General features: G+C 35.3%; 2 protein-coding genes across 6 annotated transcripts in view; one reads left to right on the plus strand and one right to left on the minus strand.

The window, feature by feature from the left end:
- The first annotated feature begins 16119 nt into the window (after positions 1-16119).
- Positions 16120-30277, plus strand: LOC120636319 (secernin-3). The gene is made up of 6 exons (XM_039907749.1): positions 16120-16387; positions 21877-22073; positions 24344-24650; positions 25700-25891; positions 27880-28014; positions 29791-30277. Exons 1-6 carry the CDS (start codon positions 16235-16237, stop codon positions 30004-30006), a joined length of 1200 nt encoding a protein of 399 aa, XP_039763683.1. The 5' UTR covers positions 16120-16234; the 3' UTR covers positions 30007-30277.
- A 15364-nt stretch (positions 30278-45641) lies between these two features.
- LOC120636553 overlaps positions 45642-72089 on the minus strand; it is a 39015-nt gene continuing 12567 nt past the window's right edge. For 2 of the 5 annotated variants that reach the window (XM_039908085.1, XM_039908084.1), the window contains exons 8-11: positions 71675-71844; positions 52466-52590; positions 47634-47837; positions 45642-46847 (exon numbers count right to left, since the gene is read on the minus strand). In XM_039908085.1, coding sequence (XP_039764019.1) covers positions 46775-46847; positions 47634-47837; positions 52466-52590; positions 71675-71844 — 572 coding nt within the window. In that variant the 3' untranslated portion in view covers positions 45642-46774. Of the gene's footprint in view, positions 46848-47633; positions 47838-52465; positions 52591-54793; positions 54910-68602; positions 68630-71674; positions 71845-72089 lie in introns of those variants that run through there. The other 3 variants (XM_039908087.1, XM_039908086.1, XM_039908088.1) reach the window with 3 other exon arrangements.

Consider the following 72089-nt stretch of genomic DNA (forward strand, 5'->3'; position numbering starts at 1 on the left):
GATGTTTTTTTAACTAATTCCTCTTATCGTTTCTAAACTAAATCGCATTGCGGTACGGCTTTTGGTAGGTCCCACCGGCAACGTTCTAGATCTAAAAGCGAGAGCCAAATAAACAGCTATTCCTAAATGTGTCGCAGTCATAAGGCACTCCACGACACACTAGATGGTTAATTCAATAAAAATATAAATTAAAACACTATTATTTATTTATTTCAGGTAATAGGTACATTAAATCAATTTCCATCATAAAGTCACTTTAAATTTTAAAAAAAATTGTGTCTCAAATAAAAATGTGTGTTATAACTGAAATGCCATAAAATGACCAATGTCAGAATTCTACAGAATAAAAAATCAGACTCTAAATGAAATATATGAAATGCTAACAGGCTGCCTCATTTTTCATGTATAATACATAACATAGTCCCAATTACGATTAATAAATCTGCAGTTAAAACTTCCCATTCATTTCCCAGTTTAAAATTATTTGGGCATAGAAAAATTAGATTACGTAGTAGTAGTAGTAGGTCGTAGAAAAAATTAAAGTTTAAATTTTTACTGTCACTATTTTTGTACACGAATTTAATTATTTTGACGATCTCCGTGGCGCAAAGGTTAGCGCTGGGGTTTCGATCGATCCTGGGTTCGATCCCCTGCTAGGGCAATTTGAAATTTATTCTCTATTGATATTTAATTTCTATTTTCTCTGCGTTGGTCTGGTGAGAGGCTTCGGAGGAGGATTTAGCGTTCCGTTACGATATCGCGTAGAAACCGATTAATGGTGTCGTTTTATTATATCTGCCATAACTGGTTAACTCGTTACCATCTTAGACCGGAACATCATCAGGTAAATAATATATATCACCATCATCATCGTCAGCCATTGTGCGTCCACTGCTGAACATAGGCCTTTCAAGCAGCGCCAACTTTCCTATTTTCGGCTTTCCTCTTCCAGACGATGCCTGCCACTTTTCGGAGGTCGTCGCTCCATCTAGTTGGGGGCCGTCCGACACTCCGTTTACCGACACGCGGTCTCCACTCGAGGATATTTCGACTCCAACGTCCATCGGTCCTCCGACAAACGTGACCAGCCCACTGCCACTTTAGTATGCTTACACGAAAGGCTATGTCAGTTACATTAGTTCTTTGGCGAATCACTTCGTTACGGATCTTATCCCTCAAAGAAATACCAAGCATAGCTCTTTCCAATACCTATATTATCAGCAACTCTTTCTTGAGAATATTCTAGAAGTTGTTATGCAGTGAGCTGATGACTATTTAGTTTCCCAGTAGCGGATACAAACTTTCTTATATTGATTATATACCTACTCACATCGTTCCAAATAAGAACGCCCTAAATAAGCAACCTATATTTACAGTATCTTTGTTGAGTGAAATTGCTGTTCTACAACTTCTAACTTCAGTTTTTATAGCACTTAAAAACTTTCTGTAACCGACGCTTATACTATTAAACGGTGGTTAGTAGTATAATGTAGGAATAAATTCAAAACATGGTAACTTTTGCCTGCAGCCCACTATACTATTATGGCACAGAACATAAGTATGTACAGATGTAGTAGACTTCTTTACTTTAATCACTTTCAAAATTATTTTTGAATTACTGGTGAAAATACCAAAGACAACGTGACTTTTTTTTTTTTTTATACATGCGTGGGCTTGCCTGCCATCACAGCTGATAACAAAAGTCAAAGTCAAATATTTCTTTAATCAATACTAGATGTGCCCTGCGACTTCGTCTGCGTAATTTTAGGAGGCAGCGTACTGCTACATAGTCTACGCCCTATAGTCATTCATATATGAGATTTTTTGATTTTTTTCAATGAAATATACTATATTATTTCTAATACCTCCAAGAATATGTGTAAAAAGTTTCATGAAGATCGGTTCAGTAGTTTTTGCGTGAAAGCATAACAAACAAACTTACATTCACATTTATAATATTAGTAGGGAAGTAGGGATTAGGAGGGATGTGTATGATGTGTACCTGGAGATGATGGCGGTAGCTACATTCGTAAATATAAAACTAAAGCATCGTTGCTTTGGATTCCGTACGATGGTTTAGTTACCTTAAGATGTCATGATGCAGCTCACGGTGAAGTGCGGTTGCCTGGAAGATGCCTATTCACTCTTGATTTGAAGGTTCTATAATAAGTAAGTACAGATGATGGATGCAAAAAAATGGAAACTGAAAGGGCATTCACCTTGGTGACATGAGTACGTATGACAATATACAAAAGACACAATTTAAAAACCACAAATGAAAATATGAACCAACGGGAAGTGTATATAGGGTTTTTATTCTATATTCGGGATTGCTATTGGAGAACTATTTGGTTAAGCCATGGACAAGGTGAATTAAAAAAAACAGCCTGCTGACTTAAAGCATTTAAAGAAGACGTTTTAGAAATTTCCAGTACCAACCCAATCCTGAGTTGGGCATTATGCTCGCGTTTCGGAGGGCATACTCAGTTAGTCAACAGTACGTGCTAAAATAATAAATAAAGAAATATACTACGACAATATATACAGCGCCATCTAGCCCCAAAGTAAGCGTAGCTTGCGTATTGTGTTATGGGTAAGTACTAAGATGACTGAAGAATATTTTTATGAATATAATACATATAAATACTTATAATATAACGATACAATGAAAAACATTCATGTTCATCACACAAACATTTTTCTAGTTGTGGGAATCCAACCCACCGTCTTGGATGCACAAAGCAGGGTCGCTGCCAACTGCGGCAACCGGCTGTAATAATCGTTAAAGCTTGCAAAACCGTGTCAGAGGAGCGTAAAAGATCTAAGATCTGAATCCTACTCTCCTGTAATTATGAGAGAGTAGGACCAAGTCCCGCACTTTGGCATTAAAAGGTTGAGGAAGAATTAATGAATAAGTAGGTGTATCGTTTTTATCCTAGGGCCAAAAGGGCCAGTGTCCGGGGCGGCAGGCTGCAAGATGCAGCGCAATCACAAGTTAGAGTGAATGTACTATTCATCCAGGAAAAATGCATAGTTCTTATGGGAAAGAGCTTAAGCCTAAGAATCTGTTATGGTATCTCCACGCCTCACTTATAAAAATAGTGCGGAAATAGGGATGATTAGAATAGTACAGCGAGTGAAGCCACCTGCATTTCTAGTATTGAATAAAAGGTCTTTTAGTTTCTCTCCTTGTATGCCTTTGTAGCTTCGTCATTCGTTATCATGATTCAAATCAACAAAATAAAGAATAATTCTTTTACATTTTTCTTTTATTTCTAATCATACCAGTCCATGGAATCTTAAAATACGTCACTATGTTCGTTTGAATTAAAAACATTATACAATAATTTAGGAATTTCTACTAACAGAAATTAAATATAACCTTTTTCTCCTGAAATTTCACGGAAAAATGTTCGTAAAACATCCCCCATTTACTCTTTATTGCCAGTTCAAATTTCACCGGGAAATCCTCTTTAATCCCGTAAGGTGTAAGAATCGTTTAGAATCTTTAGATATGACTGAGGGAAAGGCGGTGTTTATACTAGAAGAGAGTTATTTTCCGAACGGATTATTTTCTTCGTCGTCCTTAAAAAAAGGGAAGACATAAATTCCCTACGATCACTAAGGAAAACCGCTTTTGTAAGAAAGCAACCAATATCCGAAACTTGTAGGCACATCATAACAAATAGCTGCTCATGAAAAAAAATAATTTACAACTTATTTAGGTAATATTTGAAAGATGGACGTAAAATATTATAAAGGGAAAAAAAATACTTATTAACACAGATTAATAAACAAAAATTATTCATTTATTTGTTTAAATACCCCTTGGGACAATACAATTTCCTCTAAACTTTTTTTAAAGTACATAAACTCGATAGTTTCTATCGAGCCTATTTGTTTACTTTTTAGTTTTCCTAATCCTAAGGTTGCCTGGCAGAGATCGCTACTTAGCGATAAGGCCGCCTTTTGTATCCTGCTTCATTCTTCATGTGTTTGTTCTTTTTTTTGTCTCGTTTTTTAGAGTGGTGAACAAATAAAGAGTATAAATAAATAAATAAAATAGTTGGTGATAATGCAGCTTAGGGTGAAGCGCGCTTGCCTAAAAGATCACATCAAGATTCACTTTGGATTAGAAGGTACTCACATTGTATTAAGGTATATTAGAAGAAATGATTAAAATATAACAAACACATTAAAATTACAATTTCAATAACTCAAATTCCAGTTTCGCTATTGACCACTTCAGTGCTTCCGAACTAATTTAATTTGCTTTGTGAGCTGAAGCGGTGGGATGGGAAAGACACTCCCAAATTGTCTCGAACTAACTCAATGAACTCGCACGAGCCAATGGTGCATGTTTGACTAGTCTCGTCCTACAACATGGCTATGCAAGTAAAGTGCGTCAAAGGGGTGACGGTATAGCCAAACGGCCCATTTAGACCATAGAATTACAAAACATTTAGAACACTCATTCAGCAATTGAGTGTATCCAAAAACAGTGAAAACGCCCCTTCACACTCGCGGAATGTTGCTAGCTCACAAACTTTATTACATTTTCACATTTCATGGTAAACGTTTATAACATTAGAGGTAGAATTTGGGTACCTTCAAGGCTAAAGTTTATAGGCTTCTTCTAGGCAAGACTGCTAAAACCTAGACCTAATCATTGCTTTTTAACGGGCATGACTGTCGTCAAGAGCTGGCTTATCGTTAATAAATAAAATAACAAAATTACTCTCAACTGCTAAATGGAATGAAGTAGCCTAGCCGCCTGTTCGAAAAAACACTACTAAAGTGGAGTGGTTTTTGAAGCTTCAATATTAGTCGTGTACTCGTCTGGTCTTAATTCTGTAATGTAGACTACAGACTTCATCAGGATTCAATAAAATTTTCTCCTTTGAATCACACTGAGTATTTCAGTTTGATCACACTGAGTTTTTATGTTTATTCCACTACAACGCTTGGCTGAATTCTCACCTCATGGTAAGTAATGATGCAGTCTAAGAAGGTAACCTGTTAAGAGTATGGCAGTTATAGTAAACGCCTGTAATATTTTATGATTATTTTAAGTTTTTCATGTACTACGCAATAAAGATATTTGAACAAATAAACACCCGATTTCTACGCGACTTCGTACCGGAACGCTAAATCGTTTATCGTCATTACAGTGCAAAAAATACCACTGTTGTCTAAATGATTTACATTGAGCTTAAGTTACATTTACATTTAGATTAAGTAGCTGAATATTCATAAAGAGATATACTTACGAACCCGACATCCTCACCATAAACGCAAAGTTTCGAAGTGGGTGGCTAATTATGTTGGAAAATGTTTGTTACAATTTATTTTAAACAATAACTAATAAAATAAAAAAACGATATTTTTGGGGCGCCTTGCAAATAAAAACCCTCAGACTGCAGTGGGATAAACTATCCTATCTCATAAGTAGGAACAAAATACAAATTTAAAAAAAAGTCACTTTAGTAGTTTCGGATTTCATCCCGAATAAACATCATAACACTAAAATTATAAATAACGTTATGGTAAAGATTAGGATAAATCGGTGGGGTAAAGGTAATATAACTACAAACTAGTATTATTCTTTTTGTATTATTTTTATTTAATTCATTAGGTAATGTAAAAGTAGCTTAAGATTGAGCGATTCGCATCCACGAGCACCTGTAATTGAATCTTTTCTATCTTTTGGGAAGACGGCATCGCAAATAAACTCTCAAATCAACGTAACTTTGATCTGTGATCGTACTTGGCATTAATGAAAACATTGGACTAGCCTCGTTTTTAAAACAATTTTCGTAAAATTCGGGACATTATTATCAGCTTCATTAAAGCCCTAATGTTTAATTTTTTTTTTTTTTTAATTTTGCTATTTGTTTCCTCTGACATGGTGGTCAGAGACTGTGTCATTAAATTAAAATGTTTTTTATATCCTTTAATACTATTCTTAGGTTCACTAATTTTAAGGTTTACTTTTATTTCTATTTGTTTCTTTTTATTACTTTTTTAGCTATTTTCCTACAATATTCTAAAAACAAGTTTCTGGATGATTCCTCTTACATTATTATACTTAAATTACTACTGCTTACTTCTTTGTTCATTTTCATCTCTATCTCGAATCTTTCTTTGCCATAGATAGGGCAGTCGAGGGTGATGTGTGTCACGGATTCGTTCACACCCGGTTCGCAGAGACATGATGGGTCCTCCTTACACTTGAACCGGTTCACTTGAACCGGAACCGTGACCCGTTAACACCTGCGTCATTACCATCGTTAGTTCAAGCTTTTTAACAATTTTATAGCAGCTTGTGGCGTCTGGAAAGAAAAGCTTTGTAACGGCCGCTGTTTCATCCGACTTGTACCTTCGATTCCACTCCTCAATCGACTTATCACGGAGTTGTCGTTGGACGAATGAAACCAGGCACTGGTCATAGTCCGATGCCCTAATGTTGGGCATAAGTCTTTAGGGCCAAGGTCTCTTTTCTCCAACTACAATAAGCAAAACTTGATATCATAGATACGTAGTAAAAGGGTCTCAGCAACGAACCTGTGAATGTCCTATGGTAGTCCACTCAGAATAATCTTAACATTTAGATAACAACAGTAGACTGATGCCTATTTTAATCACCCGCCTAAGTCGGATGCCCGATTTAGGCGGGCGATTTAGGTCATTCCTAGAGTAAAAAGTCTCACCAACTCTCGTCTTGTGACTAAAGTTACGACACCAATTCGGCGGATCTTAAAGTTTAGGAAACTCATAAAGTGACAAATGATAGATAAAAAAATATAGCTTTTTATTTTTATTTAAATCTGTATGTTAGCACTTTATGATTTTTTTATAATATGGACTAGGTCTTTTGGGTCCCAAATTTCTGGTTCACTTTGGTAACAGTCCAAAAAGTTCTAAGAATAATAATCTTGTCGTAAAAATACTACAACACGGGCGTGTAAACGGGTCTATCGCACGCGTCATGTGCTAGCTATTAGGGAAAATTAATAGTTCAAAAAACTAATAACCACATACCTTTGTTTAAAAAACCAAACTAATTTCTACCTTTTAGTTTAGTTTATTTATAAAAGCGTGATTTTTATTAGCGCAAGATTAATCATTTAGGCCATATATAATGGTTTGAAATCACTTAACATCATTTCGGCCTTATATGATTTCTGGCAAAAAATTTATTTTGCTAATTAAAGAATGGAATAGTCTTATCAAATTAGTGTATTACAAAAGAAAAGAAACATGCAAACATACAAGTGAATCTAATATAAGCTTGTAAGAAAATGCAAGATGGCCCTTAAATAGTCAAAATATTTGGTAAGGTTTCATAGACGGGATAATCAATTCATAGCTTAAGAGTTGCCTTGTTTTAATTGATTAGTAAAACGTAAATTTATGCCAAGGAATCTCCTTAACTAAGCGTTACTTACTAAGCCGTTTCCCTATTTTGTGTTAGTGAAAACGGGCATGAGCATAATAAATAATCTTATTGACTTCTTTTTTTTTCTTTGAACAAAGCATTATAAAAAAAACACGGTGAACTTGCAGTTACAGAATCGTCTCTACAATCCAAGTTATCTTACAAAGTTAAGAAACATGCATATTTTTATCGTGTCTAAATTAAACTTGTCTCTGGATAAAGAAACCTCGGGGCCACAGATGACCCGAGTGGGGATTCTGGCCACACGTTGTCTCGAGCCGGGCGAATGACTTATACTTACTGCCATGCCTTAGACAAATGCGCGATTTGAGAACCGTTTTTCCCCGCCAAAAAAGGCGCCGCACAAAGGAGGCATGGGTATGGATTTTTTTTTATTCCCCTACCAGTTAGCCCTTCACTGCAATCTCAGGTGGTAAGTGATGATGCAGTCCTAGATTGTAGCGGACTAATCTGTAACGTAGTATGGCGGTTTATAAACCCATCGGTTTTTTCGCGATATCGTACCAGGACGCTAAATCGCTTAGCGGCACGACTTTTTCTGTAGGATGGAAACTAGCCACGACCGAAGAAAATTCTAAAATTATATAATCTCAAATTGCTTCTACAGGAAATCGAACCCGGATCTCTTAAAACCAAAGCACCCACGCTCACTGCTGGGTATGGACGGCCACCGAGGGGGTCTTATTTGGTAGGAATGCCAGATAACCAGACTTCCCCAACGAATCGGGTATTTTGCGTTCAGGAGATTTCCCCCGAATAAACAAAAAAAGTACTCCCGCACCCCAATAAAGTACCTATTATATTTAATAGGTACATTTAAACACGCGCATACTCATAACATCTCAATTTGTAATAAGTATTAACGATCCGAACACAAGTTGAAAACAAGGATTAACGCTTTGCTCATCTGCTAACAAGTGGTTCGTTATTATACTCGTGCCACCAAAGCTCCCACTTATTACAATCCCCCAATTAGGCACTCTATAATTAGCAGGTACACGGATTACTTGTCATAGCAACTAATCTATCGTTTCTCATTAGCAAATGGGTGAGTAATTATTGTATCGTAATAATATCGCAATACTATTGAAAGCTGGTTTTAATAGGGGCTAGCTCGTGCAGATTTATCCCGGAACAAAAGTAGCATCATCTCCGGCTCTATGCAAAAAATGCAAACATGAAAAGCATAAGCATTCGCATAACTTGTTAGATAACTTAAATAAATAAATAAATATTTTACTACGTAGAAGTATTTGATGCGACTCTATAACTGCAAGTTAACCTCAGTACTTTTCATAATGCTTTGTTGAAAAGAAAAAGAAGTACGACGAATAGGGCAGTGGTTTAGTAAGTAACGCTTAGTTAAAGGCATAAATTTACGTTTGATATCCAACCAAAACTACTGCTACTAGCAATATGACTTGAGTGTGTCTATCACACTTCCTAATATCTAAATCATAATAATAATCATCCGTGCATCCATTAGTGCGTGATCTTGACATACTTATATATTAAAAGTAATAAAATAGTAATGGATTTATAAACTATTTTATTTTAAAGGTATAATTTAAAGGAACGCTCAAAGGAGCGTATCAGTTATACTACATATATATTATCTTTGATGCAAAAAAATTACATTGATTTTAAGAAGTAGGTTGGTAGGTACATGTGGAATATAAGCTCCCAGCTTGTGAGTGACACCTTATTTTTAAAGGAAACTACTAATAAAAAAATATATATCACATCATCATCATCATCATAACATCAACCCATTACCGGCCCACTACAGAGCACTAGTAGGAGAAGAACCCTACAATGAGAAGGGTTTAAGACCGTAGTCCACCTGACTGGCTCAGTGTAGATTGGTGGACTCACAAACCTTTGAACATTATGTAGAACTCTCAGGCATGCAGGCATCTTCACAATGTTTCCCTTCACCGTTAAAGCAAGTGATATTTTAATTACTTGAAACGCACATACCTAGAAAAGTTAGAAGGGCGTGCTGGGATTCGAACTCGGCCCCCCGAAAGTGAAGTGGAGCTCCAACCCAATGCACTATCACCGCTGTCTATGCCAGGTAGGTAGGTATATAATAGGTAAGAAATAAAATATATAATATACAAAGTCGCAGGGACTCTGTAATTTTTTAATATTATCCAAATGCTGCACACAGTAACTCAGGTGAGATTGACTGTAATTAAGAAGGTTTAAGGTAATCGAACTCGATGTCTAGGTATGCTTTAGAAGAACCTTTATAGAGTGTTGAACTTATAATCGAATAAAATCTGTAAAATCTTTCATCCCCTTTTTAACCACCCTTAAGGGGTGGATTTGCCAAAATAATTTATATATTTTTTTATTATTTAAAGCTGTTAACCTAAATACCGATTTCCATGTATCTTATTTCAAAAACATAGCATTTTCATACATACTTCCAACCCCATATTTGCCCCTGAAAGGGGATAATTTCTTAAAACGTTTCTTAGCTGACATCTACGTCTTAAAAGAAACCTACCTTTTAAATTTCAAAAAGTTTCTATCCTTTATACTACCTGAGATTTCTTGATTAGTCAGTGAGTCAATGGGTTTCTCTTTATATATTCAGATATAACGAACGCTTATATTATTTACATTAAACCTTAGGGTGATATTTGCTCGAAAACCTTTGTCTTGCTTACAACCAAGATACCTTAAAACAAAATTTACAAACGTAAAAAAATGTAGTCACTACCACCGCTGCGGAAGGCAGGTTCTACAGAGAAAAAGCCGTAAAAGGATTTACTTACTTCGCAATTCCTCTATGCCAACTTCATTATTGTAAGAATTCAAAGAGAAGCCAACTGCTTCAAAGCATTCTTGTCACTAAGAAATTACCCCATTGTACACACATGCTATAAACACCATCTTATCAAACCTCCATTTAAATATCCGCTTTGACAATATTCCTTTGTTACGATACAACATTCACTCGGGTTCCATTACATAGGTTCTTTATGACATGTAATTATTCTGAGGAAAACTTATCGGAACACTGACTTCAAGAGACAACAGGTATTGAAAAATTCTGTGGGGTAATATAGAGCCGCTGTTTAGACGCTGATTCTTGCATAACAACACTGTTTATATACACCACTACACTAGTCTACTATGTAGTGTACCTAAAGATGTACATGCTGACACTATTTCATTCCCTTCAGTAGGCGAGATAACGAACTGCCTCGATGTTGTAGTGCATGTTCACGTGCACAACCCGTTTTCTGAGTTCGACCCCCGTGTCTGGCCCATGAGCAGGATTGGGGTTTTCTATCAAGAAATTTCTGGTACGAGCCCAGAGTTAGGAAATCACCCCCGTGCCTCATAGAGCACGTCAAGCTGTCGGTCCTGCGCTCATTTCATCCCGGTCGTATCGGTCGTCGTACTATATGAGAATGGAGAATAACGAGTGCACCACAGGTGAACTATAATATTTACCGCGTAGTTGTAAAATCTCTCTGGAGATTGTCCGCCGTGGCCGAAATCGGTCAGAAAACTGTTTTGTCAGAAAACTTGTACATTAACGTAATTAATATGTGGTTAAATACCACACTAAAGTTCCTAAGTAATTTATTACCGAAATACCTACTGCGAGTGTCAGTTAATAATTTCGAACTTATTTAAAATTGCGTATTGGTTTACTTCATACGCCTCACGCCTCGGGAGAGCTCTCAGACGTGCAATTTTCCTCATGTTATTATACTTCGACGTTAAAGCAAGTAATACCTATTTAATTGCATACATTAAAAAAGGTAAATAATGCCATGGCTACCTAATAAAATGTAAAAAAAATTCAATAAGCTGTAATCCCCCTTCGAAGTTCAGCGTTTCCATCAGACTGCATTGTTATTAAATACACCGCCGGGAGATCACTTCATATTGAAGCCCTCTCTCCCCATCCAATATAACAAATAATCTCTACAAATGCTTACAATAGCTTTACAATGTTCCCGACGATATCTTGCTTTCATGCACCATACGAGCGGTACTTATGCCAATTAACATTTTAGGATCGCACCTGATATAAGAATCTTTTTAGGTATCACATTGGGTACAAACTTAGATACCAGTAAACCGCCTATTGTCCGCTTCTAATTCTACACCAGGGCATCCAAACCTGGGGCACCGTAGGCAGTACAGAGGTGCACCGCTAGGCACTTCTTCTGTACTTCAGGAAAATTAAGAAAAAAGAAAAATATTTTTTGTGCAACAGTGTCACAGTTTGTCCCACACTCAGCCATTCCATTGTTGGGGACGTTTTCTTAATTCTTTGTTAAGCGATTTGTTAACCTTTATTATTTATTATGGTTTTATTAGTTCCATAATGAGGCGCCGTGACAAATTTCTTAACTTTTGGCTGGCTTAATAACGTAGAGAACTTCTGGCCTACAAGGCTACACACAATAATTGTTCAAAGCACGACAGTTGAGCCAAGAATTGTAGCCCCTTTGCTAAACTCAAATTTCACTGGTCAAAGGGCACGTTCTGCATAACTATTGAAGTGCAAGGCGGATTAAACAAGGAGCAGCATTCGATCACAAACTATTAAGTCTGTTGAGCTTTACCTAAAACTACTCCAGGGTTGCCGAGTGGCCGGAAATCCGGGAAATCGGCTATGGTACCACAGACCAGTAATAATACGAAGTTGTCCCAAATCCTATAACCTTTGACAACATTTGTGTAGGAGTGAAGCATTTAAAACATTTGCATCTCCCTGACTTTTCAAATGTTACTAAAAAGTGCTAATAGGTACTCAGCGTATTTTTTTATGAAACTAAGCCTCGTTTATCCTTCATTTTAACCAGTTTCAAGGAATTCAAATTGTTCCTTCGGGAAAATGAAATGAGAGACAGAGAGAAGAAAGTTCCTGAAATGTAAAATGAAACGTATGAAATTATTTGGATGAAATAACTTGCGTATTTGCAATGAGAGTAGGCCTAACATTGCAAAATTTCGTGGGCCGCAGAACTTGCTGTACAACTAACATTTGTTAACCTCCCAGGCGCCGTGGTGAGCGATTTGGTCTAATAAGTGGGTAGTACGACTTCATAATTTCTGAATATTCTTTAGGCTGGTCTGGTTTCGGCCGTGGCTTCAAGCAGTTAAACGTTCCGGTACTATGCCGCATAGAAACCGGCAGGGTGATGACGTATCTCACAACGTATATCTTGCAATCATTGCTGTCAAACGTCACTTTTACATAGTTTTTGGTATGCAATAATGACGTTCGACAAAAAGTCCAATGGACGTTGCAGTCAATAGCTTACTCATAGTGGTAATGAAAAAAAAAGTAGGATTGAGCGAGGACAGGTTTTACGCTCTGGCTATCCTTAGTTGCGATCTTTACATTGTGATGTTTTAATAAACAAATTTGCTGCTGAATCCCAACAAAAGACAATCCATTATGATTAACACCTTATTGTTCCCTCTTAAATAAAAACGGCAGGCATTCATCAGCATCTAACAAAACAGATAGATAAAAATTACCATTTATTTACCAACTATCGTTAGTTTTCAATTTCATTTAACGTCTGTATACCATTCAATTTTTCGTGCGTAACAGGGGATAACGTGGTGGCAAACATTCATAGCCTAGGGGAGCCGTCGTATCAAATCCGCCCCTGCATCCAACCCTAAAAATGACCACAAAATTATGTGAATGTACCTGGCAACCCTACCTGCAGCTTCAATCTGGCCCTCGAAATTCGATACGACGGGCGGATGCCTCCAACACTGCAGATTAATTAACAAATACGCAAGTTTATGTACCTTCGTCATGCATTTCTTTTAAAACAATGCACATGTTGGCATTGTTTATTTTTAGGAAAATATGAAGTAGATTCGTCTACCTATCATTTCTGAAGTGATCAGAATTTTATAAAATTTATCAATTCTATTTTACAGACCTTCATCTTCTGACTTCGGCTTCAGTTTCAAGAGTTCCTGGTCACAATCTACAACGCCGCCGTCTATATATCCTAGTATATATTTATTGCCGCCAGAAAAAGCAACAGTTTCTTCGCTGCAAGAAATTTGGAATCCTGAAACTGAGATTATTTATCCTGAAAGCTGCTATATTTATGCATCAGAGCGGGACAGAAACAGATTATATTATGCATTGGCGTCTTCGCCGCTTCAGCATGAACGTGTGTCCGTGTCTTGTGCAGTCCCCTTTAAACGTCCGCACCAGGATGCATACATTATTTCTCTTAAGTGCTAATGCTTCAGAAGCGGCTTTTCCGTTGAGGAGTTTCAGGACTCTAGAATGATTCATTCCTGTGAGTTTTCTCCAGCGAATGAGGGTATGGAAGTTCAATAAGTAACGTCATGTTACGTGAGGCTTTTGGGTATTCCATTTTAGCTATTCAATTTTAGCCCTTCAAGTTAGTTGAAACCCGCAGAATGTTGCTAGCTCACAAACTTTTTCCCATTTTCCCATTTTATGGTAAACTTTTAAAACTGGCTTTTTATTCTTCAAAATTAGTCGTGTACGCGGTGTCTGTAAGTTCTTAATTCTGTGCTCTAAGTCCTCTTTTACAAGAGAAAGGCTACCTTAATGGGAAATTAACTAATAACGATGATTTGTAGCAAGTACCTATTTAAAGGTTAGCGGTTTGTTTTGTAATTTATCTTAAAATACTACTTATCTAGTATATATACTTATCTACTTACAAAGTTAGTTTCAATTTGATCTTGAACTGAGATGAATAATAATGTTCCCTAATCTGTCGGCCTTAACTTTACATAGCGAACTCTTCCAGAAATTCCAGGAAACAATTGCGCAGCAGAAACAGCTACAAAAACACTATCTATTCGAAGACCTATTCTATTGTTGAACAAGAAAATACGTGCGATAAAAAAATAAAATTTTTCAATTAAAATCTTTTCCAAAGCTTTTGAAAAGATTCTTTACAAAGAACCGTACTAAGAAGTACGGGTATTAGACGATCGAAAATTGATATGACTCAACATGCGGTCCGTAGCTTCCGGTAGCGTACTTTTAATTAGTATGTTTCCGCCTAAAGTCATCACTAAACTTAGTAGTGCCTGTAGTTGAAGCTACAGTGGAACTTTAGCAACTGCTAGGTAGGTACACGTATTGTGAAAGTTTCAATGAACTTCGATACCTACCATGATAGTCAAACAGTTTAAACTGTTGAACTCAGTGAAAAGCAGGTATCCACCGTTCTGCTTCAGGGAATAGGTATACCTATTAAATTTATTGTGTTTGTACATTTACATCTTATCGCCATTTAAGTTGCAGTGATTAGCATGTTCAACAACGTATCACGGGGTCACGATTAAAGGACCGGGTCAGAAATAACGGGTTTTATTGTCAAGAAATTCGTTGTACGAGCATGTCGTTAGAAAATTGGTGTAATCCCACCCCATGTCTCAATGAGCATGTGAAACAAGTGTCATGTTTTTTTAGCATGTAACGGCCTCGACAGTAAACTAATAAAAAATTTATATCATCAAAACAGGAGATTATTTTCTAAATGGGTGATTCCTAGCCAATATTTAAAGTGCCTATCTACCTACATATGTGGAATTATTTATATTTTAAATACAATGATGGAATCCATTGTTTTATTCAAAATATATTTAAGGCGTTTAATTAAAATAATTCAACACAATGAATTCATATAAATTTGAATATCAAATATTCACGCATAAAAACACAAAAGTCCCATGTAGCTCCATCTAGACGAGGGCATGAAAAAGTGATTACTTAAAAAATTACACTAGATGGCATTAGAAACCAATGAGAATATAAACCCTGTTTTATTTGTTCGATAGTAACATATTAAATTAATAATTCCCTAACATGCATACCTAATTAGTCGAATCGAGTAGGATCGAGTACACAAAAATTTTACGAAAATAATATACTTTTTTTAAAAGTATTTTTTTTTTGACCATTGCAAAGTAAAAAATCTTTTAGAATTTGCAGGAAAACCTTTCAGTGAGACATACAAAGCGAAGGAATCACTTCAGCTGCTCAATTCAATAACTTTTCCAACAAATTGCCATCTTGGCGTCTTTATACAAAAATTACAATTTGATAGAAACATACTTTGTCAACTCTTCGCATATTTTGTATAGGGACAACTATTAAAAAAGTTAGTCAATATGGAAGTAGCAAAACAAAAAAAAGAAGAGCTGACGTTGATGTAACTTCTGGTGTATGCAGATCTTTTCAATAAATTAGACTGACATGTTTTTTGTTGTTGTTGTTGACTGTGTTTTTAGTGGGAAGACAAATATTACGTCTGTGGACAAAGCACTGTACTATAATAATTCAATTTTTTTTGTCAAATCTCTTTTAATATTCTCTTAGATTTTGACATTTTCAGGCATTGATTGAGGCCTCTGGAATAAAAATACTGTATGAATTTTTTTCTATACAAACAAAGGATAAAAACACCATGTTGCATTACGTTATTTTGTGTTTTAGTTATAGTGACTAAACCACAGAACAGGAACGTAGTGTTTGTATTATTATTGGTCTCTATATGTCGATGGAAGGTCGATGGTCATTGGTAATTATTAAGTCACTTATGTCATCTGACTCATGTCTTGCTCATGTCACTTCAAAACTTGTGTCAGTTCATTTTGACACTTAAATTCGTTTGAGATTGACGTGAATTCTGGATTTCTGACTCGTTGAAAATAAATAAATAGGTGGTAACCGGTCTAAAATAGGAAAACTCAATTTAGGTTTTACGAATTAAAGCGACGATGCAGCTGCCTAGATCTTGCGATACATTTGTTGTATTGCCCCCACTAACAAAAAATAATGTGATAATATTCGGGAAGAACTCCGACCGTCCACAGAACGAAGTCCAAGAAGTGGTGCTGTCAAAAGAACGAGTCAGGAATTCCAAACTGAAGGTAATATTAATTAACACTTGATTAAGTAATTAAAAACACATTTCTCTCCGTTACATTCACTCCGAAAATTAAATAAAACGAATTCAAATATAGAGCCGTCGTCTATACAATTATGTACACTTTCAAATATTTTGGTTATGTTCTAACGTTTATTTTTAACCCCTGATACAAAAAGAGGTGTGTTATAAGTTTGACGTGTGCATCTGTGTGTAAGTCCTGGGTATTGTAGCTCCCAAGCAATATTGATGTGGTTTTTCGGTTTGGAAGCTAAAACGAGAATTTTTTTGGGTTTGTATTATATAGGTCTGTTTAGGCATTTGAAATTTATCAGTGACATTTTCTACTTTACAAAGGGTTTTACCAACTTTTACAGGTCCAGTTAATTTAATAATTTGCTGTACTGGTACTTTGTTGGTATTTCCAAGGTATGGCAACCTTAAGCTCATGCTTCATGAAGTCTGCAGGATAAAGCATTTTAGGCTCATAAGAATGGTCCCAATTATCCCATTGGGACTATATAGTAATACAGGACCATAACAGGATATATTATGATGGAGTGCCCATCATGTGTAACTAAAAGGGCTCTAGTATAGAATAACCAGCCTTCCATTTTGTAGCATTAAAAAATTTAGGAGGAGATTAGCTTGCATACCACAAATATATAGAATTTCCAAGATGCCAAATTTCATGTTAACTAAGAAATGTTTTTTATAGCTAAAGTAAATTTTAAATTTTTGATTGCTCTATGAACTGGCTTAAATCAATGAAATTATAACCTGTTCAGAGAAAATCATAGAATACTTGAGCCATTCATTAGGTACTACAGGTATGGGTATATAGGTTGATTTATGTGAGAAATAAGAGCATGGAAAGGGGTGAAATAGGGGTTGGAATATTGCATGAGAGCACCATTGATTACAATGCTAGCGAAATTAAAATTCAGAAAGTATGGGTTTGTCTTCTTAGGCTACTAAGAAAGGTTTTCCCTGAAACCTGGGGCAGTGGATAAGCCATCCACTACCTAAGAATTGTGCCTCCATCATAAAGACTAAAATCCAGCACTTAAGATTTAGACTGAAATGACAGCAAGTAGGTACAAAAGATCCGTAAGGGTGATACCATCTGCTTTAATAGATTGTCCATAGGTACATTAGTACCTCTGCAACACACGGGCATGCATTGAAATGCTGATTTAATCTTTGAGTCAGGAAAATGTTTGTTGTGTTGCACAAGGGGCTGTGTTTGCAAGTATAATAACATCCTGCAAGAAATTATCATAAATATTTATCTTGCAAAAGAAAGGTCACCTTTTGTGAAGGGTATTTATTACGTAGGTGCAAAATGTATTCACAATAAAAACCGCACCATTCTGTACCTGAAAATAAACCTGCATAAAAGTAAAATAATACATTAAACATAAGATCATTCAGTATCTCCTACGTAGTTATATAATAAGCTCTATTTGTTGGTCTTACATCATAGCTAAGCTATCAAGTTATAGGTGATTAAGGGGTAAACTACGTTATACAATCATAATCTTTAGCCTACCAGTACATACTTCCATCTTTGAATTAAAGTCTTGCAACTTAAAAAGTGTCTTTGAAGCACAACTTAATGCACTTTTTTTATAATAAATAACTTTTCATTCAAAGATCTCATATGGTGTAACCGATACTAAGAAAATCATGCTGAAACCTTTACTAAACCCTCCAGAGTTGCTTATCTAGTGTTGCTCCCCTGCCACTTATATAATCGATTTTTATATCGAATCCTTCTTTTGCCTGCCTGTTCACCCTACCATATAAATTAATTTGTGGCCAGCTGGCAGGTCTTATCTCATTTCTTAACTCATTAAATACCCCAATTAAATATGTTAGTTACATAATAAACCAAAAGACTACATATCTACTGTTACCTGTCAAAGAGTTAGTTAATTCAAAAACTCAGGTTATAGAACTAGAGGTAAAGGTTGCCATATTCTTGCTGTGTCATTAGGATATTATATATGTAATATATAATCATTCGGACTAGATAAACATCAATGTAATTGAAATTTGAAATGTTTATAGTATGAGCAATAATAATGAAAGAAAACTGTTTTGTCATGATATTCTCTGAAGCAACAACTGTTCTGTCAGCGCATATAATGTCTGCATACCTAACATTCTAATATTACATAAGGAATCGTCTTTCATTTTGTTTTAATGTACTCCATTATATCATTGAAGTAATTCACTCATATACTATCATTGTCAGTCTTATTAATACCTACCTCTCAAAGCTGGTTAGCGAGCTAAGGTAATCAAGTTTAATGATCATGATCAGGGCTGGCGCTTGACATTATTTCCAATGTATGATGGCCAAGTTGAAAAATAAAATAGTTTTTTTTATTCTACTACAAGTTAGCCCTAGACTGCAATCTCACCACATTTTAAATGATGATGCAAGAAGGTAATGTGCTAACCTGCTAATGGTCAGTGAGACAGCTTTCTGGGCTCATTCAAATGGTTTCAATGTACCAGTAGTAGTAGTGTTAGATAGTCAATGGTCTCTAGTAACATAACCAGCCCTACATTTTTTTGAAACAGTTATATTAAAAATTAGGGAGTACACCACCTAATCTCGCCTGCCGGGTGTTGAACCTGGGACCTCCTCATAAAAGTCATATGCCACAAAGGTCATCAAAGTTCAAGACTATCTAGCTAATATAAACGTTGCTTATCCTTTAAATCTATTGAATTTCGGTGTCGCAAATAGGCCTTTAGGCACAAAATTAATAATGGTAAAAAGAATGGAAAGAAAATTGAACCAGTCGTTCGTTGCCGCTGAAAAGCAGCGACCCAGGATTGTGGATTTTGGAAGTCCCTACAAAAGACCTATATCTGTATACGGTGGACGTCAATCGGTTGAAATGATGATGATGAAAAAGCAATTTTTAACTAGTCCGCCATATTTAAAATTACGTGTATTCATTAAAACTAAATAAGGAAGCATGTTACGGGTTAATAAATTATGTGCAGACCGATTCTCTATCTTCATCATCGTGACGTCCACTGCTGGATATAGGTCTTTATTAGGGAGTTCCAAAATCCAAGGTCTAATAAGTACCTTAGATTTTGGAACTCCCACTTGTTTCCAGCGGCTCCCTGCGACTCCCTTGATGTCATCCGTCCACCTCGTTGGGGGTCTATGGACGCTGCGCTTACCGGTGCGTGGTCGCCATTCCAGCACCTTGAGACCCCAACGTCTATCGGTTCTCCGAGCTATGTGTCCTGACTATTATCACATACTTTGAGCCATGTCGGTACCTCTGGTTCTTCTCTCCATCATTAACTATCTTAGTTGACACCAAATTCAGGTAGACACTGGGAATAGTTACCATCAAATAGCGCCCAACTATTATTATACATTGTGTAATTGCGCCTGGTAACCGATATGATGTGAACTCAGTGAGAGTTCCACATTGGCGAGCTAATTTGGTGTCAACTGAGATAGTTAAACAGCCTGCTGAACAAAACTTACATTTAGACAAACGTTACAAAAAAGCTTATAATAATATAATAAGCTTATAGAAATAATGGGAGCTTAATGCAAAAGCAAATAATTCGTGATAATCAGTAATTCATTCAATTAATTGGGACAGCGGATTACTTTCTTTTTCGAAACGCGTTTATTTTTGAATAGGAAATAATAGAGTCGTTCTTTGAACCGAACATCTTCCTAATGATTTGACCTAATTTTATAAAAATTCTCCCGAGAAATGCATTGTTTAGGAGTACTGAAAAACTAAAGAAAGACCGAGGTTATCGGAAACTTATCTTTGTTAATAGATTTTTACAAATTAAAGAATATTTATTTGCATACAATTATTCGGCACCTACTTACTATATCAAAAGAAAGGGTACACTCCTACAACTACCCCATTCGGCCTTTGCTGACTGGCCTACTTATTAAAATTTATGATAGTTGTCAATAATTGTAAATTTATACCTAGCTAGAGCTATAAGCAGGTATTGCTAGAGGAAATTCTGGATAGTAGAATAGAATAAGGATAAAGACGTAACTATGTATGTAGTAATTGAATACGTAAAATGCTTACGGTTCTAGAATTAGTCATGGGAATCATTAAAGACATTGAGTTCTTTAAGGTAAATTGGAAACTGCATGCAATCGTAAACAATTGCGCAACATACCATATCTTTAAATCGACTGCAAAAATGAGCGGATATTTCTTTAAAGTTTCTATGCTGATTCCGATTCGTGGGATTCTATACGCAGTGATAGCCTAGTGGGTAAAAGTTTGGCTTCGCTTTCGGAGGGACCGAGTTTGATCCTAGTCCTCTAATTTTTCGGAGCTATGTGCGTTTAAGCAATTAAATATCACTTCCTTAATCAGTGTAGGAAAACAACATGAGGAAACCGGCTATGAGATGTTGTACGCGAAAGAAGTCGCAAAAAGCAGCTAGTAATGGATAAAGAAACGCACAGATCACTTGTTTTCTTAACTATGAAATTCAGGTCAAAAAGATGTGTCACCTTATTTATTTGAATCACGTCATAGGTCGAAACATCGATTTCCTATAAGCAAAATGGTATTTCCACTCTTATTATTTTACCTATTAGTTTTTGAAATGCCTTCACGGGTTTGAAAAGCATTGTTAATAAAAATCTCGATTGTTGCAGATATTATTCTAAATATATTTCAGTTACTAAACATATTTATTTTCATTTAATATCCCATCGGTTATCAAAGAGATCGAGGAAGCCTTTTTCTAGTGTACGTTCGAGAGTTCCCTTTAGGTAACAGGGCTTGATGTTTAGGTATCTATTACCGATGTATTTTTGAGGTTTCCGTATTGTTAGTTTACTATTTGATATTATGATAGTGACAGCTAGCAAGTAGGACATCAAAAAATCTTTTTATTATTTCATAGAATACGCGCTATATATCTACCACGCTATTCCTCTGTAAGCAAAGACAATAATATCTGGTGGGGGTTCAGCCATACCTGGTTACCACTCTACTGTCATAGTCATGCCGCCAAACGCTCTAGCATTCTGGTATATTACCTCGATAAAAAAGTAGTATGAACTTAATTTAACTGTGATAACCCCTAGCCCACTGCCATCGTAGACTGCATCTCAACCTACAACCCATATCGGTTTAACACCCCTAATCGGTTTCGGTGCGACAACGTACTTGTAGTACCAGGCGTAGCAACGCTAGCTACGGCCTTGTCCTCGCAGGCCATAGCAGAGAAAGTTCCGAAAACCAGGCACAAAAGATTCAGTGAACCCAAGACCCGGGACTATTGAAAATTCATAGAAACCAGGTCTTATAAGTTCCACATCGCGTACCAATGCGCCAGGGAGGTCGTCAAAAGTCTAAAGACTCTTTAGTTACACTTCACCGGAAAACACTTTTCAATGGCAAACAGAGCTATGCCACTTTTATCAATAAGATCCTTAATGTTTTTTTTTTGTTTTAGTGTACTTACATAACGATTGACGAGAGTCCAAAGGAATTGAACAGTGTGATATTGAGTAAGCCAGCGTGGATGTGGGGCGCTGAAATGGGTGCTAACGACAAAAACGTAGTTATTGGTAATGAAGCTGTGTGGACTAGCAACAATGAAGGCGATGGGGACGCGCGACAAAAACGCCTCCTTGGGATGGATCTAGTTCGGTGAGTGTAACTACTGATATACGACTAGTAGTTTTTTACTAGACCTCGACGAGTGTATGTGGCGTCGTATCGTTTTATTTAATGGTGAATTAGTTTTTCTTATATGTGTTGAAGAAAAGCGGGCCATGATGGCCGCCGCCACGAAATGGCGCATTATATTTATAACTCTCTCAATATGATTATCAATGTGCCGTGTCAGGGATTTCCTGGCTAAGTTTTTATAAATAAATAAATAAATATATATAATACTAAGACAATAAACACATACTTCACGCCACCTAGCCCCAAAGTAAGCGTAGCTTGTGCTTTGGGTACTAAGATGACTAATGAATATTTTTTTTAATGAAAAATATACACAAATACTTAGAATATACGTATAAACACCCAGACACTGAAAATCATTCATGCTCATCACACAAACATTTTCCAGTAGTGGGAATCGAACCCACGGCCTTGGGCTCAGAAAGCAGGGTCGCTGCAAACTGCGCCAATCAGCCGTCGATTAGTTAATGAATTTAATAAGTGAATGATTTTAAGCACTCCAAGATGGTAGCGGGCCAATCTGTTAGGGCTATAGCAGCTATATGAGGGTATTTTTTTTTATTTTTATTAAACTCAAAATCAAGCTTTATTTGCTATACTCCGCGAAAAGCAGGAGAATCTGTGTGGTGTAATTTATAATTTCCTCAATCTTAACAATTATTCATTGTAAAGTCAACATCTCCTGAGGATGCTCCGCTCCGTTTCGCTCCGGTTTCGGAGCGAAACGTGCGTAGAGGGTATATTGCCGAAGATCTGTTTGGTGTGGAGTATAAGGATTGAGGAAATTATAAATTACACCACACAGGTTCTCCTGCTTTTCGCGGAGTATAGCAAATTAAGCTTGATTTTGATAATATATCATGGATTTCCGCAAAGTAACGCATGCTTCTATCCAATTAAACATATGGCCTCACCCTTGATCGGTTTCTGGAATTTCAAGATTTTTCATTGAATACCTATAGAGTTCCGCGAGAAACTGTTCTTATACAACAATAGTTAGTTATTGGGTTTTCCACTTAAGAAATTCTCTGTACGAGCCCAACTTTTAGCCATTAGCGTTGTCCATCCCCGTGGCCATTACCCTAATCGGTTTCTGGAATTTCAAGGCTTTTCATTGACTACCTTTAGAGTTCCGCGGGAAACTGTTCTAATACAACAATAGTTAGTTATTAGGTTTTTACTTAAGAAATTCTCAGTACGAGCCCAACTTTTAGCGATTAGCATTGTCTATCCCCTTGCCTTGAAGAGCACGTTAATCGGTCGGCCTAGGTTATCATCACTAAGAGATAATAAGAAATAAGAATCATTAAAGTCCACGATTCCGCATTAGAGGAGCGCGGTGGGTTTAGTGCTTTCAAATGTAGTATGACTTTAATATGCGGGGGAAGATAAGATTTTCCCTTAAGTGGGACACTGAACGCAAATGTAATATTAACGTACGAAAAACGACCGTGCGAACGGCTTAGTATCTATTGCAGCCTAAATACGTTTAATTGAATCAGTAATCTATACTATACAAAACTAGATAAGCCCAGGCATGCTTAGCTATGGCTCAGTCCGATATCAATTTGCCCGCCCGGTGAGTTCTAGGTTTTAACCCCCTTTTTTACTCATCTATAGACCTTGACCGCAATTCCACCTTGAGGTAAGTTATTATGGCAGTTTTATTAAAACCATCGCCATAATCGATTTCTTGTTATATGCGGCATCGTACCGTAACGCTATATTGCGCAGCGCGTCTTTGTCGGTATAGATATAAATAGCTACGCCTCTCCACCAGATCAGACCAGAGAAAATTGAGTATCGTGAATTTTCCACGCCGGGAACCGAACTTTGCAACTGTGCCGGGGATTCTTGCAAAATTACAAAGATTTCAAGGCTGTTCATCAACTATTTAGCATCCTTGGCACGCACCTCTAACTTTCTGGAGTTATGTGCGTTTTTAATTTAAGCTATAAAAAATCGCTTGCTCTAAAGACGAAGGAAACATCGTTGGGGGTGGAAGCAACCTGTAGTTATCATTATACATTATAATAGCATGCTTGAGTTTTGTCTATTCCGTTTTCAAATGTGTGTGTAGTCAACCGATCCAAACCCGGCCAGCCTGGTGGACCGCAGCCAAAACCCGCTCATTCTAAAGGATACCTATGCTCTGTAGTGGACGGATGATGAGTAGATAATAAAGATTTATAAGTAATTATGTAAAACAAAAATGTATGTTCCAACAGCTTAGGTCTCGAAAGAGGTAATACCGCAGAGGAAGCCCTTGATGTCATCGCTTCTTTATTGGAAAAGTATGGACAAGGCGGGCCATGTTCGGAACACGACGACAGTCACATCTACCATAATTCCTTCCTAATAGCGGACTGCAAGGAGGCCTGGGTGTTAGAAACTAGCGGAAAACTATGGGCTGCTGAGAAAATCTCTTCGGGATATAGAAATATTTCTAATGGCCTCACTATAGGCACTAAGATTGATAAGCATTCTGAAGGTTTACTTGAAAGTGCTATAGCCAAGGGAGTTTGGGATGGCAAGGTATGTTATGTAAATGTGTGGCAAGAAAGTTTAGTATAGATAAAATATGTGTACTTACAGTTGCTGCTATATCCATAAAAACGTTGCTGAACACATGGTTAATTGGTTTAGGCGATATTATAGACTTTTACCCACCGTGGACTACGGCTTTAATGCCTTCTATTGTGGGAGGAGACCCGTGCCCTGTAGCGGGCCGGTAATGAGTTTATATGATAGCATCATCATCTTCATGATCTTATCATCATCGTCAGATGATTCACCGGAGAGAAAAATTACTATGCTAATAATAAAGCTAAAGAACGCGTTATCTCTTTCTGGAACTACGAACTATTCAAAAAACCCTTTTTTTTATTTGGAAGCCTCATTGCTTTTGTATTCCTACAAGAAAAATATTTGAAAAATTATATAATTTAAGGGCATTCGTGGGCAAAAGTGGATGACGCCAGCGCTAGGTCGGGGTATATTAAATAGAATATCACTACACAAAGTACCCCGACTCACCCTTCAATACCTACACTTGAGATTTTCTTTATAAAAGTTTGTAGGTAAATATAATTAATATAAAAAAAAAATCGTTTTTCTTAAACATAAAAAAAAAAATCGTTTTTTTAAATGTTTATAGACGAGCGCTTGACAGCAATCACACCTGATGGTAAGCTATGATGCAGCCTAAGGTGGAGCGCGCTTGCCTAGAAGATGCCTATTCACTCTTGATTTGAAGGTACTCATATTGTAGGAACAGGGAAAACAGATCCTAGCGGTGCGGATCAGAAACGAAGATGCGGAGCGCTTCGTACGCGTCCGCGGTATATCGACCACGTAGGGATGCAGATCCTTACGGTGCCTCGCGGTTTGGTGGTAAAAAGGCGAGAGGGGAACTAGATCAAATAACTCTTGAGCACACTCTCCGAAATATATCCTATAGAATACCGAAAGGCAGGCAATCTTGCGACGATGTTCGAAACCCTTACTGTCGTACGTTTTGCGTTCCCTCGCCATTGCCCCCATACAATTTTGCGCTGTCTCCTTGAAAAACTTTTGTTTTCCAGGGCAAATTCGACTTTAGAAATGCATTTTCTTCCGGAGGCGATGAAATACGTCAAAAGGCAGGCGAGAGCTTGCTAAAAGAAAGCACTGAGGCTGGCCCTTTCAATGTTCAAGATATGTTCAACATTTTAAGGCATAAGGAAAGCGGAATTTGCCGGAGCTGTGATGATACGTTTCCAACACAAGGGAGCCAGGTAATATATATACTTTTTTTGTAAACCATAGCATTTTGCCCGTGACTTTTAAAATCCCGATGGTACCCTAGTAGTTTCCCGGAGTAAAACGTATCCTACGGCCGTCTTTAGAATGCAAACTATTTCTATGCAAAATGGCACCATTATCTTGGTGCCTTTTTGCACGTTTTCATTTTGTTAAGTCAGGAAAACCGCCGGAAAATGTTCCAACAGTTTTTCTAAATCAATATTATCATATGTTATGAAAATTAAGCTTAATTTGCTATAGTCGGCGAAAAACAGGAGCATCTGTATGTATGGTGTAATTTATAATTTCTTCAATCCTTATACTCCATACCAAACAGACTCTAGACTTGTTGACTTAACAATTGTTCATTGTAAAGTCAACATCTCCTATGGATGCTCCGGTTTCGGAGCGAAACGGTCGTACATTGCCGAAGATCTGTTTGGTGTGGACTATAAGGATTGAAGAAATTATAAATAACACCATACAGATTCTCCTGCTTTTCGCGGACTATAGCATATTAAGCTTAATTTTAATAATATAGCATGGATTTCCGCAAAGTAACGCCTGCTTCTATATAATATTATCATATGTCCTTTCTCCATGCTTGCTGTAAAGTTTTGGGGGTCGCAAATACCACTTCATGCTGTAACATCTGCTCAGTATATCTCGGTAGTAACACCAAAGTAAAAGTACATATTACATATGTACAGGATCTGTGTAAATTAGTAAATCTCTTTTTCTAATTAAATAAATAACCTACCTTGTACTGTACGTCTAAATAAGTATTAGTTATAATTTTATATTCCACTACAAGTTAGCCCGTTAATCTCAGTTAGTCGATGCAGTCTATGAACATAACGCGTTAACCTGTTCGTGATATTGCAGATATACTAGTATTAAAGTCATATCCTAATCAGTTTTCAAAATAAGACAACGTAATAGAACGCTAAATTGTTTTGCGGCGGTAGTGGGATGACTAACCAAGGCCTTCCAGATTATAATTTCATTTCAATTTCATATTTAGGTTTTACTTTGAGTGTTTATTTATTATGTACTAGCTGTTGCCCGCGACTTCGTCTGCGTTTGATTTTGTTTTTTTAATGTGGCATTCAATTTAGTTGTAGTTTTAAAAAAAAAAAAAGTGTTCAGAATCGCTAAGCCTGTCCTCTATCTCCAACCACATTCATCAGATCTACACAAAGTTAGTTAATAACCTCTATTGTACAAAATAATTATTTAAATCAGTTATAATTTGTCGGAGTTAAAAGCCTTAATGTCGGGATAAAAAGTATCCTATATTACTTTTCACACTTCCAATAATATGTGTATAAGTGAGTACACATATTATTGAGTAGTTTTTGCGTGAAAGCGTAACAAACGAACTTACATTGACATTTATAATATTAGTATGGATAGTAGGGATTAACTATAACTATCATACATATTTAAGCAATTAAAATATCACTCGCTTCAATGGTGAAGGAAAACGTCGTGAGGAAACCTGCAGCGTTAGAGTTCTCCATATGTTCTCAAAGGTGTGTGGTGTCCACCAATCCGCACTGGGCCTGCGTAAGTCGACCCAGTCCGGTGGACACGGTGGTACTGGTGGACACCCGCCTTAACCCCTTCTCATTGTGGGAGGAGAACAGTGCCCTATAGTGGGCCAATATCCAGATGTTGGTAAACAATATAGACAGTTAAGAGAGTATAACATTCAACTAAATTATAGTGTGCAAATTTGGTTCATGGATATTAAAATATTAAAAAGTTAATTAAATGTCAAATTAAATTAAATTAAATACCACAAACACATGATAAAATTAAAAATGACAGTATTTAAATAAACGAATAACCATTCGAATAAAATGTTAAATAATTTATATTTCAAATTATTCAGTTTATAATAAATATTCTTTCACATAATAATTTATGATAAACTACTATACTCTCTTTCACTAATTAATCTCGTATCATTTTTCAGGTTTCCTCGCTCTCGACAAATACAATGAGCGTGCATTGGTTTACCGCTACGCCCGATCCAAGCGTTTCATATTTCAAGCCGTTTGTTTTTACACCGAACGCGCAGGTTTCATCGCTCACCGAGAGTCCAAAAGAGGTAGATATCCTACTTATTTCATTAAACTACAATAGCATCCGCGTACAATCTTACTACTACCATACCAGAACTACAGGACAGACCTGGATGAAAAGTGCACAGGGATAGATTAGTTCGGTTTGGATTGTTTATTTCTCTTTTCTAAAATATCTCTTTTTCTTCTTCAGCCTTTTTCGACCAAATTGGTGTAGGCCTCGTTCAACATCTTTCACTTCTCACGTCTTTTAAAACTAAAATGTAATGGTTCTAAAAAAAACCCTTAAAAATAAGTTGAGAGCATATTTATACGCCAAGGCGCTTCAGTTTTAAGTCAACGAATGTAATTATCATCATCAACGCACAATAATGGGATAAACACGTATTGAAGTTTCATAGGTAATATAATAAAGATTTGAACATAATATTTCAAATACACTTTATGCAATCATTTAGTACGCTACGCGTATACAATCCGCTCACTCAAACTTACTTCATTCAATTCTTTTTCTACCATTACTCGAAATCTGGTCTAGCCAATGACAGAGATCGCTTTACGAGTGTACTGGTTGTACACGTGTGCCCATTGGCCCCAGCCGATTGTGAGTTGTCAGCGAATTACGTGACGCCAACGCCATTAATCCGAGCAAAAAGAGCACTAATGTTGTAATATAACCAACAACAAACAACCGAGTTAAATTCGACACGGTGGAGTTTGGTGGGGTGTGTGAGATGAGTGTAACCTGACATTAGCTAAGAGAACAATGCATCCCGACGGCATTGCGACTCCTTTTTCAAATCGGCGGCGAACTAGCCAAGGGAAAACCGGTCTGGATCGCCTCGGTACAACCGGTAAAAAGCTGCGTTTTGTCTCGAACAGTTTATCATCAAAACATTATCGGTAGAACATTGTAGAAAAGTTCAACTTTGTAGGAACGGCATCTGACTTAAGATCATGTCGTATGCTGACACTGAGCATGCCATTCCACAAGACGAAGTTTTATAAGCTTTCCTGCACAGTGCAGTCTATCGAAATGTGGAATGCTCTCCCTATGAACATACGACAGGCAAAATCGCTTGATATGTTTAAAAATGCAGTTAAATCTTATTATCTTGAGCAAAAAGACGACTGGTTTTTATTTTTTTCCATCTATTCATTAATATAGCTTATCATAATATATATTAGATTTTTATTTTTATTTTATATATATATATATATTTTTTTTTTTCTTTGTGTATATGTTGTTTAGTTATTTGAATGTTGGTCTATAATAATTTTACACCACCTATTTGTTCTCGCTCTTGTTCTCCTAATCCTAAGGTTGCCTGGCAGAGATCTGGATAAAGCCGCCTTTATTACTCCAGTTTTTGTTTTTCTCTCTATTCGTCCTTTATTTTCCTAACTGTGTGTAGTGGTGTAAAAATAAAGAGTTTAAATAAATAAATAAAATTGTCATCACCGGATCTCAACGACAAGATCCTTGTGGTCATACATTAAATTTTTTATACGGGTGCTCTAACTACCATACATATTTAAGCAATTTAAATATCACTCGCTTCAACGGTGAAGGAAAACGTCTTGGTTAAACTTGCATGCCTTATAACTCGCCATATGTTCTCAAAGGATATGTGAGATTCTCAACCTCTTAAACCCCGTGCACATATTTTGGAATTTCCGGGGTCTCCTAAGATCACATTGGTGCTTCCCTAATGCAACGCATATGAGGCTGATCTCGAGGAAAACGGTCTCTCAACTTACGCACGGTAGCTTGTGCAATGTACTTATATCTCTTTCCACAGCCGAAGAGAGAACACAATCTATACAAACTTCACGACCAACACGTAGTTCGGGCGAATAACGACAAAGTGTCCAATAGCCTGCGTGAAATGGAGCAGGGATGCCTATCTGAGATAGAATATTTCATTCAAAAGTATGAACAAAGTGAGAAAACAATTGATGAATTGGACAACTTGATGAAAAAATGCGTGGAAGCCGAGGTGAAACTGTATGGTTAAGTTGTATTAAGGAGATTAAAATAGCTGATGTTGTTTCACCTGTTACTACGCCTACTTTTAAAACACTTTGCATATCAATTATATTGAACATTTTCAATTATAGTAATAAACTAAATTATTTCCATATTCATTTAAAATTGAATAAGTCAAATTGCGGGTAGATACTATAAACACTACGGAAAATTTTATTTAATCGTATCATACATCGTACGTTACATTTTAAAGTCAAGCTCGTTCTAATTTGATTGAAAAATAATATGAATATAAAGTTAAATAATCTCTTCTTTTTATCTCACTTTAAAACATTTAAACTAAAAAGGTTTTAAAATATTTTTTATATTCGACAGATTACAAAAAATAGGGTATAGATCTAAGAACTTTTATTTTTTATTTTTGTGTTTGTCTGACTGCTTATATCGCTTACTCCACTAAAAAATTAAATCTCTTCTGTATAAGTTACTCAGGATGAAATTAAAAAAAGGAATGCCGTATTTGTATTTACTATATACTAGTGGTTTACAGCGTTTTTACTTATCTTTTATAAACCTTCAACGTCGTAAAACTTCCCAAAGAGTTCGGTTATCAAAAGCGAAATATATTTTTCATATCCGAACGGTAATTGCGATGATTAACGCCTTCTAACAAATAAAAAACAAAGCTTTATTATCAGTATAATTGCGAGGAGTTACACAATTACTATAATTGCGCAGTAGCAATATGCTTAAGATTCCTATGAAAAAACGCGTTAAGGTATAATAGAAGAAAACCCTGTTTATTTATGCTAACGTCATTTAAATACGGTAATTAAAAAAAAGTAGACGTAGTATCAGGGACCTGGTTCTCTATGGCATTTGAAAAGTTAATTGTGTGACGAAAATCTGGCAAGCCATACCGCTAATTTTTACGTCATAAATTTATGACGTAAAAATTTAAAGTATTTCTTTTAAAATGCAATAAAGAATCAGAGGTAGGTAGGTTTTTTCTTATATTCTGACTGTTCAATGATTTTCTCCATTTATGGCGAATACGACTGATTTATAACTCAACCAATAAAAATCGGCTGATTAGATATATTTTATGTTGCAATATTATAGTTTACTTAGCAAACTTTTTGAAATTATTTAGAATATATTTATATTCATAAAGAACTCTCAGCTCATGAATCGGTTGATTTAAAAGTCGGTCATACGTGTCACAGACGGCTTTTGTGATTACTATTCAGTATATTTTTTATTTTTACTTACGTTACTGTATTATTTATATTTTATGATTTGGTATATATGTTACACTTAAATCGATCAATGTAAAATTGGTCGACCTTAAAATCGGCGGGACGAGTCTCGGACAGTTTTGGTGATGCCTATCACGAAATTTCGTTCAGTTTACGTTTCTTTTTTTCGTTTAGTGTTGTGCAAAAATAGATAATTGCTATTTAAACATATTAGATTGAATAATAACAATATAGATAGTTAAAAAAAAGCCTTTCAGCGAGTAAGTTATGTACCTATTCGATAAGAAATGCAAAATAAAATTATATTATATTTAGATCACGGACAAATAGGAGGAAATCCTTGCTATTCAAACTTACTAAATCCGCTTTTAATTAGTATCAATAATTGTATCTTTTGTAATGTTCTTAAAAATATTGCACTAATCTCATTTACATAATGCAAACTACTAAAAAACCCACATTGAAATAAAATCCAAACAAACATATCTACTAAAGTAAAAATAAAATCATTTGACCAATAATTGAAATGCCTAACCAAAATTTTAAATCCCTCCATATTTAAAAACATATTATTTTAATATAGAATGTAGTAACTTATGTATAGAAAAATCTCAAATCGTTTTAGCAATTGCTGAAACTTTACCTCATATTAAATGATGACATAAACCAATAATAACCAATAGTAGTTTAGATTCATAGGGTTTTTTTTTTTGATAATTTAAGTCTGTGAAACGGTTTTTTATTAGTTAATTTTATACACAAAGCATAAATGACATTCATGTTAGGCTAAGCTGTAAGTTTGTTATTTTTCTATATGCGGGGCTATTTAATATTGATTAAATAACGTCGCTTATAAAATTATAAAAAAGCCAAAAATAGGGTACTTACTAGTTAAACGCAAAGCAATTTAAGTATACGACATGCATTTCTTATATTAAAACAACTAAATCATCATATTTATAGAACTCTCTCTAATAAATGGCGTATGAGTGAAGATAATAATTTAGAGCCACCGAAAGTAAATTAAATTAAATTTTACGTGAATACAAATGCCGCTAAGTTTCTATGGCATTCATCGTGGTACTTGTCACAAGATGAATACAGTAATAGCCAACTATAATTGCATTCATCGTTATATGAAAGAGGACTGAATACAATTTTCGCAATTTTCAATGGCATTCATCGTCGTATGAGTGAAATGTTCACTAGGTATCTAAAGTATATTGTATGCAATATTTGAGAAGTAACTGCAGTTGCCACTATGTTCTATTGGACATCAACGTTGATTTTTAACGACTGCATTTGTATACAGTCCCAGCTATGTAAAATCGCATCAATCGCTTGACGAGTCAGAAGACGAATGCAGTTATAACAATCTATAAACGTATTCATCCTTGTACGAGTGAGGTGAGACAACAATTGTCGCCATTTCAACTTCAATCGTCATAAAAGATGATAAGAAGCAACGATATTATTATGCCAGTTTAGTAAATTACACGAGTTAAACATGAATCGCGAGTGAAATCGCAACAAAGTAAAATCCCATTAAATTTTAATGGGAAATAACCGGTCGATATTAAATTACAATGAGCCAGTGTGTATTGTTAATACAGCTCCGCATAATGGTAAATGCTTATTTAGAATAATAAACATTAAACTTGCATAATATAATAACTATAGGCCAAATACCGTTATTGCATGTTATCTGTATTAATAGAACTGAGTGAAAATATTTGTATGATAGAATAAAGATCAATGTTCAAATTCACGTATGCCTTATTAATTGTTGCGCTTTGAACAGTGATTTAGTAATAAAAATAGGCAAGTAAAATATTTTATTATATAAATTAGTAATATACGTGTACACAAAGTATAAATCGCCATGTACATCTTGAGTTGAGTTGATTGGTTTAAAGCTGATGCCAAATCAAAAAGCAAATAGTCATTGTCTTTTACAGTCAGCAACAATGTCACTATCGAAAAGCTATCATCTTAATAACCTTTCGTTTCTCTGTGACAGTTTAATCGTAAAACAGTTTCAAACGCGACAAGTAAAGAAAATATTACAATTGTTTCGAGAGAGGACTGCCAATTTTAGTCCAGTACTAGCTCTATAGTTACCGTTACGAAAAATTAATTGTGCAAAATTGTAAAAAATTGAAAATAATTTTAAAAGGTTTTTTTTTTAAATCATATATAAAAAATAAATAGATAATGCGTTAATTGTGCAGTTTAATAAAGTAAAAGTTAGTTTAAATAAAGAAGGACCCAATTCGTGTTAACTGAACTAATGCCACCTTCTGTTTTCTGCCCTCGATACGGGCGCAGATTTCATCCTCCGTATCCCGGACGATCGACGTCCATGCAATAATAAATGCAATTTTTTTCCACGTAAATGCATAATGCATACCAAAGAGCGGATGGATAGATATATAAAAAGCCAGACAGTTCCTGTGGTGCCGCAAGTGATATATGCGTGTACTTTTAAAAGACTTGGAAAAAAAGGCATAGGTTCTCAAAACGGTATTTACATATTTTTATCATCTGATGGTCTCTCCGTTATATTAAATAGCATATTTTGTGCATTTCTATATTAATGGTGCTATTTACACAGTCATGACCGTTAAGATAACAATAAATAAATATAAAATGATATATTATGTAAAACAGTTAATGTCGATTTTAATGAATGAAGTGCCATGATTCAGGACATGTGTGTAGACAGACCTGACCTGAAGCGATTCTGAAGGGAATTTGTTCAGCTATAGTAAATCACATATTAAGTGCAATAATATAAATAGCAACAGTTTAATCTATATAATAATATTAAATTCAATTGTTAAATTTGTAAATCATTTAGAATGTTCACTAGATATTGAAACAAAATAGAATACTAGTAGTCGAGGTATCGAGCAAATGTAGCCAGCGTTATTGATTAGTTGATTAAATGTTACTGATTAGTTGATTAAACTTATAATGAATAGTTGATTTGAAAGGCTACGCTAATGTGCAGTAAACTAGATTAAGTCAATGTATATCATATCGTAAGTTGCTTACACCTAATTTTTCGCATACAATTAAAATACTTGTAATTTCATAGAATATATGGCCTTTGCAGATTTATTCATTTCTGCAGCTGTAAATATATTTTTGCCAATAGCGACTTTAGCCTCGAAATACATACGCGTTATATGTGTTTATAGTTTTTTTGCTGTTGTATTTCATATCTTAAGGTGAAGCGCCAAAAGCATATATTTCATTGACGTTAGTCATATATGTTAGTTGGTATACGACTCCTCATTTATATTAAGTACTAATTATAAAAAAAAACTTAATTTCTAGCACATGTTTAAAGAAAACCGTGTAGCTAAAAAGGTCTTAAAACAGCGTATTTCATTTGACAGTCAAAATGCTAGGTTTTTTTTTTATAAATAAGTGCAATTGTTTTGCATAATGTGCCAATTTTAACCACCTATCTTCCTTCACAACTATTAATTGAACGCGAAAATTTAATGGAATGACATACATGATCAGCAACACTTGAAATTTCATGTGACTTAAGTTGCCTACTCTGTTTTCCATTGGTCTTCCATTTATTTCTATTTTCTTACTAGCTATTTCAATTTGTTTATTGAAAATAATTAAGTAAATCCCCCTTTAAAGATAAACTCTTTGTGCTATGTTATCTTATCGTAATTTTAAGTACTTAAGCTTAGTATCGTTGAATGTGTAGCGTACCGTAACGTAACGTAGTTACTTACTTTGGGCATTAAGAGACGTAGAAAATCGGCTTTTTCTTTTTAATCACGCTCTCGGATGTAGTTACCTAAGGTGTGCATTTGTGGAGTTCGTTTTAACTTACATAGAGTTATCTAATTTTAAATTTCAAACGTGACTTACATTTGTTTATTTGCCCGGTAAACGAACCGGTGATGATGCTGGAATTGAATTGTCTACTTGCACCTATATATATACCACTTGACACCACGTTTTCTGAAGCTCCTCTTATGGAGTAAGATGGCTGTAGGCGAATCTCGTTTCCGCATATGTTAATTGAGCTACGAAGTGTTAAATAATCGTTAAATTAAATCGTCAGTCCCAAATATCTTTTTATATATATATAATCTAAAATATATATCAAATTCAATAGTTACCCCTAAAAAACAAGGACGACAGTACATAAGAAAAGTCGATGCGAGTTAAACCGTTTTGTATTTAAAAGTACTCATTAACCTGTATATGGTATAGTCATAACCATGTGGATTGGTTTGGAATATTCAACAATTGTTCATCAACGATACAACAAAAACAATACATTGATCCAGCAAACCTGTAGTGGTTGAATCGTAATTATTTTACGATCAAATAAAGAGTGATGGCATCATAAGAAGTACTAGGGCTACATATAAATAAAAACTTGGGAGTGTCTTCGCTGGCGAAGATGGGGTTCACGAATTCTTAAGTTGCCAAGACTTGATCCACGGTCTCTTGAGTTCCGAGTCGAAGGTGCTCTTAAAGACGTTTTCCTTTGCGTGACGTTGCGGTGGAGTCTGGTTTGGGGTATAGATAATTAAAAAAGTACCCCCATATTATGAAAATCAAGCTTAACTTGCTATACTCCGCGAAAAGCAGGAGAATCTATCTGTACGGTGTAATTTATAATTTCTTCAATCCTTGTACTCTACACCAAACAGATCTTGCAGAGGCAATGTACCCTCTACGTACGTTTCGCTCCGTAACCGGAGCATCCTCAGGAGACGTTGACTTTACAATGAATACCTAATTGTTTTTTTAGTATATGATGGGTTTCCGCAAAGTAACGACTGCTTCTATCAAATAAAAGAACCCCCGGTGTAGGGGTTTATGATAACTTGCGTTTAATGAAGTGTCGCAACTATTATGTTAATATATCAAACGTCACAGTAAACTCGCGCAGTGAAAGCTTTAATGTGTACGATTGATGGATTGTCTAATGCCCATTATCACGGACCGTAACCTAGGACGCCTTAATCGGACGCCTAGTGATTTAGGTGATTACTAGAGAAATAAGTTTTATTAACTTGTGAAATGACTTACGTTAGGCGCCATCTAAAGTTACGACACCGATTCGGCGGATTATATAGTTTAGGGGACTCTTAGGGTCAGTTTAGACCCTTGAGAAATAAAAAATATAAATTAGGCTTTTTTTTAATAACCTTAAATCCATACGGAAAATGAAAAATGAAAAATATGATAATACAAACACATAATACCACACCTTGTGGCAAGAGCCATAAACTATTTAGGTTATATGAGTTGCCAAGTGAAAATTGATTGATAAATGTATGCCTAGGTATCTTCTTTGATTAAGCGTTACTTAGGCTTTGACATGTCTGTCATTAGTGAAAACGGGCATAAGTCTCCAAGACAGGATTCTAATAACAATTGTCTGTATTTTTTTTGTGGTGCCAATGGACATCTCTTGGGACAATTATTGGCAACACCAACGCGGTTCTAAGTCATAGAGGCGACTTTTTCATATACAAACCATAGTCTTATTATTATTGTAACGTTTTAGAAGAAATTAGAAACTGTGATAAAATAGCAGCATATTTAGCTATATTTTTTACATTGTTTCTAAAATACATATATATCGATAGACAATTCATATCTTATTTTGAATATGCATATATAATGCAAAAAATATTATCTAGTAATACAAATATTTTAAAATCAATTAACCCATTGAGTTATTTTTTTGAGTTTATTGTGTAAACTTGAAAATATTTAACTTTAAATTATTTTCATTTCATTTTAATTTAATTTATAGTTTTATAATTTGAGGTTGTAATATTGTTTATTTTAAAATCTTTTGTTTAGTAATTAACATTAAGGTGGTTTTAAAGATTTATTTGTACTTATAGTAAATGTTCAGAAATGAATCCCAGCAATCATATTTAAATTTTCCTGACTATATAATATGTATGGCTACAATGTTACTCATTATAATATTTTGATAAATATTAGGCTTATTTAATAGCTATATTATAAGGTATGACATGTTCTTTTATATTGAAGTTTCTGTGTGCTTAAACGTAGCAATATTTACTTAGTAGCAAAATTTTATGGATCACAAAAAAAACGCTCATAATTATTTCAATTTTATTTTTGTGATTTAAGCGCCCCTGCTTTGATAGTTCTAAATGAATGTTATGGAAAAGTTATAATGTAAGGTATATTGTGTAATTATATTAATGCAATTTTCGGCTATAAACTAGATTTTTAAGGCAAACTGCACGGATAAAATTTTACCATATAGTCTTTGAAGTCACGTTAAAACTTGCTTACGTAACCTTATTTTCGTTTTGTACATAACAATAGGATTTGCAAACCATATATTATAAACTTACCTATTTAAAGGTTTAAAAGTAAAATTAGCAGTAGTGTTTAGAACTAATGAATTTGTAATGGTGTATTCCTTGCTTAATTCTATCTATAGCTATTTCCTTTTACGCCTTGGTTGTCTGGAAGAGATCCCTATTTAGCTATATAGGGTATATATTTCATTATACCCTCTATTTAATTTTTTGTATTGTATTTATACTTCGGTCATTTTTCTGTCTCAATAATCACCATAATCCCTTACATTAGATAGCAGAGACTGTGGGGTAATGTTTATCCTATAAACCTTCAGTGCCTGGTAATTAGTGGTAGTTTCGGAGGGGTTTTATAATGGAAAAAGTGGTATCAAACTCGTGTGTATTTAAAATTAAACTCTCGGTGCTAATAAAACTTGCGCCTTAACCTTATTTACCAACAGCACGGCTAGCATGGGCAGGAGACAATTATATCCCCGGGGAAAGGATATAAAATTATCTTCTCCCACAGCTTTATCAACTCTCAGAGCACTGGCGCACGAGTGGAAATAATATCCAAATAATATATGTGTATTAATAAACGGGGGTAAGCTTCTCCTATTCCAGGGTCCAGTGATTTCGCAGGTGGGCACGTTAATTATATACCTTGTCAGGGGATATAATTTTTATCTCCCGCCCGTGCTAGCCCTGCAGGACATTAGAGTTATATATACCTACCTCTTATAACTTTACAGATTATTGCTTCTATATGCATTATTTATGTGTAAATAGAACAAAATGTTAATCCATTTTATGTAGGGGATAATATATATATATATTTATATTATATTTTGAATATTACTATAGTATAATATTAAATATTTTATTTACTTAAATTGGTTATTGGGTAGCAAGTTATTGTTAAAACTAATAATTGTTGTTCATGTGCCTTATGGTTACACTATAGCAATAATTTAAAACCATGTCACACAAGGGTGTCCATTTTACAAAGCATGGCGTATTTACTTACTTCCTGCGTATTAACTTAATACCTCATATTATACAAACAGCTGTGTTTCAAAACTTGCAGTATATTGACGTCAAATGTGCAGTTACGTTTAGCAGTTGATAAAAGTTACAAATTAAAAATAATTGACGTTAACTGTCGGTAAATTTACTTTATTAATTGGGAGTTCTGCTTAGTCGTTACAGTCTTGGCAGTGGTCATCATCTGGTTGTTATGGCTCGCTTTAAAATCCGTCGCCACTCTTCCCTAAGTTGGGAGGGAGGTTGGGAGTTAATTGAGGTAATATGCAGTTGATTTAAGTTAAAACTTTAAGCTAATTGACGTCATAATTTGCAGTTAACTTACTTTACTAATTGAAGTTACTTAAAGTGATAAATAATTATTCTGAAAGCATATTTGTACTTCTCTTAAGCTCCAGATGGCAGCTACGTGTGACACGGTTGTGAATACTTTTATTATTATTGGCTAAGAAATTACTTGATTAAATATGTATTTGTACTCGTTAAAATATTATAAATGTTACATAATAACTGAACGTTATTGAAATTTTAGAAAAATTGGCCTTTTCGATGTAACCTAAGGATGTAGGAATGTAATATTTTGTTATTTTTTTATACATTTTTTATTCAAATTCAATAAATCTAAATTGTCATAAATTGATACATTGATTATTATATTGTCTAATGTTAGTTATGAATGATTAAATGCGCAATAAATATAGTCCACTAAATAATGCTTTTTATTTTTATTTCACAAGAAAAGCTCATTTGTAGGGTAGGTACATTGTGTTGTGTAACTACTGTTCTATATCGAGGTACATGAAGAAAAAATAACAGTGTGCAAAGCGAGCTTGCTTAATGCACCGTTCGGAACTGATTTTTTCCGTCTTATCAGAGCGGAGGCTACTAAAACTAAATCAAGAAGCTAAAACACAATCAATTGTAATTACGTATGTGGATTATTCCAGCTAACTTCAATGATAATCATCGCTATCATCGCCGTCAACCAATAGACAATCACTGCCGAACATGGCATTTTGTAAGAAGTTCAATACCACGGTCTTGTGCCGCTTGAATCAAGCGTCTCCCTGCGACTCGCTTGATGACATCATTCTACCTTGTCGGGATCCCAGCGTCCATCGGGTCTCAGTTGCCCCGCCCATTGCCACTCTTACTTTGCGACTCTGAGCTATGTCGGTAACTCTGGTGCTGCTACGTACTTCTTCTACGTCCTCATTCCTGATTAATTGATCACGTAATGATTGGAGTATCTTTAGGTGATCAATTAATCAGGATCTCGGCATCGCCCGAGTGACCCTGAGCCTTGTTAGGAGACTCATAGTAAGTGACCACGTTTTAGAGCCATAAGTCAACTTAAGTATCGTCATATCATCCTATTACCGGCCCACACAGGGCACGGGTCTCCTACCACAATGAGAAGGGGTTAGTATAGGTATAGATAGCTGTAAGAAAACCAAAATGTTATGATTGCACAACAGTACAAGAGTAGACAAATTGTCCACTGGATTCCAGTGATATTTTAATTTATGTTAATTGGAGCTTATGATGGGATGGGATAGGCGATGGACTTACAAAAATGAAAAGCTATTGACTAGAATGGAAGAGCCTTTAATTCCAAATACTTTACAACTTAGTCTGAAGTATCACATGAATCGTAATCATAGAAGTTTAGTGGGAGAGATAAATATTAAGCTAAATAAATTCACCAGAATTACATTACATAGGGACACCACTTTTTGGGAGATAAATTTAAATGCCACATTTTAACACCTACTCTAACTAATATACAACAATTATTCGAAAATATATTTTACATCTAGAGCAAAAAATGGCATCTCGATTTGAAATCGATTTATGCTGGCGACGAAAGACATTTTTTTTCAAAACTCACATTGAAAACATTGATTAGTTGCAATCAACTATATAGCCTATCAAACGTTGTATTTAACCACATTTTAATATAATTAATGAGATCTTCTTATATAAACAAGTGGACACCGAATAATCATTATGAAAGTCGTACGAGGGATTACTAAATATTATATATGTTTTGAAAATTCCTATTAATTAATACCTTTTTATCACAATCCCAATAAAGGCCGTCATTGCAAAAGTAATGTAACTCATATTTCTCTATATACGTATATCTTATATAAAATTGTAATTGTGCTTTAAAGTCCAACAAAAAACAACAAATTTGTTCATTTAATAAAACATCTAAATACTGGACTATGTTCTACTGGTCAAGGCAGACGCTGCAATCCCTAAAAAAAAATCGTGGAATCTAGTCGCAGTGCCACATACCGTTTTAATTCTGAATCCTAAACAGGACCCCCGAGACACCAACAATATCCTCACGTAATGAGGCAAAGCCTCAAGGGACGTACTGCGACAGACTTTAGTCTGGCACAAATGTACAAAAATAAAATCGGTTCAGCCGTTTTGGAGATGATTCGAGTCACGTACAAGTGAGTTAAATATCCGAGTAGGTTATACATTTCTTGGCTCTACTCTTTCTTCATTTATCTTTCATATCATATGATTAATGTAGGAAGCCAAAATGTCATCAAAATAAAAAAATATACTAAATGAATATACTTTTTACGACAATACACACGTCGTCATCTAGCCCCAAAGTAGGCGTAGCTTGTGTTATGGGTACTAAGATGACTGATGAATATTTTTATGAATAATACTTACATAAATACTTATAAAATACAGATAAACACCCAGGCACTAAAAAACATTAATGTTCATCACACAAACATTTTCCAATTGTGGGAATCGAACCCACGGCCTTGGACTCAGAAAGCAGGGTCGCTGCCCACTGCGCCAGTCGGCCGTCAAAGATAAGTATGGCTTGCTTCAGTGACCGATAGGTGCAGAAATTATTAGTAAACGAATCGAATCTCATATGTAACCTATATAAAATCATTTCATTATAAAACTGGAGTTACACATCTTTTACAATGACCGACCTAATGACCGCCAACCATTATATTTTCGTTGCTAAGACACACCTTTTAAATATTAATATGAAACATCAAGATTATACTCGTACAACGTTACGTACAAGAAAATGTAACACGGACTATATCTAATTCCACTTACTAAATATTTAATTACTCACTGTGACATAAGTCGTCACGAACGTAGAAGAATTGCGGATCTGAATTTCAAACAACTTTACACTAATTAGGGCCATATTATAGGAATATTTATTTTCCTCGGTTTGTTTGTTTGTTTGTCCTTCCTTTACGCGCTAATAAGCAACTAATCAACTTGATTTTAGACATAAGAGTTAGTTGAAAGGACGGAGATAAACATATATCCCAAGCAAAAAAACGAGTCACACAAGATCTGTAAAAAATATATACAATTTTGTATCAAATATACATTAGTAATATTTTTAAAAGATCATGATGAAAATATTTAATGCAATATATATGTATAACATATTTAATGCAATAGAAACATTAAAACCGACACTCTTCTACGACCATGACGATGTGCTAGTTCACAGTGTGAAACGCGACAATATGAGGTGTATTAAGTTACACCCTTGTCGCTAGTTCACTGTGAACAACCACTAAGGATATGTTCAGAGATATCTGGGTCAGGGATTCGCTATTACCAGAACCGTGAATCCACGCATACCGTTATAATAATACCAACAGAGCGTGCCTTCCGCATCGAGCTTTGCAACACTAAAGAGCCCCTAACGAGTTGTCCAAACATATACACTTTTGTGTCTAGTACAAGCTTCCTGCAAAGCCATAGTTGTTCTGTTGTTCGACTAACACGGATTTTCAATGTAAAATGTGTTCGGTGTACACAACCGCAGGGTGATTACGTATCTCGCGACAGCAATGCGACAGGCGTAAATCACAGCTGTCAAACGTCACTTTTCCATACAATAAATAAACAAAAGTGACGTTTGACAGCAGCGATAGCCGGACAGTATGCTGTGAGATTAAGACACTCGAAGCAACATTTATAAATTTCCATGCAATTATACGAGTCTGTTTAACGAGAAATAAGCATCAAAACCAGTGTCTGTAAATCTAGTTTTTTTTATTCCTCCATTTTATTTATTTATTTTATTTATTTATTAAGCCGCTCCTACCGGAACGCTAAATCGCTTGACGGTCTGCAAGTTGGTAAGTTACTGCCGAAGCCCCTCCTGAAGTCACCCTTATAAATTAAACAATTGCCACTAAATAACGAACCTGGGACCTCCCACTTATAAGAACCACAGCGCTCCCCACTGCGCCTTTTACAGAAAACGATCGTTGCCGTCTCCAGTAACGCTTGGAAATAGGTTAATTTCTGGATACTCGGTACCACGTGGAGACTGAGTTCAGCACTGTCGTGCCGTTTCTTTTGCCGTGACACACTGACGACTGGAGTGTCAAAACCCATGGAATCGATTTTCAAAAAATTGTATGAAAGCATTTTTTTTTCTTTAACACGTAACAACGATGGATCCCTGACCCTGATATGTCTGGATAAACCATATGGGATACCGCATAATGCAAACACTTGCTAAACTCGACAAGTGAGACATAACGCAGACATACTTGCAAACAACAAAACACAGAAGCACTCAGATACACAAATAAATAACCGAACAACGAAGTCGTTGCAAAATGTGATTTCCCACGTTTTTAATTATTGAACATTAATATGTGCTTCGACTATACCTACTTTGAAAATTATATCCTAATATCTAGTAATTACCACAATAAAGTCTTTGACTGTAGTTTTATAAAATAAAGTAATTGATATTACAATCTCAAAAATATACATACAACCTGGACATAGAATAATAACTAAAAACTAATCATGTAACCAGAGTGCAGTAACATTTAAAGGCAATAAATTGAATTTCTTAATTACATAGGTAATACGATTTAACAAGTTTAATAATTTACTACTTTCATCGTTTATTACTGTTATTCTATTTCTCAATTTCTATGCCCACCGCTCGCTCTTAAGAGAACGTTGATACGGTAATAAATAAATGTAAGAATTTCATATTTTGTTCAAATACCCTAAACACTATCTAAGATATCTTTATAATATTATATCAAAATGGCAAAAATTTTAAATACATAGTTGTAATAACGTTAGAAGAAAAAGAACTCAAAAAAATATGCTAAACGATATATACATAGTACATAATTTTGCCATCAATCGTGTCACTGTAAAGGGTGAGTATTTAAAATTTGCGTTGTGTGGTTTGGAGAGTAGCCACAAGACAACCGAGAAGAGAAAGGATCAATTTTTTTTCTTTTTTTTTTAATTTTTAGGGGTTGTATCCCCCTGTAGAGCCTGCCACTGTTAAATGGGAAAATGGAAAACAGTTTGATACACTTAGGTTCTTAAACTTGGTGTTGACTCGTTAGTTCGAGATTAAAGTTCGATTTATGTACATATAAAGATGAAGGCACTGGAACCGTCTTATCATAGGGTCATACTATAAAAAATCCTCAGACAAGCCATGTGCGACGCGTGTGACAGTTCCATGCCCTAAAATGAAGTCACTCGCAGGACTACGGCAGACAACGACTTAACATTATAGCAATAGTAGACAAATAGAAAAATAAAAATCAAGAATGTGTAAAAAAACGACAATTCTGCAGTGCAAATAAATCTTAATGCAATAGTTTGAACTTATTCTTAAAATTCTCATTCTTATTTCATAATATATGGTACGTTAAAATATTTACAATATCTAAATACGAAATTGTTTTGTAATATTTACTATTTGGCTTAATACAAAGTGATGTGGGGAGGAAACCACTGAATAAAGTAAGTCTGAGAGACCTAACTTATTACAAAATTAAGATAGAAAACATTTTATAATCACCAACATAATAATTATATCCTATATACATAAATGCTTGATTAACTTATTTATTAGCATATTTTATTTTTATAATTATAATTACAAATGATAAATAACTCACTCGAAAATTAAATGGCAAGATATATATCTCAATAGAATTTGCAACGCCTGCTGTAATAAAACATTTACGTGTCCCTAATTAGAGTGTCTTGTTGTGAGACACGTAAAAACCAATCACTTAGTTTTTTTATATAACTTTTCTCTACTACTACCGAAAGAGTTTTTCTTTTTTCGATTAGCACAGTTACCGACTGTACCTGTTTCGTACAATATGAACATATTCACACTTGTGAGTGTGTAGTCTATCATACTACATGACTCAATAAAGCGTTGCATACGATTATGTGAATATGTTTGTAGAAGTCACTAAGCAATAAACAACGCCAAGAAAACTTCTAAGTCTGTCAACTAATGAAATATATTGATTAATTGCATTGCCTTATTTTTAACTTTGAGTAAATAGTAGAACACCTAATTTCATATACTTCCTACACCTAATTCTCTAGGTTATATATATACATGGATATATAATAATATTTGTATTAATATTTTCGATTTCGACCGTTATAAGACTACATATCAATGGAGTTAAATTATTATGCGGAAAATATTATTGTAATATGAAATGAAATAAATAAATTTGAATATTCAATAGTTTTCTAGTAGTGAATACATACATACCTACTCATCAATGTTTATAATATAATTATAGTGACTTGAAACGCAACTAACTCATTGTGACACTTTGTACATTTCACTTAAAATCTACTTTATTTTGAGTAAACCTTACACGAATATGAACAATTACGACTTTAGTTTCTATCCAGGGAACTCAATCTATCATAAACTAAAGCAATAGTTAAAAAAAATCCAGTTCTCTGGATACTACAGCCTCCTGGCTATAATCAGGTTACATAAAACATAATATAGTCCATTTTTTCTTACCTGCCTCAAAATTTTTAATCTCTTCATTACCTCAAAAATATATTTAATATATTTATAAAAAAGAATTCCCTTTTTTTTTCATTCACAATTGTTGACAAAACAATTGTTTTATTAAAAGACAAGTCAGAAAAATGAATTATAGAAATATATTGCTATATTTATTTATTACTAAGTATTGCTTTTCTACAATAACATTCTAAAAGAGGTGCGAAGAACTAACATCACTCGCAAAGTAACGAAATTTTTTAGTGATTTTTTGCGATCTTATATATAACCCTAATCGGAGTTTAATTTACTCTTAAAATATTAAAGTTCTTAAACGCGGTACGATCTGACTTAGAGTCTGATTGTAATACAGTATCAGCTTCGTTATATTACGTCCCATGAAATCTTTACACCTTGGATACGGAGGTTTTATATGTGTAGACTTAATTAATTTTGCATTTTTATTCAAGTGTTACCTACACTAGAGAGGAAAAATCAAATATGTAAATTTGAAATGCATATATGAATTTCACCGTTGTGCGTGCATTTTTGGACCGTGGCTTAATTCGCAAAGAACACCAGCTACGATTGCCATCGAGAAGCGGTTTAAAATCCTGACGGTTCTTAAATTTTTATATGCATTTAAAATTCATATAGTTGACACCTTAAACAGTATAAGTACTAACATTCAATAAACAGGATTCTATTTGTATAACAATTAATTGTTACTTATATATCTTTACTTATCAAGAACAAACGATTTTACAGTTTTGATTTTGATTATTGATATAATATGTGATGGCGTGTTTTGGGATAGTTATTGCAGTGCATCGTTTATTATTAGGTCACTTGTGTGGTAGACTGACCACCTGAACCGAGCATATCATATAAGATTCATACTTCTCAAAATTACTTACTAGAATTTCAGCAGCATCTATCTAAGATCGCAACATTAGATAAGAAGCATCGATTAAAGAAAAATATCTGCCTACAATCACTCATATATTGAAACATTCTAAGAAATTTGACGCGTTTAATAATTCCTACTTTTTCTAATCTACAAGAGTCCACAACCCATTACTAACATCCTAATACGCCATATTTATTGATCAGGTCAAAGACAACATCTATTAAACAGCAACATCTTGCTAACTTTCTATGGAGAAACTACGATTTTATTAAATAATTTCGCAATTTTCTTGAATTTGTTAACGACAAAGTATTTTTTTATTCGTCCCTTATGGATACACTTTGAAAGTGGCACATTTAATCACTTACTTAGGCAATTATAATAGTCCAATAATGTTGAGGAGTTCAATGCAGGGTTTTGGATCTTTTAGATCGCTTCAAAGCTTTGGATGTCCGTACCCAGGGCAGCATAAAATGACTGAAAAAAAAAATAAACATTTATTCGTACACTGTCGTTTTAATACCGTCGCACATCGTCATCTTTATCCACAGGAACTCTAAGCAATATTGACAATAATTTAAGTTTTACACTCGTAAATATTGATTTCGGCATTTGGAAATTTGGAAGCAGCTGATCAAATAAAGTACATATTCGAATATTCATTTATTTCTTTATGAAACAACCGCATTCTCACCAATGAATAGTCTTACTGTAGGGCTAAGATGCGCGCCACGAGATAAATACGTTTACCCATTACCTCGCCTTATCTAATAGAAATAATAAGAGATAACTGTAGACCTGTAGGGCTAACACAGGCAGGAGATAAAAATTATATCCCCCAAATATATCCCTTGACAGGGCATATAATTAACGTGTCCTGCTAAAGCACGGGAACACGGAATAGGAGAAGTCTATCCTCGTTTATTTTTACACATACATCATTTTGATATTAGTTCCACTTGTGCGCCAATGCTCTGGGAGTTGTTAAAGCTGTGGGACAGGGTAAATTTTTATCCTTTCCCCGGGGATGGAATTGTGTCTTGCCCATGCTAGCCGTGCAGGACTATTTTACGCCATCGGTTACCTGGAAGAGATCACTAGGTAGCGATAAGGCCGCCTAATTTTATACATCGTGTAAACTAATTATTTACAATTTTTCGTTTATTTTTAAGCGGTGTACAATAAAAGTGTATTCATAAATTCATTAATTAGCCTAGACTGCTTAAGTTGCGAATGAAATCAATAAGTTTTATCAATACTCACGAGTCAGGGATTTGTGGTAGCGGTTCCCCGAAGCCATTTACGGGTAATACACCGGTTATCTCGATAAACTTAACATCCCGCTGCGGTCGTGGCCAAACGGTATAAACAGAAGGCTGGTTAACAGGAGAGCTGCACCAGGAGTCCCTTTGCCTTTGACGGAGCTTCTCAACATGCCGCTGTTCCCTAATTCTCCTCATATGCCACCTGAAATCAAGAGTTCATTATCCCTCAGCCGGTTAACCGATAACCCACAGCTGTGCACAGACTTCCTTTCCCATAGGAGAAACATCACAAGAAAATCACATGTTAGTGATAGCCGGGACCTACGCGTTTACGTGCACTCCCGAGGCACGGAGTGGACAGAGATAATAACCAATCCCCTGGCTGGTACTGAAATTAGTGGCCCCACGATTCGATCCCTTTTCGATTATTTATTTATTGTTTGCAACAATTGATAGTAGACACATCATTAGCTGGGTGGGTGTTGGCGTGCGGTTATTAACAAATGATAGTTATAATAACAGACGCCTTAACGAGTGCACGGAGTGGACACAGCCAAGTGCCTAACTCAATGCCTAACCTAACCTAAAATTATTGATCAAACCCGAGATTCGATCTCTTTTAAATTATTTATTTATTGTTTGCATTGATTAATAGTAGGCTCTGGACACATTAACTAGATTTTACTAAGACAGGTAGCGTGCTATTATTGTCAAATGATAGTGATAATAACAGAGGCCTACGCCTTAACCAACTGTCCAAGTCACGGGGTGGACACAACTGCATGCTGCACTAACTTTATGCTGGTACTGAAAAGTTTTTGAACACAGCTCTATACCAATTTTTTTTTGGACTAACCCGGGATTTAGCGTACCCTGTTCGAATATTTATTATTTGCATCAATAGTAATAAAGTAGGCTCTCCACACATTGAGTTGATGTCGTAGACGGGTTGGCGTGATATACATGTGTATCTCACGCCAACAGTGAGTGACAGTAACAGTGAGAGTAAAAGGGCCCAAAAGCCCTAACCTGTAGCATTTACGTGTACTCCCGAGGCACGGAGTGGACACACTCAATTTCCTAACTTTAAGCTGGTACTCAAAATTTGAACCCTCGATTATTTTTTTTTATAAACCATTATTAGTAGGCTCTAGCCTCACTAATTGTGTGTTGAGGCCAATGCAATAGCGTGCTCTTCAAGGCACGGGGTTTACAGAGGCAATTCCCTAAGTCCGGGCTTGTCCCTACTGAAAATTCCTAGAAAGAAAAACTTAATATCTAACAATTATTGACACGGGATTCGAACACTTTTTGATTGTTTATCTTATTACACATGCACACATTACTCTTGAATATTATCAATCATATCAAACGATGCATGTCCACTGCTGGTATTATTTAGGGACTTCCACATCTCACCTTCTGTGCCGCCTATCTTGTGCCGCAAGTGTCCAACAACTCTCTGGCCAATATCCAAAGCTGGGATTTGCGGTGCGCGGTCAACACGTCACCATGGGATCCCAACTGCCATCGGTCGTCCGAGTTATGTACCCCACTTCACACACACTTTACACACACACCAACAACTCTGTTAGGAATAAACTTATCCTGGCTTAAATCGAATACACTGCCTATTACGTCTAGAGGTGACATATTCCACTGTTGATCATGTGTTTAGTGTATTGTAGAAATACTTTAAGGAATTCGATATTAAGAAGATTTCAATACTAGCCCGGAGTAATTAGCGTATTAAATAACTATCGGAGACGTGCCATGAAGATTGGTGATATGAAAGATAGGTTATATTTAGGCTGTATGCACCCGTTAAGAAAGGGGTTCACTAAAGTCAACCGCTTTAAGGGGGTTGGGAGGTTGCATGAGAAATTACTTATCCGGATAGGTACGTACGCGGACGAAGTTACGAATAAATGCCAAAATAATTATTTTAATACGGTCCTTTTGATTTTAATTCTTCCATAAAGGCATATGTTTTTTTATTAAATTGTTATTTAGTAGAGCATGAATGTGGGAGAAAAGCGAATCAACTGACCAGATCATGGTAAACCCTATGTTTAACAAACCTTTTTAACTAAAAATAAAATATTATTATTTTCGACACTTTACAACTAAATTTTATATTGACTTGCATCTTGTTCATTCGATTAAAAGTCTGTGACATATCCTTACTAATATTATAATAATATTTAATATTAGGCGTTGTGTTTGTTGTTTGTGGGTTTATTTTTTGATATGGAAAACGCACCGTTCTAATGGAATAGATCCAAACGTAATTCTATTATTTATATATTGTATTCTAAAATAGTTGATAAACGAAAGACTTAGATATCTAGGACTTAGATTACCATTACACAAAGTATACCTAACGTTTGTCACGAGAAACTAAATAAATGTGAAAGTGAATTTGTGTATTCGTAGGTTATCCGCAAAAACAGAACAATGGCAATCCATGGCCGGAGCAAAGATGAAAGTATGGACGAAAAATTGGCACATGCTACTATTAATTCCGGACAAATACACAGTTCCCATGGGATAGATCAAAAATATATTCTTTTATTACTTACCTCATTGAACTAGTAATAATATTTTGGTATGAAGGTGACTGGACTCATTGGATGACACATAATCCTTTTTTATGCTGAAAAGCCTACTAATAATATCTATACCAATTATAAAAGACAAATAGTAAAATTGGTTTGTTAATAATTTCTCAAATAAATTATATCAGGAGCAAAGCCCGGGAGAACCTTATTCAATATTTGAATGTCGAAAACGATGATTAGGATGTCAATTATAGCTATGATGATACTTTTGATACCTTATTATTCACAATAAAGCTCGACATTACTAGTTTTGGATTTTTGTTTTATCATTCGTCGCAATAATATCCGATTTGATTTAAGACTGAAAGTCATCATAAACATCATTGTGAAGTTCCGTGTCGCGGCAACTTGTCAAATGTGTGCTAAAAGATAGCCAGCGTCCTTTCAACTGTCACTGTTTCCGGACTCTGCTAACCAGAGGACGACCAACGTGCTGGTATACATTTGCACTCTCACACGCCGTATATTTAGTAGCGAAGCGGGCAGCTCCACAAGATCCAACCGAGTGTTAGCTACCTTGAGAGCTCGTTTCTAATTGCTACTCAACAAAAAGAAAACGTGGACAATGATGACGACGGTACGAGGATTAACAACACACTAAACAATTTTACAATCCGATACTGCAAAAAATCGCTAACAGCGCTGGGGACTGGAACTTGACGAGACCACTATGTAGGCCTAAGCCCAGAATGGCTGGCCTTTACATTCTTGTCACTGTATTTTCGATGCAGGACCGCAACGAAATGATAAAAAGTTTGGCGTCACTTATTTGTAGCTGGGGTGGTAACTAGCCTTCAGCCAGAACAGACCATGGCAGGAGCAAAGATGAAAAATGGACGAAAAATTGGCATATGCTACTATGAATTCCGGACAATAACACAGTTCCCATGTGATAGATCAAAAATACATTATTTTATTACTTACCTCATTGAACTACTGATAATATTTTGGTGTGAAGGTGACTGGATCCAACCGAGTGTCCGCTACCTTGAAAGCTCGTTCCTAATTGATACTCAACAACAAGAAAACGTAGATAATGATGACGACGGTACGAGGATTAACAACAGACCAAGGCTGGACTTTACATTCTTGTCACTAAATTTTCTATGCAGGACCGCAACGGAATGATAAAAAGTTTGGCGTCACATATTTGTCGCTAGGGTGGTGACTAGCCTTCAGTCAGAACAGACCAGCAAATCCCGGGTAAGGAGGCAATGCTTCGAAACCATCAGCTATTTGGGAAAGAGACACAATGTAACTGTATTGCCATTTAATTATTTTTTAGTTTTCATGTGGGATATTTTTTTTTCTCATAATATTAACATGAATATGATAGTTTCGATATACCCAAGAAAATCTTCACGGAACGAAAGTCTTTATTTTTAGCAAATTAGTTAAAATTAATTCAACTCGTTGAAATTTGTCCTTTGAAACATTTTTATGTGTTCGAGCCCATCGACATTCTATTAAATTTCTTATTTAAATGTTCATCTCGACTTCTGGATTCTAAAATGGCTAGTTTTTTAATTAAAATAGTGCATCATAAGAAAAATATATTCAATTTTAAATCATATTCCAGCTTGTTAACGCCAGTACGCACAATAAGCACTTCTTCTTTTCTAGTCTAGTTCTAATATAATAATTTCTGGAACAGTTATAACGAGTTTAAACATTAAATAACGGTTTGTATTGGCATAATCAGTAATTTTAAAAAGCTGGACATTACTGCTGCAGGTGCCTTTCCCAATGAATGCTGTCTCCAATTTCTGGCCACTACGATAAATATGGTCTAACCAATGTCATTTCAACTTTCTAAAGGCTTTCGATGTGTTATTGACCGAGGTGCTCCTGCAAATCTCTTAATTTCGAAAAAGCTTTCAGGAATTTCTTGACATAACCCTGTCCATAGATGCTCAGAATTTGTGTATCAAGCATTTTGTCAGTTTCCACGATTCCGCGCCATAAGTGAGGATGAGGACACTCGTTGACCGAGACTTTCATCGTCAGGTATTGAGGATTGAATCTTCGGTTAAAATCTCAACACTTTTCTTGGCTTCTCCTTCGTCAAAACTATTTGATACCTATTTTAATTATCTGGACAACTTTTTGATTAAATATAAGTTAGTTTTGTCCACGTTGGCCAAACTCCTGGAAGAGCGGCATGGGCTAAAAACAGTATATGTCATATATTTATATGAATGAACCTTACCTAAGTTGCCGCCTCTCCTCAGCTTCTAGTTTTTGATGCCTTTTTTCAAATACCTTGTCGTCAACATTTTCTGTGCCCTCTAATGAATAACAGCTAGTATAAGGCTTTTCTCGCCATCGTGGAACCTGTAAAAATAATTATTCCTTTTCTTGTCTTTGAGAGCGGTCATCTTGATAGCTTTTAGGATGCTATTATAAAGCCAATTTTTAAACAAGCTCACTAAATTGACAGCTTCAAAAGTAGTGCCTTCTTTTTCAGCAGGGAACATTGGGAAAATGATGGCACTCTCTTTTAGACCTTCCACTTTAGTAATGATATTGTACAACCGATTCTTTTTGTTTTTATTTAGGACTATGTGAGTAAATCTTTAACGAAAGGTGTAACAGGAATACATATTTTATAGGATACATTATGTTTTTATGAATACAATAGTTGTGTAAAACATTGACAGGTCTTAAAAACAAAGCAATCTTTTACATAATGTTCCAAATCGAAAAGGATAGCACTGTTTTTAGACCTGACAAATTGTGTAAAGGTTTGTGTGTATTTTATTTACAACCGAGTAAGCACCATTTCATAGTTATAATGGCGTAATTATGCAACTAATTTATGTAAGTTAATATAGTGTTTATTGTAACTAATACTTTTTATAATAAATGATGATTAAGGCGCATCTAAAATGCATGAAACATGGTGTGGACGTCATCACGATCAGCGGTTTGCAAATAATTCACGTGCATGATAAAAGAACGCCGTGCATGTTTGTTATCAATTAGTGTGACTACAAACACTTTAGGAACGCTCGAAAAGTTTTCGCGCATGATTTCAAGGTAAATAAAAACGCCCACAGCAGTTCGATGCTTTTATTATGCACGGTTAGTGCGCGTGCTAAAGTTTGGATCTACGTTTATTTTATGAGTAAAATTTGTCTTAACAATACCGTATAGTTATTAAAAAAATAAGCCACTGCAAGAATACCTATCGGGTAAACCGTAAAATTATTCATACTATATATTTTTATAAATATTTATTGACATTGCTTATCAGATGTGCGCAACTTCGTCCGCGTATTATTACTATTTTCCTGGTATCCGCGCTACAATTAAGCCCGCAACTGCTACACAAAACAGCATTCGTTCATAATTCGAAAATAAGAAATAACCACCAGTTTTTGTACCAGTAGTCGTGTGGCAATAGTCAAGTGTTGCAGCGAAAAGCTTCGGTCAAAAACCAAGAAGCTTTCACTGGGCTGGGTTAGGCGTCAGGATAAAAAAAAAATTTTGTAATTTATTTTTTGTATATATTTTTACACAGTTCCTTCTACTGAACTCATTTCTATGACAACAGTATAAATCGCAAATAAGAGTTGGCAAACTGTAATTTCGCAATTGGCAAATTAAAATTAATAATAAACTCGGAAAATGGTGTTAAAGGAACGAAAAAAAAAATGTAATACAACTTGGGAGTAATATTTATTTGGGTACATGACAATTTTTGAAACATTATCGTTTTTAAAATCTCACAATAAAATTTGGTTTTCTCGGTAACTAATTTCCATCATAATGCGAAATTTGACAGAAATTGTTCGGAACACGGATAAATTTGTTTTCAGTTCAGATCAGCAGGCTGGTCCACAAAAATGTTTTCTTATTCTGGTTTTTGGTTTTTCATTTTTGCGTTCGACGCACCAGTCACGGACACTGTTATCGTGCCTTAAGCATACTAATATTTGTGACGCGGTGCTTCTGTTTATCTGTCTTGGATGGCAGTTGACATTTGGATAGTCAATTTTCTCATTTAGTTCCAGTGGTATCGTTCCATCAACAATCGCAGATCATCAATAAAGTAGATGGGTGTAAAAAAACATAAAATAAATGTAATGGAGCTTCACTATTAATCTCTCGCAGCCCTTCTGTGTATTGCAAAACCACAACCTACAACATCTTCATATTTATTCGGAGTAGCATTGGTCTATCCGTGGTAAGAATCGGACCAAATTATGCAAAGAGCGTCACCCCGACACAAAACATTTATGTTCTTTCTTATAGGTTTCCCTCCGATAAACTGTTTAGATACTTAGATACATGGGTGGCCTCTGGTCCCTAGTAGCTGCATCAATACTGCGAAGCTTTTCAAAGGGAGCTGCCTAGCTAAGGTTTTTGTTCAGTTGGTCGTAATTGTGAAGTTTAATGCAAAATAAAAATTATTTCTAATAATTCCACATAAATATTTCTAATTGCACTAAACAGTAGGTACATACAGCACAGTAAATTATTTGCTACATGAGAAAGTAATAAAATATTTTAATATTATAACACTTACCTAAAATTATGCATATTTATTAGGGTATCAGAGGCTGGTTAAAAAATTCCTACTAATTAACTTTGCTTCTCTTTACAGCACAAACACTTACCACGCCGGGTACGCTTACGCACGCTTCTTATCTGTCAACAGAAACCAAATGATTTTTTTCCATACTAATTCATCTCAAAATACTTTTTTTATAAACCATTATTTTTATGAAACGACTAACGAAGAGTAATATCTGGACCGTCTGTTCCATGTGTATACAGGTTTAATAAATATATTGATATATTTATTAACCCTGTATATACATGGAAAAACTTCTCCGATGAAAGAAATTATTATGAAGTGATCCATAAAGTATCAGTTATCATCAAAGTAGAGGAAAAAGTGTGCAACGAGCGATGCACATAGCTCGGAGCACCGATGAATTGTTGATGACCTAGGTTCAGTAATACCGAGACAACATACTGTCGAGTGTAGGAATCCCATTAATACACTTAAATTCAACATAAGTGCCAATTCTCTAGTACACAATTTTTTTAACTAAATAGGGAGGTCACTAAGGTAAAAGGAGAGCACTACTCTAAGACCTTTTAATTTGGTTAAGTTTAGAGATTCGCGTACTAAAGAATTGGCACGGTTGTAGTCTCATTGTTTACTATAAAGTTTGTTAAGTACATCTACACACACCGGCTTATTTAGCGGAACACAAAAAAAAGGTTTGATATCAGTATCCATATAAGGTTGGTGGCTGGTTTATACGTCATTTAATTTAAAAAGAAATATTTTCAAATTAAGAAAATAACTGAACATCACATTTTATGCAATTGTTTTATTTTTTTTTAAATACACCTTATCTGGAGCGAACTTCGAGTATTTTTTCCTTCTGAGTTTGATTTAAAATTTCATTGAAAAACTGTTTTTGATAGTTTTTTTTAAATCGCTTATCTTTCTGGAGTTGAGGACTGAATTATGCCTGACTTAACCCCAACGGAGATTGCCAGGGCACTCGAAATGCGATGGAATGGTTAAACCTACAGATTGATATCCAGTGATCTTCGTCGACCAGTTTCAACGATCCATCGCAGTATCCAACGGTTCAGAGAGACCGGTACTTATGTGAGAAGAGCAACTTTTGCTGAGGAACATCGACTATGGAACGCGGACCAATGGAGTAAAGTATTGTTTAGTGATGAGCGCAGAATTCTCTTAAATCAAATTGACGGCAGGCAAAGAATATACAGACGCTACATTCAGATAAATTTTGAAACTACAGTTGCATACGGTGGTGGATCTATAATGGTTTGGGCGGGCATTTGTTTGGGAGCTCGCACAGACTAGGTAGTGATTGACAGAGGGAGTCTGACTGCAGACCGCTATATCAGAGAAGTTTTAGAAGAAAAGGTCATACCGTTTCCCCATATATCGGTGACGATTTTGTTTTTATGCAGGGTAATGCTCGGCCGCATACCGCTCGGGTAACTCAAGCTTATCTTAATTATATGAATATCACTGTTATGGAGTGGCCGGCGAGATCACCGGGTATGAACCCAATAGAGCACGTTTGGGACTTGCTGTAAAGAAAAGTTAAGTCCAGAATTCCAGCTCCTGCCAACGTGGGTCAACAGCGAATCACCGTAGTTAAGGAATGGCGGAGACTATCCCAGGAGACAATCGATAACATCATTCTCAGTATGCCTAGACAAGTAGAAACTTTAATCAGAGCACGTGGAGGAAATACGCGATTTTCACATTTCCCGGTTATATGAAAAATTCCATAATGTACCTTTTTCAAAAATAGCCTTTACTCGCAAAATCTGTTCTTAATGTGATCTCATTTTAAGTAAAACAAATGAAACTATAAATAACAATCTTTTGTTATTTATAGTTTCATTGCAGTGTAGTAAGTAGATTAAAACAAAAAAAACATATTTTTTTGATAATGGACCTTTTTTTTGTGTTCTACTAAATATCGGCGTGTGTATGTGTATATAAATAACAAAGATAAAAACTTACTTTTGGTTAATTTTGATGACTTAAAATTTTTCTATAATTTTTGATAATATATCTTCAAATAATTTTTTCCCCTGGCAAACAGTATACAACAATTATTGACATATAATATTTTTTTAATTATAAAAGTATTAGGCAATTTTTATCAGTATCTTTTCTCAATTTGGCTTAGTATAACATTTTATTATAATTTTAGTTTAGAACTCCATATAGATTTCAAAAACTAATATTTATATATACTTCAAGAATACAACTTACTGTCATAATTCATATCAGCTATATTGGATTGTACTTCATATTTACCGCAGAATAACAGCAACTTTCTGATTCTATTAAATGTCTTTTTGGCTAAAATTAGGAATTTGAAAAGATACTCATAAATTCTGCTGATAACAATGACAGCAGATATTATAATTCCAAGATGCAATACTTGGAATTTACTTACTTTAATTACTAACGTTGTGTTTTTTAGGCATAGCCCATAGTAACCAATACATTTAAAAATTATAAAAATAAAAAAGATACACAATCAAATTTTACAGACATATTCAAATTAAAAATTAAAATGCAATAGAATTAAGATGGCTAACGTCATAAACAAAAACAAATTAAAATAAATAATAATAATCAAAAAAATAGATCATATCTTTTTGCTCCGTTTGTGTATATGCAAACCCACTTAGTGTTTCTAGAACGGATAATCTAGCTTCCTAGCAAGTGTTTGCAAAATACTGTTGCTGCTGTCGCGCATCTTGCTCATAAAAGGTGTAGTTTTCTTCCTCATTATACCATAAAAAGACATCAACCTGAGCATCTGCAAACATCTGTGATGCGCTGCACCAGCGCGGCAACCCCAACAGTATCCTGAGGCCATTATTATATTGCACGCGTAAGTCATTGCAAGCCCTCTGCGTACATGCCACCCACAGGCTGGACGTGTAGAACGTTTGGCAGTAAGCTTCGAAAAGCGTAATCTTTACTTCTGCATTACATCGTAAGAACCTACGGGCCAACATATTGCATCGGGCTGCCAATGACCTAAGTTCTTTTTCAATGTCTTTGACTTCAAACATATCTTTTGTCACATTGTGCCCCAAATATTTAAGTTCTGTCACCCTATAAATACCCGAAGAGAATGAACACAAAAAGCCATTTTTCATAGACAGGTATACAATATATTAAAAAACTAAAAAACCATTAACGTTAAACAGCATAATAATAATAAACTAAACTACACATCAGTAACAAAATGAATACGGTCTCCTTACAACGAAGTACAACTTGTTAGTGCAAAAAGGAAATGCAGCGAACATGATGATGATGATGTTGATGATATTGAACGCAAGAAAGAAATTCAGTGTTCGGACTACTCCTGCTGTTGTGAGCAGGTTTAGTCCTTTGCCCTGGCACGTACCGAATAAAAGGGCGAGACATTATAATGTTTCTCGGTCGAGACAGTGATGTAAGAAAGTTCAAACATGCTTAGAACGTATCAAAGTTCTATTGAAAAAACAACTCGGATACAATGGATCGTATAAGGATTATTAGAAAATACACAAATTTACTAATTCAAATATTGTTAGAAGTATTGTAATTGTCAGAAAAAGAGCAACAGAACCTGGTTTAAAACAATTTCTCTTTAGAAAAAGCGCGCGCGGTGCAATATGTGGCCAAACGTGCACTGTCTCAGTGCACGTTCAGAACTGCTGAACAGACACAACTGCTGCTGAGACAGGGAGGGTACGCACTGCCTTGCCTCTATGTTCGGCACGTTTATACGTCGTTCGTCGGTTATCGTCCGTTTGCTCGGTACGTGTAATCAAGGCACTGATTTTATGTAGTGCTGTGTTTGGTTCAGAATTTAAATTATACCGGGCGGGCTATTGCGGTATCAACTTTTGAAGAGCTTTGCTAAAACCTTCTTCCAGCCGCTCTGACTGATATTTCCGTACATGTTGCAAATTCTGTTGTACACAATTCTCTAAACTAACCCTAAATGTCCACAAATAGTTCCTTTTCACAATGTTAAACTATTTATATACATAAGAATTAAGTTTAGGAAGTCATGTAAAATAGAATTGGCCGAACTCTTTGTGGCAGAGCTCGTGCGGGCTACCGCCATGCATATTTCTGCTGCCAAGCAGAATTGTTTCGAAGCTGTGTTTCGGTCTGCGGGGCGTGGTTTCCGCTGTAATTAATTGCACATGAGCCTTAACGCTTATTCCTCAGGTCCATGAACGTTGCAGATCGTGGTCCTTGCATGCCCTGCGAAGTGTTGCTCTTTTTATAGGCGATTGTTTTATTTCCATCCGGCAAAACATGGTCCTGGTCCGTCAAATATTACTATAAAAAACAATTATAGACGAGTTTCTTTAGTGATTGAGAGCAACGCACCATAAGGAACTCTTCTCGGTAAGACTACTAGAAAGTCTTACTAAGTAGTTGCCGAGCGTCTCCACAAGCGATGAGGGGGAACCTAGGTAGAGCTTGCACTGTGGCCTGCTGAACTGAATATTCTCTGCTGACCCTTAAGGAACAGCCCACATCATGTTAGAACCCGAAGGTACATTTTTCCCACCATTTGGAGACTACTCTCTTACGAAGATACGTGAATTAATCACTATCATTTCTGAATTCATAGCACGTTATTTGCATACCCTTTCTAAAGGTTAGGTATTTAGGACCATCTCAAGCTTGATTTTACACGTCGTGAGATCAACTGAAGGAGCGACTATGAGGACAGGCGGTGGCAGCTGTGCTTCAATAGTATATGCATAAAAATTTCAACACAGCTTTGTCGTAGCGTTACTGCAAGAACTGCTGCTCCTGCAAAGCTCGGCTTAGTGGATGGAGCGGTATACCAGCGTTTACGTATCCACTTTCCGCTGAACCCATCCTTTTATTGTAGGTGTTCCTTTTCATTCAGATATGGGCTAATTAGGTAATTCGCTTAGGTAATTCGTCCGGAATAGAAATAAGCGTCGCTTGATACCATGCCGCCAAAAACTTTTCGCTTCTGTTGTTACCACACTCGTCCAGACCGTGCTACTAAATATTGTCACGCATAGTTATAACTTTATGAACATTTACAGATACCATCTTAGCCGCGGTAAGTCGATTATGAATCCAAACTGGCGATCGGTCGGTCTTGTGGCTGATCACGTTGACTGCTTCGATGTGGCCTTGAGAATTCACATCATGACGGGTCTTCACGGGGCACATGACCGGCCGCGGATAGCCAGGAAGGCTCTGATAGATTCTCAAAGCGCCTAGTGATTCACAGGCGGCTCTGTGTCAATACCGGCCTTACTGCACAATCGGCCTCTTTTTTCCAGATAGGCATCTTGCGGGGCTGGTGTTTATATACAATATCCGCATAATCCACTATTCCTTCCATCCGAGTTCTTCGGAAACCCGGAGGATAGAAAGTCTTTTTTCGGTTCAGTCTTTTAGGTGTTAGTTTTACGTTTGGCAAATGAAATGAGTCACTTAACTCGTTTACGATTTCCAGTTTACTTGAGTTACTTAAATTTATTATTTTACTCAACATCTTTTTAGTGCAAAAAAATAGTGCAAAGTGCCTTGGCAAATTAAATATTGGTTTTAGTCATTTTAAAAATAAAATTAAATAAATAAGATAAATAAATATAATAAATAATAAATAAATATACTAACGACAATACACACATCGCCATCTAGTCCCAAAGTAAGCGTAGCTTGTGTTATGGGTACTAAGATAACTGATGAATATTTTTTATGAATAATATACATAACTACTTATATATATAGATAAACACCAAGACACTGAAAAAAATTCATGTTCATCACACAAATATTGTCCAGTTGTGGGATTCGAACCCACGGCCTTGGACTCAGAAAGCAAGGTCGCTGCCCAATGCGCCAATCGGCCGTCGAATTTAATTGAAAATTAAAGAGTATTTTTAACAACTTATAACTAAATATGTGTAAGCTATGTTGTTAAAATAAAGAGTATAGCAGGGTCAGATACCCCTCGGAAAAGTTAGGTTTATATTTTTACTATTAAATAAAATTCTTTAGAGAAACACTTGCCTAAGCTATCACACCTCTAGCACGAGCTAGTTTGAAAAAAAACATTCAAAAACTGTTTTTTTTTTCTTATAATTAATGTATTATTTATAAAAATTAGCGCGTGCAAAGACGGGTTAGCTTAAAGGAATGTTTCCCTTAAGTAGATGATTTCAAAATAAAAATATGACGTAACTTTCCCGAGGGGCATCTTACCCATGCTTAATCAACTGTCTCGTTTACCATTTATAAGTAATATATAGTTTATTATGTAACCTACCTACTACTTCTTTTTAAACCAAAGTGGAGTCGCATTTAACAGAGCAAAAATTATTGCACTTTTTTTTGTTAATTATAAAGACATAGTTATTACGAGCATATTTAAAAAGCCGATGTACAGTTAACATTAAAGACGATGACGACCATAGATTAACTATTATTATTGGCTTCTTAATGACTAGGGTATGGATGGTAGAGGTAAGGAGAGTCATCTTATATGGGAGAAAAGTTGAAAAAGTGTCCAGTTGTATGCGCTAAATAACAGTTCAAAAATCCTCCACAATGGCGCTGGTGGATGCACAGGGTATGGTATGAATGTAGCAATCGTAGATGAATTGAAGTATGCCGAGTTAAAAAATTTAATGTCTTTATCGACTAAAGTAGTTAATTATTGAGAATTTCAACAACTTACGTTGTACAAAATATTGTGGTAAATATAACCTTACTTCCTTGTTTATTTTTCAAGCCTACTCTAACAATATTTATATTTGGCGCTTCTTTTAAGAGTTACCTTGATGCAAATGTGGCGCCATCCTAATTTAATACATTTTGACGACACTTTTTCATATACACAGATGATCCTCCTTACCTCTACCCTCCATAGACTAGGGCGACAAAAACTAAATACACCAGTGGGATACAGATTATGCACAATTCGCCATATGAACTATTATTACGTTATTCTAATGCAGTCTTCGGTCTTCTAAATTGAAAGTTTGAAAAGTTGCGTTCAAAAGTATTTTATGACAGCTAGCATTTCAAATTCCACGCGTCATTTTTACACAACCTTCTAACAGCACAACTTTTTATACTATTTCATTGTTCCTCGTACCATTTTAGAATAGGTGCCCTTTAAAAGATGCTTATTTGATTGATCCAAAAATAAATATGCGTGGGAGACAGAAGTTAAATGATAAGTTATTTATTGCATTATTAATTTCCAAGTGCTATATCGATCGCACCCTTTTTCTGCTTTTCGAAATACACCTATTTGGGAGGCTATACGTGCATTTGGTTCACCAGACCTTCCTTTTCTTCTGATGCAGTTTTTGGTCGTCTACACTGTTCTAAAAGAGACGGTGTATCATTTGAAACGATCTCAAATTTTAGCTGAAAGGTTGTTTGTATTGTCAAAATCTTTGAACGTCTTATGCATCTCATAACGTGTCGGTCATATCTTAGTCCGACGATGCTAGCGAATAACCGTTCGAATTACATATCTTTTTTTCGCCCGCAATTTAAAAAATTGCATCGATACACAGCAAACATATATTTTCAAAGACCTTTCTAATAGTATATAGTTTCAATTCGCTACTAGGGTTACTAAATTTTGGCCAATCTTTAATCCAATTTTAAATTAATTTTGAATTTTTGATAAGTTCCTTGGCATGTTCAACTATCGTTCTAAAATGGTAAGATCTTTCTTCCTTTTTGAAATGGATTGCTCTGTAGGTTTATTTTTCGTCGTGATGTGTTTATTATTAAATATTGTAATACTGTATGAACGCTGAGGCACGCCACTGGTGTGCTTAGTTAGCTATTGGTAAGAAATTATCAAAAGCAAGACTGTAAATTTTTGAAGTGAAACTTCTTTTTTGACGTATGGGAGAAATTTAATAGCAATGTAAGAAAAAAATGTTTATCTGTTACGCGCCGTTTTCCTTTCTAAGTTACATTGTTCCGTAACCCGCCATATTTATTTCTAAAGGTGCTCTTAGAATAAGTCAAATCTAAATTAAGTGTATTTAGATTTTGATGACTTGGTAGATTTGAGTGCTTAGTGGAACACACCTTAAATTATTTAAGTTTAATCACGTTTTCCTGTTGCCTTGTTTATTTCTAAAAATCGGTATTCATGTGAAAAATAATATTTTAACAAAGTGATGGGCGAAAATAATTTCATAAAACGATTGGAAATATAATGAAAGAGTCTATTCCAATTCCGGTGAATTTCTAACAGCAGAAAGTAATTAAACTTTGTTTCAAATACATTCAATACGAGGGTGTATTTATAGGTTTTTTTTTAAGTTATTTCAGGCTAACCTCAGTTTTTGATTGTAAATTGTAAATTGATAGAGTTTTTACTCGGTCACTAAATTCCGTGGAATGTATACCATATATTTCACATTGCAGTTTCCATAAAGCATTAATTACATACATATATAGTAATAATTCAATTATTATGAAATGCTATAACAATCTTAGTAGCAATTAGGTGAAATAATTGTATTATTTGTATCCATGTCAATGATAATAAAAGCCTTTCGCTTAAACTTTATCTAATTAAGCTTTATTTAACCAATTTGATGTCATAAAGAAGTTTCACTTCTTACGTGTGTACACTAATACACACACACACACACACACATTTTTTTTTTATTTGACTGTGGTATGAAGTAAAGTACGAAAGTTAAGGTAAATAAAACTTCAAACAGAATTGGTCCAATAAAATTATTATCTTATTATAAGATAACAAATTTATTATAAAAATGTGTTCAAATCTCTCTCAATCTTCTCAATATATTTCTCAAATTTTCCGGAAAATATATTATCTGAAATATTAGACAGGGTTAAATATTTAACACTTGTAAAAGTTAGATAAATAATTATATCGACAATATTATGTTTATGCATGCGTCTTAATATAAAAAAATATATATTAGAATTGTACTTACATGTTCTTGTGAATTTTCTTCTGACGAGGTATAGTTCACTGAATTAATACAAACAATTACAAAATTGTGGTATTAAAAGGTACATACACTTCTCGAACAACGGCAATTGTTTTCAGAAATGATTCAGACCCGTTAAGATCATATACTAAAATAATAAAGCTGAAGAGTATAGTTGGTTGAACGCGCTAATCTAACTAACGGAAATACGAACCGTATTGGAAAAATCTTTTTGTTTTGCATAGTCCATTTATCGAGGAAGGCAAAACTGGGAAAAAATATTCTTTTTAAGAGCATTTCCTGATGCGTCTGATCCGTACACGGTTAAAATTACGCCAAAACAACTTTTTTTTGTCTGGAAGAGATTACTATATAGTGATAAGGCCGCCAAATTGTACTTTCAGCTTTATTGATCTATTGTATTTGTATCTCTGAATTTTTAAAAGTGTATTTAGTCATTAATTCATTTAAAACAATGTTCTTTCATAGTTCTAGAAAAAGGCCGCAAAGCTTCATCTCACTTTTAAGGTAGACTCATACGCGGAAAAAGTCGCGGGGGACCGCTAGTAATCTTATATGAATACATAAATAATCTTGTTTAACTTCGCAACTAAAATATATAACGCGTGAGCCCTGTTGCAATAGGTATATTATAAGTTGCAATATCCATAATCAAAACTATGTTTGTAGAATGAATTAGGTTGAATAAGGTTTTTCTAAATATTTCCAATTTAGTTAAAGTTACAATCATCGAGATTCAAAATTGGTCCTGGTACGTGGCGCTGCTTTACTACGGAAAATGGTAAAGAAGTGCGGGCATTCAGCTGTATATATATTTATATAACAACAAGAAAGTGGCCCGAAGTATTTATTTGTTTTACCTTAAAATTGTTTTTCGGATTTCCTTCAATAGATCTCTTCGGAGGTATGAAGTTTACCGGGACATCTAGTGCTTAGATATAATATATCAAAGTAAGGTTCTTTACTTGAAGTTTTTAATAGAATAATATAACCCTGTCAGCTTTCTTGGGTTTTAAAGGAGCCATTTTCAAATTTGACAATTCTATAAATAACTTGGCTTCTAAGTCAATTAAGAACACAAAATTGATTTAAATATACGTATTAGAATCAGGTGTTAAGAATAACATAGTAATAAAATGACGTCGTTCTGACAACTTAATAGGCATGATAACAGTAACAGAGAATCGCGAAAATATTGTAATTATCTAATGATTTGATTATTGTACTATGAAGCACGTATTTTTATTAATATTCTAAGCGAGATTGGTATCCGACATGACAGGCGAACGGCGAATGACGTCACTTCTATACAACGTGTAGAAGAATGAAGAAATAATACTTCACAGGCTTTAGAGGTACCTACATTATGTACTGCCTCTGAGACTTATCTGTGAAACCGAACACCGTAAAGTTTTTGAGTAAAACTCTACTCCAGTTCAGAAAGAAATCAGATACAGCCCTAACATCACATGCAAAATTAAAATCATGTGACTCCTACGCCTTATTATGTACGTGTCGCGTAGCGTCGGTACTATGCGCGTTATGGTCTATTATCTTTGTAAAGGGTAGTCATAAGTAAACACGTATAATGTTTTGAATTCGTTTGTATGGAAAATTAAATATGCTTCTTTTGATTTAATATTTATACTGGGTTATTCCTTATGAAATGTATTTATGCATCCTTAAATATTATTTCGTAATTCGGTTACACGTTGCATAAACATAATTTAAATAGTATAAATCAAAGTGAGATTGAAAACCTCGACACTTGTTGTTTATGTAAATAAAGTACTTTGTGAATTTAAAGCTTTAGCTTTGGAACAAGGACTTAATAAGGCAAGGGTATGGTTCTATTATAGCTGCCATACCTCTAACAGGTAAGCCCGCTACCATCTTAGACTGCATCATCACTTATCAGCAAGTTACAGTAAGGGTTAACTTGGAATTTAAAAAAAAGCAGTAAGCTACATTAATTTCTACATTCTGAAATTTGGAAGGGCATGACAAGATTTTTTGGAAGTACCCGGCTCCGCGTTGATTTCTCACAAGATAGGAAAAGGTATTTTAAAATTACCTGGGTCACTGTACGAAATAAAAAATGAAGTACAAATTATAACGTTATATTGTGATGTTTATTGAAATTTATTATTATTGCAAACTTTTTTTTTTTAATTTATTATTTGAAACGAAGTCACTATTCGAATTATTCAAAAAGGCCTTGTTCCTCTTCAGCTCAATCCAGCGTAGTAGGCTTAATACGGCGTATACATAAAAAGTAAGTTAGGTTTAGCATAAAGTGATTGTGATAAGGTGCAGTGCAGTTATGGTTTAAGTTATTTTTTTTATAAAAAATAAAATATAATATCTTCCTACACGAATCATAAAACGTAATTATTATTGTGCCTAATCATTACGTATTTTTTAAGCAATATGTAAACTCCCCTATATTTCATTAACATGTTTAAACGCATGAGAAGTCCAAATTTTATCCGTATCTCCAACCAGAAGAGCATTGTGGAATATCTAAGCAATCCGTCCGTCCTAAGAGGCTTTGTGTCCAGCTGCCAATAATAGTCCGAGAGTGATGATAACGATATTTTTTTTATAAATATTTAGAGAGCAGTTAGCATCTACTTAAATAAGTGTGTAAGCAATACTCCATAGAAATACGAAGAACTTGCGCATTAAATAAAAGATGCATTTGCTGGGTACTTTTTAGCTCTGTTGAGAACACCAAGCTATTCCGAAGGTAATGGAGCTTTTCCATCCGAATGATCGCAGAACTGTACTACACAATATATATTGGAAACTATAATTCCAATACTTTTAAAAACCGACTGAATGAGAGACTTATTAAATACAATGTCTTATACATCAAACGCGCATGTCTTGTCTATCCAATTCTGATATTTGACTGTGTGATGCCTCGATGTCAGACTCGAGGTTGGTTCTTTATTCCTCCAGCTGCGCGGGGGAAAGTTGAGATCAGCTTTAGTAGAGTGCGACACCAGCACTATCATCCTCATATCAATGAATGCTATAAGCAACTGCATAACTATGCAGTATAAACAACATGGGTGGTAACACTGAGCCCTGTGGAACTCCAGCGTTTATGATCTATAACAGATCAGTGACTGTGTAAAATTGTATGGCTCAGAAGAATTGTCGGTAGTAAAATTTCGATTTTTTACTGTTATTTTAAATATTAATGTGGATGTCTAGTGGATAATACGCGGGACACTCATTTAAGCGCTTCCTTAGTCTACTGACTACCATTTTCGACGGATCACGAGAATGGGTGTTGCAAAAACCCACAAACCCGCATTGAGCAGAAAAGCCCTTCATGGGTTCAAATGGTTTACGTTAAATCCAAAGCAAATGGAGCCCATATTATATAGTTACATTATACTCTCCTCGTTTTCCTTCCCTACACTGGCCGGGCCGGCTCGGGTCACGTGAGTCTTAACTTAATGGTGGTGTCTAATGATAAAGAGCAATTCCGATGGCTTCGTCTCCCAAGAGGGTAAAATCGGTGCCGCACTTCTCTACACCCTAGCCAGTAGTTAATCAGTGCCGCTAGAAGCTGAGCTGCTGGCGAGTTGCTTTGTCACGGATCCTATATCTCCTGGTCGTCCTTTTAGCAGCCCGCTTTCGTCCTGTCTTCGCCGACAGGGCCTATAGTGGGGCCGTGAATTATATATGTTACAGGATGGAAGTTTTAAATGGGGTAGTGACGACAAAGTTCGCCCGCCAAAAGCTTCGTTATCCGAGATGATAAAATTGGTGCCACACCTCACTTCACCCTAGCCAGTACACAATCACAGGGCTGCTATGAGGTGAGCTGTCAGCGGGTCGTACGTCACTGGCGCTATAGTCGCTGAGGGTCTTTCTAGGCGCCATTGTCTTGCTTACGCCAGCCGGGCATATAGTAAAGCCGCATAAAATATATGTTACATGGTGGAAGTATTTAATTGTGAAATAACGAGCGACTCCGCCCAATAAAAGATCAGTCTTTCAAGATGGTAGAATCGGGGCCACAGTCCTCTACACCCTAGCCAGTGGCGAGTGGCTTCGTCATGGCACCTTTATCCCCTGGGCGTCTTTCTAGCAGCCCGCTTTCGTCTCGTCTTTGCTGGGCTGGCATGCAATAGGGCCGCAAAAAGTATATTTTACAGGGTGGAAGTGTTTAATAGCATAATAACGGCAAAGTTCGCTCGACAAAAGCTTCGTCATCCAAGATGGTAAAATCGGTGCCACACCTTTCCACACCCTAGCGATTAACCAATCACAGGGCCACTATAAGGTGGGTTGCCGGCTAGTGGCTTCATCACGAACCCTATATATCCTGGGTGTCTTTCTAGCAGCCCGCTTTCGTCTCGTCTTCGTCGGGTTGGCATAAAGTGGGGCCACAAAAAGTATATGTTACAGTGTGGTAGTGTTTAATAGCATAATTACGGCAAAGTTCGCTCGACCAAAGCTTCGTAATCCAAGATGGTAAAATCGGTTCCACAACTTTCGACACCGTAGCCAGTACCCAATCACAGGGCCGCTATATGGTGGGTTGCCGGCCTATATATCCTGGTCGTCCTTCTAGCAGCCCGCTTGTGTCTTGTCTTCGCCGGCCGGGCATATAGTGAGACCGTGAAGGTAGATGTTACAGGGTGAAAATATCTAATTGCTTCCTCTAATTAAATAGCCAGTATCAATTCCTAACAATAGTACTGCTCCAACCGGGGTTAATTGTTTAGTGCAATTTATTGATGAACTGAAAGATAAGATCAATCCAAAGTTATGGATTCTCTTACTAAACCTCAGCGTGTTGGACCTATGTCAGATTATATATCAAAATCATTTTACGATGACCGAGTGTACGAAACAAAAAAATATGAAATTGAAATCTTTATTCACGACATAGAACACTAACTAATAACACAGAGTAAAGAAGGAGTCATACAGAGGTCCGACGTAATACCAAACAATCCAAAGTAGCCTAAGAAATTTGTATTCTATATTTAAGAATTGTTATGTCGCGTTAGGGCAGTGAAATGTATATTAATCGTCAGAACTAAATATTATTATAATTTTATAACAATTTAATATTATAACTAACCCAATATCAATATTAATGTTACAAATTGCGTGTCTCCATCCAAAATAAATAAAAAATTTAGTTACCATGAAGAATAAAATGAAATGGCTATGGTTTTTTATCTATAAATAATTATTTATGAAGCTATACTTCTTTTGGAGCATAACACCTTGACTAAGATAGTAACTAACTAACTTGAAAGGGGTTCGGCACTAACGTACTTGTAAACCTGTATCCCTAAACCGTTTCTAATCAAATTCATATACAACGCGCGTGGCTGTTTGAAGGTAGGATAGACAAATCACAGCCCGAGGAGACCAGAGCAGAGCAAATTCAGAAACTGTTTATAAATTAGAACTGTTTTGAGTTTGGCATATGTAACACCAGATGAAGTTGGTCTCCATTGAGTATTATTTCGAATTTCAACTGGTATTTGAGGTCGTTTATTATTTGACTCTCCTTAAACGCATATTAAATGGAAAAAAATTCAACTTGCTAATTGAATATCGCCAAGGAAGTATAGCTTCTTATTTTCGTACATAAAAGAACACACGCGAGTGTTTTCTCTCTATTAATTACTAAAGATTATAATGATTCTATTTATATGTAGTATTTATTGTACTTAAACCATTATTTTTCGTATTCTATAGTGTTTTATTTGTTTCTTACATAACCCTTGCTGCTAAATGCAAGAAAGGAATAAGTAAATCAGATATGTTCATATTACAAAATGACTCTATGGGATACAACACCGTCATTTTTAGACTCAAACTTTCCTTATTGGTGGTGTTTATGCGAAGTTCGCGTGACAAATTTTTAAAACCTCACATAGTGCCAGAAATATGAGAGGAAAAAATTGCACTCATGTGCACTTACACTTCAACTAAGGAATTGGAATAACAGACAAACAACTCGTAACAATAATAGTGTTAATACCGATGTTAATCTGAAGTGGATTTGTAAATCGATATTATATATCGTTTATTTGACATCCCTAGGTTTTCTTCTGTCAAGACGCTGTGGGTATTCATCACGAGATCAAAGGCGTCGGACTACTGTATCTGTTCTCTATACTGTGCTAAAAATAACATTCAAACATTTAAAGCTTTTGTGAAAATATAAGTGTGGTCGTAAAAGTTTTATACGAACCTGTTGTAAGAAAAATGTTACCTATCAGTAACATAAACCGCATTAAGATCGTGGCACCATTTATGAATGCTCCCTGGTGGCCTATAAACATTACTTGGAATATCATCATCGAACATCGCTTGGAAAGATAGTTTCCGACGTAATTCCAAAAATCATCGAAGGCGATCACATGGTTTTAAAGGAAAATGATCCTAGACACCTTATTATACAGTATACATGTAAGGGCAACAGTGAATTATGTCACAACCTATGATGTATTATTAGAGATTATATTAGCCAGATCTTTGAATCGCTACTAAATTTGAGCTATGAGCTTTAAGTGCTTATATTATTTTTAGTACCCCGTAATATATTTTTCAAAAGTTTCATAAACACCATATAAGTTTTTTTACTGTTTCGTTGAGTTGGTGAGCATAATCGAGAGCGGCGATCCTGGTTTTAATTGCAGAGTTGTGTTTAAATTGTTGTGTATTTAATTTTTCTGTCTAAAAATTGTATGTAACAGCTCTGAGTGAAACATATGTCACTTTTCCTCAGAGAGCACACCTATCTGCCCGGGTTATTGATACTAACATGTACTACAAATAGTACGATGTTACACAATAAGTTTAGTGTTATCTAGTGTGCTAAAAATGTCAAGCCTTCGAATTTTTAGCCCATCCATTGTTTTTGACCACCAAAGATTTCTAGACATTGCGGTTATTTGCGAGGGAAGGAAGAAAAGATTGTGTGATAGATTGTTTATAGTGTGATATTACTGTGTTTTATGTTGCATTTTTAACCCACATAATATTTTACCCATAAAAATAATATGTTATTACCACCAGACAAACGGACGATATTCGTCAAAAAAGCGGGCCCGCCGAATATACACATAGAAAAGATATTGTTAACTGAACATATATGTATCTTTCCTAATAATTTTTTAGAATACCGTAAGATAAACAATATTATCCAGGGATCCATGAGTAACAGTCAGGTTGACCCGCTTTTTCTGGACAGTCCCCAAAGGGTAATAACATATCACTTTAAAAATCGTTCATCAGTTTAAAAATCTCTTATAATCTTTTATGATTTAATTTAAAACAGACTCATATTACTATTAGGGAACTAAACAGGAGGTTATCTCCAAATGTTTTTTTTTATACAATATCATGTGAGTATCTTTTCACAGCAGGGCTTGAATACCGTTTAGGTTTTAGCGCCGATTAAGGTCAATTTTAATAGCAAAATAAATAACAGCGGTGTCATTTGTAAAAAAGTTGGCTTTGACCGGTTATAATATGTTGAGAACGGAATAGGGGAACAAAATACAATGGGACATTAAACGTGCCGTATAATAGAACGTTGACGGGCTTGACTGACCGGTTGTTATGAACCGGACCCTTAAAAATGCGGGAGGAAGGTTGAGACGCGACGGGTGGTGAAATTAATGAAATTGTGGATATAGCGCTCCCGAATTATTCTGTTTGGAATAAAACTGCTTTGTCGCAAACGTAGATCGGTTATTACGACATCGGTTTCAAGCCCTGTTTAATAGAGCTTGCTTCACATGCTCGCAAATTTCAAAGCACAGAACATGCAAATTAACAGGCGATTTATAATCATAAATAAAAATCTCTTTTTGCTCACCTCAACAGTGGAAGCCTGGGTGCATAGGGGTGGATCCACATCATCGTGTTTCATTTCGGGGTCAAGGCCAGCATACCATGACAGGTCGGGGTCGCCAACCAAAGTTGGGTATGGTTTGTTGGTCATTAAATCGGGCACTGGCGATCTTTTGCCACGGGCCGCAGCACCACCTGAAAGATTAAGCATTGTTTTTGGTAAGAATGGTTTGCGCCTGACCGCAATCATGCCTGATGGAAAACAACTATGAGGTCTAGATTCGGTCTCGCTTGTCTTAGAACATGCCTATTCACTCCTGCCTCGAACGTACTCAAGTTATACGTGCCAGGAAACACAAATGCTATAAAAGCTATCCTAACCTAACCTAACTTTTTTGAGATGATGGAATTTTGTATAAATGTCCTGTTATTATTGAGTC

This window comes from Pararge aegeria, chromosome Z (assembly GCF_905163445.1).
Source record: "Pararge aegeria chromosome Z, ilParAegt1.1, whole genome shotgun sequence".
Classification (NCBI taxonomy): domain Eukaryota; kingdom Metazoa; phylum Arthropoda; class Insecta; order Lepidoptera; family Nymphalidae; genus Pararge; species Pararge aegeria.

Excerpts from the sequence above, each read along its gene's own strand:
- LOC120636319 (XM_039907749.1), top strand. The coding sequence starts at position 16,235 with ATGCAGCTGCCTAGATCTTGCGATACATTTGTTGTATTGCCCCCACTA. Across the intron at positions 22,074-24,343 it reads CTTGGGATGGATCTAGTTCG|CTTAGGTCTCGAAAGAGGTA; the intron begins GTGAGTGTAACT and ends ATGTTCCAACAG. Across the intron at positions 25,892-27,879 it reads TTCCAACACAAGGGAGCCAG|GTTTCCTCGCTCTCGACAAA; the intron begins GTAATATATATA and ends ATCATTTTTCAG.